Raw genomic sequence first — 67,265 nt, forward strand, 5'->3', positions numbered from 1 at the left:
ACTTAAATACTTAAGATTTGGGCTTTCCTCTTGCCTTTGAAAGTTAAAGAAAATAGGTTAAAAATTAGGTTTTTATTTTTTTTATTTTTTTATTTCTTAATAAACCCGGTACCAGGTACCTGGTTCTCTAAAATAAATACCCAATACCCAAACCGAAAATTCGGTATCACATAATAAATACCCAAACCAGACCTGAATTGTCGATTTGGTTCGGTTAGTGTGTTCATTCGGTTACTTCTTTTTTGCACACCCTAGATAGCGTCCTTGGATTAGTCGAGGATGACCCCTTGCTCCTCTAGCAGCCTAAGAGATTTTTACTTTTTTTTTTTTTTTGGTTGAAAACAATGTAATTTAACTTAATTCATATAAGAAAAATTTTCATCATTTCCTTTCGAGCAATCTATTATTTTCTGCAGAATTATTCGTTTGTCCTAGTTGGACTTGTAATATAAAATCCGAATTTGCTATAAGTCTGCGTAGCTCTCTTCTCGAGAGCTTTTTCAGATTTTGCGGAAATTTTATGCGCTGATTAACTTCGACTTCGAACTTATCATTCCTTTCGGTTTTTTGGTTGTTGGCTTGAGGCTATTTCCTTCGACGTGTTTTTTTTTTGAATTTTTTCAAGTTTAACTTCGTCATCTATGATTTCCCTCCTGATTTATGTGAGGATTCTATGCGACGAGTAACTTCAATTTTCGACTTATAGTCCTTTTTGAATTTTGGTCGCCGACTAGGGTTCGATTTCCTTCGAAGCGTTTTTCCCTTGATTTTTCAAGTTTAACTTCATCGATTTGAATATTTCATCCTTAAAGAGTTGGATTTTGTCGTGGCTTTTCTGAGATAAGTTGCCTTTCCAGGACTCTTGACTCCGAGCTCTCTTTTGAAATACATCGTTGAGGTCGTGATTTATAGGTCGGAAATAAACGCTAATGGATTAAAGACATTAACTACGAACAAGGAAAATCATGAATAATACCTCTTTTATTATCAAACTCTTTGGCCGCAGTGGCCTTACAATGAATAAAGAACAGAGAAATAAGTGAAACCCGAGCTGCTTATTGGTAATACCTTCGCAGTCTCAGCGTTCCAAGCTCGCATTATTGCTTCACCGTTAAGCGTTCCGGTGGAAAGTTCCTAGCGCGACTTCTCAGAGATCTTAAAATGACCTTCCCATTTGGGTCCAAGTGCCCCCATTCGAGTTTTAGGTACTCTGGTGATTTTTCTGAGAACTAGATCCTCACTTCAAAGTCTCTGTTTTGACTTGTGGTATTGAAGTATCGTTTGGCTCCTGCTGATATGAGTGAGCCTTAGCTGGGACTTGGCCCAGTGTTCTCAATTAGGTCCAGCTTCAGCGGAAAGATCTTTGTTTGTTTCCTTGTCGAAAACTTCTCTTCGGAATGAGCTGATCCCCACTTCAACTAGGCCATTGCTTCACACCCGTATGACGGAGAACGGGGTTTCACTTGTTGAACTCTTTGCTATGTCCTATAGGACCACAAGCTTCGGGCTGTTCATCGGCCCACCTCCCTTTCAGGGCATCGATCTTTTCTTAATAGTGTGCTTGATGACCTTGTTCACAGCTTCCACTTGTCCGTTGCTTGAGGCCGATAAACAGCACGAAACTCTTCTTGATGGTCGAGCTGCTCGTAGAAGGTCCTAAAGTCTTCACTGTCAAACTATTTCCCGTTGTCAGTTATTATTGTGTGGGGAACCCAAACCGACAAAATTGTTTTTATAGACGAAGTTCTCAGCTTGTTCGACGTTGTTATTGCCAGGGCCTCGGCCTCTGCCCATTGGTGAATAGTCCACAATAACTATTGTAACTTAACGCCTCTTTTTTCCTGAGCCAAGGGCCGATAAGGTCGATGTCCCAATTGCAAATGGTCAGGCGCTTGTCAAAAGGTCAATTCTTGTAGTGGGCTCGCGGAATATCTGTAAATCTCTAGCATCCATCACATCTGCGAACATAGTCCACTGCATTCGTCAAAAACTATTGGCCAGTAATATCTTGGCGAAGTACTTGGTATGCTAGAGATCTGTCTCTTGCGTGATTTCCACAAATTCCCTCATGAATCTCCCTCAAAACATAATCCGTGTCCTCTGGTCAATACATCGCAACAATGGTACATTGAACCCGCTCTTGTACAGTTTATCATTGATGAGTGTATACCGATTTGCTTTGGTGCAGAGTGTTCTGGCTTTGATTCTCTCCTCTAGTACTGTACCGTCCCTTAGTAGGTGGTGATTATGTTATCTAATTGGAATGTTGAGGTGTGAAGGACTGAACTACTTGAGCTCGGCCTCCGCAGTTGGAGGTAGAACGCCATCCTGTCTTCTCTCGCCTAGTATTCCCCAGTAATTTAATGGACCATGAGTTGTGAGTCACTATAAATCTTAATGGACTCGCCCCTATTTCCTTGGCAGGTGGATCCCAGCGAGCAATGCCTCATATTCAGCCTTGTTGTTGAGGCAGCGAACCCATCTTACTACTCTCTGATCGGGTTTCCCTCTAGACTTTCGAGAAAGAGCCTGCTCCTGCTCTTTTCTCATTCGAGAGCCATCTACATACAAGTCCATTGCCATAGTCATCAAACTCACACTTCTGTTGCTCGATCTCTCCCGAGGTATCTGCCCCCAGCAGGTTTGACTCAGCTTCTGGCTGATAAGAGAATTCAAATATAAAATCCACCAAGGCTTGACCTTTGATCACTGTCATTGGGATGTCTTGTGTTCGTGTTGACTCACCTCCATGGTCCACTGGATCAGCCTACTGATGTCTCAGGCTTTTGCATTATTTCTTTGGTGGAAATTTGTTAGCACGTGGATGGAGTGCGCCTGAAATAGAGTCGCAGCTTTTTAGCAGCGGACAAGGGCGAAGCGAGCTTCTCCATCTGGGGTACCTCTCTCTGCGTCAAGTAGTCTCTGCTTGTACATAGTATACCAACCATTGTATTCCTCCCTCTTCGCATACCAACGACGCGCTGATAACGAACTTTGATACTGACAAATATAGCAACAACACTTACCCTGGATGTGCTTGGACAACAAGTAGGTTGTCCCAATGTTTCTTCAGCTCCTAGAAGGCTCTTTCACACTCCTCTATCCACTTGAACTTTTTTTTCCCTTTAAGTTCTCAAAAGAACACAACATCTATCTGTGGCTCGGAAACGAATCTGCTAAGTGCAGCCACACCGCCTTGTCAGCTCTGTACCTGTCTATGCTGGTTAGGCTTTTCAGTCGAGCAAGCCTGAATCTTCTCCGGGTTGGCTTCTACACCCTGTGTTTTTGAGGAAGCCCAAAAATTTCCTTGAGCTCACCTCGAAAGCACATTTCAAAGGATTGAGCTTCTCGGTACATCTGAAATGTCGAACATTTCCCTAGTGCTCAACGTGGCTTTCGACGACCATTGATTTGACAAGCATGTCATCGTGTATACCTCCATGGTTAGGCCATTTGGTTAGCGAACATCTTATTCACCAACGCTGTAGTCGCCCTAGCATTCTTGAGACCAAATGGCATAACCTTGTAACAATAAATTCTACGATCATAATAAAAGATATATCTTTATCGGGTTAGTACATTGGGATTTGGTTATATCCCGAGTACGCATCCATGAAACTGAGTAGTGTGTTTTCTACTGTCGCATCTACTAGCTGGTGATCCTTGATAGCGGAAAGCTTTCTTTGGGATAGGTTTTTGTTAAATTCGTGAAGTCAACGCAAGTCCACTACTTGCCATTTGACTTTTTGACTAGGATTGGGTTGGCGAGCCAGTCCAGTACTTGACTTCCCTGATGAAGTTGATTTTCAGGAGTTTTTCAACTTTACCCTTAAATCTGGAGAGTGTTCCGCATCCATAGCCTTCTTTTCTTTCTTCTTATGGGCCGAGCTTGAGGGTCGAGGTTCAACCTGTGGCACTTACCTTGGGGCTGATCCTAGCCATATCCGCATGCACCCATGCGAACATGTCAAGGTTCTTCTTCAAGAACCCCACCAGATTTCCATCATTTCTCTGGTCAACTATTGTCGATTTTCAGCATGGAAGTTGGATCTCCCTCGCTAACACTTATTTCTCGCAACTTTTGTCAGCCCTACTGCGGGCTCTTCTCTATAGATGCGAGGATCATAGTATCCTTAGTGGTCTGAGGTTAGCTTGGATTTTGCTATGACCATTGTTCTCGGGAGCGGCCATTTTTGTTGTTTTATGGCCTAGTTGTTAACATTCCCGAGATCCTTTCTATAGCTTCTAATCATTGTGACTCCCCCAGGAGTCGAAAACCTCATTACCTGGTAGCGCATTGATGTGACTGCACTCAAGTCATCCAATATCAGTCTTCCGAGGATGACACTGTCCGCAGTCGGGTAGTCTACCACTAGGATTTGGCCATCACCATCCTGATCTTGGGCTCTGCCCCTAGAGTCACTGATAAAGCTTGAAATTTTATATTTTGTTAGTGATTTAGTTGGATTATTTATGGAAAAATGTGTTTAAATTGTGGCATTTGAATAATTCTTTCATAAATACCTTTTATGGGATCACGGTTTTTGAGTATTTTCAATTTCAAACAGATATGTGAAGGAAAATAATGATTGTCGATGGATTCATGACACGTAGGAACAAACGGTACAAGAATCGAGTTGAAACGAGAAAGTTGTGATGCGTCGAAATATAACGTAAAATCTGAAATCCTGCAAGATAGAGCATGCTTCGATGTTTCTATCATAACTTGATCTATAGAAACGGATTTGACCATTCTTATGGCGTTGGAAAGCTTATTCAGAGAGCTACAAAGTTTATGATGATGACTTTACCAATTCTGAAGATCACGGACGCCTTGGACAGAAAGAACGATCACCGTAGCAACGGTTCTTACCGCCGCGGCGATGGGTCACGGGCTTGTTAAGTTAATGCATTATCCTATCCGACTCTGAACGGGCTAAGGCATTTACTCTTTTCTCAGTAAGATCAAAACCCTAGGAATATAATAAGGGTCTTTAGAAGTTTGAAGGGGGTTTTGAGAAGAAGAGAAAACGGCTACTAGTTTGGAGATCGGATCTTGAAGCTCTCGTTCACTGATTACAGAGTTTATTTTTTCTTTCTTGAACTCATGTTTTGAATAGAATGATGGTTTTTATTGTAATTATGACCTAAATCTCTTTTCTAAGGCTAAAGAGTAGCCCAATTTATGAATATTGTGTGACGTTACGTTATTGATTTTCTATTGAGCATTAAGTCTAAGTTTTATTATGTGTATATGCTTTAAATTCTTAAGGATCTGAGGGTTGAATGATATCATAGTTGGGTTGAGATTGAGAGATGAAATCCAATTTATTCAAGTAAAAACCATAGATTGAGCGAACGCTAGAGATAGGTACCGCGATCTATGAGCTCTGGTAAATTCCATAGAACTTAATAATCTCTTAGCTTCTAAATCCAACTTAGAAATATTTGGGTTGTTGTTTAAGGGTTAATTCACTATTGTTCGAGAGAAATTAAGGGATATTAGGGGATTTGGCCTTTAGAATAGCTTAATTAGGATAGTAATAATCGTCAATACATAGGAATAATTGGTGTGAAATATGTGCCCTGGGTTTAGCCATTTGATCTTTATACCATAGCTTTTATAAAATTCTGATTTGTTTAGTTTTTAATTTGTTTTCTTTTTCATTAAATTCATTCATAAAATTATGTTTCATCAATAGCAATAAAATAGACAGTTTGGTACTTGGTAGTAGTTCTCTTGGGATTCGACACTTATTTACTCGAGTTTTCACTCTGCTGATTTCGTACACTTGCGAAAAGCCTATCAGTCACGGAAAGTCAATCGTTCCTTTGGGAACCAGGTGTCCCCGGTAACCATAGAGCAGCAAAAGGCATGCCCTTAGGTCTCTCTCTGCGAACCTCATTCCAGAAAGCTCTTAGAAAAATGATGTTCGTTGCACTCCCATTATCACCATTACCCTTAACACTCAGCCATTGTCATTCTGGCCGTGATCACAATTGCATCAAGGTTCTAGCGAGGGGATTCTTCGCATTCCTTAGTTGTGAATCCCACTACCTCGCTATCTTGTCTAGGCTGCTTGGACAGCTTTGGTTCATAGCTCATTATCTGGGGGCCGAGTTTGTTGTAGCCTCTCAAGCATATTGCTCGCGAGCACGCCTTGAGCTCCCACTATGTCAGCCCTCCGTAAATCATGCCCACCGACGTCATTGAGTTTGGCGGACTTGCTGGACCTGGTTTTGAACTGGTCTAGACCTGGTTATTTTGCTCGCTAGTATTTTTGCGAGTTGTTACCGCCTTAACGAATTCCTTTAGATAGCCCTTCTTATTAGGTCATCAATGGCGTCATTCAAAGTATGACACTCATTTGTGTTGTGTTCAACGCCCCAGGTACCGTAGTACTTTTGCCGATCTCTTCTGCCCGATGCCCCCCCCTCCTCTGGAGCGGGCAGTCTCTTCACCTCGCAAAGACTTCTTATATGTTGGCGATGTCTTGAGTAAGGAGGGTGTATTCTGCATACCGCGGGAAAGGCTGCCTGTCTTCCGATTATCTGTTTTGTCTTTTTAGAACCTGTTGTGGTCCCTATTTTGCGAACTTGGCCCCTGCTTATTCGATGGGCGATCTTCTCGCCTGTCCAGGCTCCTTGCGTCGAGCTTCTGGCCAATGCGTCCAAGAGCTTTCTACCCTCTGGTATTTGCAGCCATCTGATTAACTGAGCCAGGCTTACTGATCTTCACTTTGGAGCTCTTTCCATAGCTTTGTGTTCGGTCTGATCCCTATAATTAGCAAAGTTTGGATGGACTCCTCGGGCGCATCCGCGACCTTTGACTGTTCGTTCTAGAACCTTATTAGGTTCGAGGTTAGTGTTTTTGTCTCTCTCCTAACGATGTTACTCAAGTGGTTGAGCGCATCACGAACCGCCTCCTCGCTTGAAATTGTTGTAAGTACAACGAGGAGAATTGTTGCCAAGAGTTTGATGGAGTTCACCTTGAGCCTCTTATACCACCTCTTAGCATCCCCTACCAATGTGACTGCGAAACATCGACATTTAGCCAAGACTAGACTGGTGTAGCTCCATCAGATCATTGAAACTGTCAGGTGGTCTCTAGGGTCCCCTCCTATAAAACTTGCTCTCTGGCGCCCTGAATCCTTGTGGAAGCGGGGCTTGGCAAACTTCCTCTGTGAAGGGGGAACTTGCTATTTCCTCCACCATGCCATTATGGCAGCTCTCAGATCATCGAGCATTTTTTCATGCGATCTAAGTCTTTGTTATGGTTGCCTTAGTTGACTCTATTTAGCCTTACTTCGAGCAAATGGGTTTGCAAATCTGTCGCTTGCGAGGTCCCTCCAGTGTCTGTTGATGCGCGAGTTCGAGTCATGATGGCTAGGCTTATACGTGCTATCATGCTCGTCAGTGCATTGTTCTGACATCGATTATAACGAAATGTGTCGGTCATTGCCAGATTGACGCACTTGGCTCATCCCGCGAACCTACGAAGATTGATCTTGTCTTGGGCGTGAGTTAATCCCAGCACGTTGATGCTGGGGATATCGTCGAGCATCTCAAGGTGTCCGTTGTCTTCGCTTTCCTTTAGGCGTTGCTTCCCTGGTCACTTCCGAGGTTAGTCTACCCGCAGGATTTGTGCTCGTGAGCGGAATGCAATTTGCGGTTGGGGTGGTAGGTCGCCTCTTTGTGCCGACGAATCAGATCATCCACCTGCAATTCATACCTGTTGGGGTGGCATTGGTGAAGCATGGCTGTTGAGTTCTGGCAGTTGGTTGCTAGTTCCAACTCAGCCACGTTTTATTGCACCGCTTGTGTAACCATTATTCGATCATCTCCACCAACTGGCCGTTTCTCATGGTTTGACTTCCCTGCCCCATGGTGGTTTGTGACTTGTTGAGTTGGTGGCACAGGTGGTTGGCGTCCAACAGCGTCCTGTTGCACTTCCTGGTGGTGTTTCCACTTTTTCAAGGTTTCGTAGTAGTCTTGACCTGGTGTGCACCATTGTGCCCTAGATTGGTTTGGTTGCTATTGGTTCACGGGAATACCAGAGATGTTGATGAAGCCCTCTTTTAGCGCCAAAATATTGATACAAAATCTGCACCAACCAAGAATTCGATTGACCCTGTCGAAACCGGAATAGATGTGAGCGTGATTAAAGATAATCAGTGATAAGGTATAAAGATGCAATAGTAAAAGACAATGAGAGTTTTTAAAGTGGTTCGACGAGTAAACTCTGAAGCCTACTTCCACTGTTTTGTATTTACGGTGAGAGCTTACAATGTAAATCTAGGACAAATTTGACCTTTTTTTTTTTCATAATTTGAGAGTTTATATACAAGATTTGTAGAGAGGAAAGAGCAAAAACAAAGGGATTACAATTGATTTAAAATGTAATTCTGATATTCTCGCGATTGGGCGCTGGAATTGCCCAGAAATTGCTGTTGATCTAATCTTTTCCACAAATCTGGATCTGGGAATTGATTGCTCAGATTATTCACGCATGGTTTCTGCTGGGTTGATCAAACATCACTTGCTGAGCTGGTTCTTGGTCAAGCTATATCCTCACGATAGCCCAAGCTTCGCGGAAAAATCACACACAACATTTTTAAACAACAATTATTTTAATTAGAATGATTCAGGTTTAGGAATTCATGCAATTAGACGTACCAAGATTGTAATTAGAAATTTATTTTAAGGAGAATATTCATTTCATCCAAGTCTCTGTCATTAATAATATTTTGAAACTTTGGTCAATCCGCTCCAAGTTTAAGAGATGACAGGTCAACTTGATGTGACAACTCTAGTTAAAGATCACCTATATTATTTCTTTATTGTTTCAATCAACTACATTACCGAAATGGCGAAATTACATCACCCTTTTACCGTCGGTCCACTTACCCGATCACTGATATGGAATTGGAAGTGCATGTTTTGAGATCTTCGTAGAGGGCCAGGAACTATTCCCATTTGGCCATTTACCACATAGACACTATGGCTCAGGTGTATTTGTAAATTTTTATGTACCGAAACAAGAATCTGATTCAAAGAAAAATCCAAATCCAATATTGATGGAGCATGCATGCAACGTACAGTCTACAAGAATTCATCCTACATTTCAAGAAAATTAAAGAGAAAATGATATATTGTATATGTTTGACATGTCGCTGGCTAATCTTCTCTCAAGACTCCACTGCCAGCTCTTGAATCTGATGAACTCAACAATTAACACCAACCTTGAGGCCACCTATACGAGGATCCATCTGGGGAATAACCATCTCTTTTTCTTCGAATTGATCCCACGGCAACCTCTCCTTCCTCGTAAGTTTTGAGAAAAATCCTCTACCGCGGCGGCTTGGCGTTGGGGCTCAAGTTCAGGCTGTGTTTTGTGCATGAGTTGGGTTAAGTAGTTGAAGTCATCGTCCTCAGCAGGGAAGATCTCATCACGAGTGCAGATTGAGTTCAGCTTTAAATACTTTGTTCAAGTGACTCTTTGGGCATGTTTCTTGCTAACAGGGAGACGCAGCGCCCCAGTGATTGGTGCCCAAAGATGGGTGTTGGGGTGTTCTAAAATCTCTATCTCTTTGCCTCATTCCTTAATTTCTATCGCCCCCTCTATAATTTCCTTGCTCTTTGCTTTGGTATATTTTAGTACTTCTTATACGGGAAGAAAATCCCAAGACCCCATTGGATTCTGCTCAAAGTTGCAAGAACCTGATTATATTAGTGGAAAATATATTTTTATCGATTGTGACTGGTGGTAAAATGACAAAGTCCCCGTATTAAATATTGGCTACCGGTTCTCTAACTCTAAGTCAGTTGTTGATTGTGACAAGAAGAATAATTTATTTTAGAGCCTACAATGCCATTGATCCAGAGACTTCTAACACCAAAATTATTTTGGAGTCCGAAGAATGCTAAAAACTTCTTTAAAGGACAGTTATTGGTATACTTTTTTGTGATTAAGAAATATTAGAAGAAACCTTCTTGACTATCCAAAGTTGCCGTTAATGGTCTAAAATAAAATTTTAACAACTCTCACATTATACAATTTGATAAATTTGATTTTAAGATATATAGTCTCGTGAGATTGAGGAGCCGAATCAAGACTTGAAATAAGTGGAATATTGGTATTCAAATCTGAGAAGTAGATTGGCGATAGAAGAGAAACTTACCATTCTCAGTAGGGCAGAGACATATTCCGACAAAGAGAGGATCATTGAGAAATGGGGATGGAAACGTCCATTTCTGCAGTAGAGAGATAGTTCTATTCCCATCTATCCAAATGGAAGCAACAAAGTCATCGCATGGTTGGCCTTTTTGGCCCTGTAATCTGATTCATCGAAACTCCTGTAACGATCATTGTCACGTTTATATCACATGCACAAATCGGATTCTTGCATAGTTTTTGACCCCTGAAGTTATTCACTTAATAAAGGAGAAAATATTTGATTGACCCAAGTCAATGTGGAACAAAATATTGTGTTAATCGAATCTCCGCACTAAAGGGGGGAGGTAGGCAAAAAGGAATAACCAACAAGAAGAATATTCTTTTATTCCCATTACAGTTGTGCTCTACTCTCTCCATTCAATCAAAATGTGTTTGGAAAGTGTAGAAAAGCCCATCCTCCACTTCTGATTCGGTAAGAAATGTGTAATTGAAATCTTATACTCAGGAGATGTGTCATATTGCAGCATATAAAATCAAGATCATTCTGACGATGTGACACTTGTAGTTTTATTTCCAGTTAACACAATTTTATGGATGGCGTAATCAAATGCCAGTACAGTTGAGTACTATTTGACTTAGAAACAAAGCTAAGTTAATGGTCCAGAAGTACTGTGACCTGAAAGTCGAGAATCTGACTTAAGCGAGAACTGAACTAAAAAAACAGTTGTTTCAAGTTGCCAATTAAATTACATCCATCTTTCCCTAAATCAAGATCATTTCGCATCAAATACAGAATATAACACGTTAAAAGGCTTTTATAATATTTTTTCACAAGTTCCATGGTTAACAAAGTGAACTTTATAAAGTTACTGTATGATAACAAGATATTGTTCTATTTTCTAATTTTAATTAATATATTCCCCTTTCATGCAATTTCCAAGTTGGAATTCGCTCAAGAACAAGATGTTTACACGCCAAAACTTTTAGGCATAATCAATACAGAAGTAGTATAGTTGCATTCTGTGCTTCAACATAAATTAACTAGCAAGAAGCATAATCAGTATAGAAGCAGTTTAGTAGCATTTTTGTGCTTCTACCAAAACTTAATTAGGAGCATGCATAAAGATATGACCTCTCCCTCAGAAACTACGGCTCCAGAGCATGTGCATTCAGGGTGTTTAGGAGATTTAAGCTACACCTCTAATGTTCTGGTTCAGAGTTATACGGCGCTCTATTTCATAACAGAAGCAGCCTTCAACAGTGGCCTGAATCCTCATGTCTACGTGACTTATCGCCACATAGTGCGGCGTAGTTATGTTCCCTGTTGCTTATTTTCTTGAAAGGTACATTATACATTCACACACCCTTGCTGAAACATTTTAAGTTTCTTAATATCCAAATAATAACATTTCTTGTCTATCTGGCTCATTTTTAGGACCAATACGCTTATTACTTAGAGTGATTTGATTTCTTTTTTTTTTTTTCATGCAGAAAAGTAAGGCCAAAGACTATTATCAATATTTCTGGAGATATCTTTGCTTTCTTTCATCGGGTAGTGTCACCGAGTCTCATTCTTCAATTGGAATGTAAAACAGAAAAAATGATGATACTAGTCTCATTCTTCAATTGGAATGTAAAACAGAAAAAATGATGAGACTAACTGTTTTGTTTTGTGATATAAAACCAGAGTTGGATTAACCCTTAACATGTATTTTGCAAGTATGAGATACACCTCTCCAACCTTCATCACAGCGATGATTAATACTACCTCGTGCTTGACTTTCTTATTTGCAGTCATTCTCAGGTGTGGACTTCATAATTCAATAATCAGTTTAAAATAATTACTTCTCTTAATTTCATTAACACATAGATTTCATGAGCAACTTTCTAAATGAATTTGATGTAGGTTGGAGCATGTTGATGTAAGAGATCGTAGTGGGATTGCTAAAATCCTGGGAACTCTAATATCGTTAGCTGGGGTCACAACCATGACTTTGTACAAAGGACCTGCAGTGCATAGCCTCAAGGACGTTGCAATCCACATCGGAAATAACTCTGTTCATGAGAACTGGATGAAAGGATCAATTCTGGTTGTTGCAAGTTGTATATCAGCCTCTGTATGGTACATTCTGCAGGTATTTAACCCTTCAACAAGCTCTGCGAAAGTAAAATAACTTTGATGAAGGGAACCATTAGACTCTATAAGTAATATACTCCAAAAAAGCTAATTGCTATATTTTGTATCCAAAGAAACTTCTTACTTTGGATGCTTTAAGTTGCAAAAATTTATTGTTCTGAAAGTAACAATGTAAGATCATACAAACATGAAAACTTTATAGGCATCTACATTGAAGAAGTATCCGGTAGAACTGTCACTTACAGCATGGTTAAACTGTATTGGTGGAGCACAATCGGCAGTCTTCACAATACTCATAGAGCATAAATCGGCTGCGCCGTGGTTGGTTACCTCTACCATCGGTTTCTGGTCCATCGTATATTCTGTAAGTTGATTTTAGTAGAGCATAAAATTTACTTCTTTTAATGTATTTTGATTCTATTTTCTATGATGACTAAAAGGGAGTTATATGCTGTGGTTTGACCATCGCCATTCAACTATGGTGCACAAAACAAAAAGGCCCAGTTTTTGTAACTAGTTTTAATCCCCTTACAACAGTAATGGTGGCGATTCTAGCCTACTTGGTTGTTGGTGAAAAACTGCTCATGGGCAGGTATAATCTAAGCTCTTGTCACAATTATTAGAACATAAAACAACTGGTTCTGATCTTTTAATTCTTTTTTGGCCTTCAGTATAGTGGGAGGAATCATAGTAATTGTTGGTTTATACACCCTATTGTGGGGCAAAGAAAGAGATCAACATTTCTGCCAGCCACAAGAGCAAACTTTCCCCAACTGTGACGAGCAGAAGGAGCCAAAGAACCAAATATTAACTTCAACAGAAGCAGAAATACCTTGACGAGACTAATCCTGCCTTAAAAGGGTACCTGACATTGTATCCCGAGCCAAATACTCTGGAAATAGGAATAAAACGATGTGAGGCAAGCTAGCTTTAAATCTTTGATTTGTGTCACAAGGCGAGCAAGGTGTCACAGAATTAGGTAAAAGAAGATTATGATGATAATTTTTAACTGAAATATGAGGTACAAAATGTTGATCTGATATAATTTTATGCCACAGGCATGGTAGATATTGAAATTGATACACAGCTTGTAAATTTTAATGACCAGACGAAAACTAAAATGTGATCGGAAACAATATAAATTACCATCAGTTCAAATAGTCAAATCTATAATGAAGACCCCATAACAAGAACTCATAAAAGGGAACTATGTGCTTTTAGGAAAAAGATACTGCTTTTTCATGATATTTCTCCCAATTGATCTACCATCTATTGAAAATAATGCACTCGTCATAGAAATTTATTATCACCGGATATCTACATATCATTTTTGAACTGCAACTGAAGAGCAAGGATTTTCACTATCTTGTTAGTCGCTTAACAAACTGAGTAGGAGCCTTATCCCTAACTTACCTAAAGACCAGTGCCGAATGGAAATTAGCTCGCATATAAGGAATAATTAGCATTTACAAAGGCGCACTGTAAGGGAATCTTATACACCATCTCGCAATACACTGCAGTGAGTTAAATAATCTGGCAATCTCCATTCATTTTGCTTCTTCAAGCCGTGCCCGTAGGGACTCTGGACTTGACAGTTTGTTGATGCTGCAAAAGACAGATAACATGGCCTTCAATAAGAAGTTTCAAGTTTTTGTCCTGAAGATGACATATAACATCTGATCGTGTTTAAAATAATACATTAGATGATCTTTGAGTAAATAAACTCATTTGAAATAAAAGTTGCAAACCATCTGAATGCAATCATTTTAAGTGTAAATTACTAAGGATCTTACCAGACAAGCAAATCGCCACTAGATGCCAACTTTTCAGAAATCCATTCAGGAACTAGTTCCAACAACAAGCTCATCTGCTCTTCAACTTCTCCTGTAAACAAAAAACAAGAGTTAGCACATCTAAAATTTCTGTAAACAAAATATCTGAATACCTAACTGGTTACCATTCAGACTTACTTTTATCAACTATATCACAGTGGCTTGAAATTATCTTGTAAATAAGCTCCTCTTTTGTGATGACTGAACGTTTTATAGACTGAAAGAAGTAATGAATCATGTTGAAGAGCTTGGGCAGGCAAGCAATCATCTGTCGCCGCCTCTTCGCTTGAGAGATCACAGGATCACGCTCCTCCATAGTCTTCCTCTCTTTTTCTCTTATCTGGAAAAATGGAAATTGGTTAATTTATTGAAATAAGGAAATCAAAGATTCAAAATAAGCCTGCCTTAAAAACAGACAAATAAAGTTTATATTATTATTTATCTGCGGTGAACTAAAATAATTCAGTAGTTTGAAATCACAGAGAATTCTTAATGGGGTCTACCGATTGAATAAAATTCTCAGGAAGAATATCAAGAATATCATCATCAACTGATGCATCATCTATCTCCTTGTCCTCATCCTCAACTTTCTCATTCTTCACTGGAGTGTCAAATTTCAATGATCTGCTACGAGGTGGACGCCTTACTAACTTGTTTGGTGTGCTGGCAGAAACATCTTCTGGGGTCATATAGCATCTCCTTTTTGGTGTACATAATGCAGGTGTTGAACTCATCAGCCTAGCTGGTGTAGAAGCAAGTTTTGCAGGAGTGGACTGCACGCCATCAATATCTACGAGAGAACCATCTTTATTTTTAGTGTCTGTCTCTTTCATTGGAGTTGCAGGCAGGCAACCTGGTAGCAAATGAGCTGGAGATTCACAACTTGACAAACATTTGTCACTGTTGATTGATTTAGATGATAATTTAATTGGGGACGCAGCATAAACATTAGTTTCCTCACTTGAGGAAATATTGTCAGGGCATGGCTCTAGCAGTGGAACAACTGAAGGTTCATTGGAAATCTTTGATAATCTTTGCTGAGCCTCAGTTTGCTCTGCATCATTGTTTGTAAGCGGCTGAGAAAAATGCCTTCTGAAAGACCGAGACAGATGAGATGCTACAACTGGTTGCTGATTTGTAAATACACAAGTTGATGTCTCCATGCCCAATGACATGCCAGGAGCTTTGATCACTTTTAAAGGCGAATCTCTCGAGCAGATAACTGATATTGTTTGTTGTTGCTCTGAGGATGACTCAATCGATGTCTCATTGCGTGTTGAATGCAGATTTGTCTTTAGACGACTGAATGGTTCTGGCAATGCTTCCTCCGGAACTTCATCACCCTGAATGCTGAAGAAATATAATTCAGGTTCCAAGGTACAAGTGCTAACAGACTATAGTGCAAATGATATCAGGAAAACTGAACTTCAAATTAATTGCACGCTAAAGTTTATTTGAAACCCAACGATTTATGGTACAGGTTGAACCACCTATTGAAGACACAAGCTCTGTATCAAGCCAAGTGCATTTATACAAAAGTAGATTGCAGCCAAAAAAATTGAAAACATCTCATAACTGAATAAACTTTGAGTTCCTAGTACACAAACAAAAACCGAAGTCAAAGTGAAAAACAGAACCCATATAATGAACTAATTGTAAAACCACTAACAATGATATGCAATTAAACTTTGATGCCTTGCTTAATATGCAAAGGATAAAGGTGATGGTATACCTCAGGATGGCCTTTAATAAAATCCATCAGCCGAGCACGAAAAACCTTCCTCACATCCATGTTCTTACTATCTGATTTTGACTTGCCATCGCATTCTATCGCTTCAACATTTATTGTAACATGAAGATCCGGCTTCATACAACTAGTCTTCTCATCAAACATCAGTACTTTCTTTATCTCAACCGCTTCAGGAAGTATAAACTTCAACTGAGCCAAGTGGCCATACGAGAACCTCCTATAAATATCACAATGCATAAGACCATTTCTTGATGAAGGGAAAATCTAGTAAATGTAAAAAAAAAAAAAAAAAAAGAAAAAAAACCTGTCTGTTAAACACTCGATCTTTGGGCAGATACTGGTGAAAGTAGACATGGATCGCTTCAATTTCAATAACCGGATCGCACTATCTAAGCTATCAAAAAACTCGGCTAGCTGCCTATACCTACCATTTATTTGATTTAAAAAAAAAAACAAATTGAAATTGAGAAAACTATTTTTAGACAAAAAAAATGCTAAATCCAAGTCAGTAAAAAATTAGAGATCATTAGAACGTTACTTTTCCGGCAATTTGTTGGACCCATGAGCTGGTTTTACGGGGGATTTTGTGGACCATGAGCCGATCTGCCCTCTAGCATATTCAACCTCGTTCGTCAGATGTGGTTGCAACCGTGTTCGTGTTTGGGCTGCCTTTCGAACTTCTTTGATGGAGAGGGCGACGCCACTGTTGCGGGCCCGCCGGAGGAGCTGTGACGGCTTCTCAGGGGTTTTGGTTGTCACCGGATTCGGATTGATAGTTTCGGCTTTGGGTTTGAAGTAGAGTGGCTTTTCGGATTTGAAGGGAATTGATTGTGAAGACTCTGAGGAGCTCATTGTTGAGAGACTAAGAAGAGATTTGGTGTTTGAAGAGTGCTGGGTGAAAGCCGCGAAGGGGTGAGGAAGATATTAGGGTTTTTGGGCGAGAAGGATGAGCTGGAGCTTCATGGATGGCTGACACGTGGACTCCATTTTGTGTAGCTTATCATCAATGACAAATTCAGAAGCGTGGAACATAGGGTACTGGCGGGAAGAGTTGGACCCAGAATATCAGTTGCTTGCCTTTTCTATCCAAGTAGGATGAATAAATTTAAACCCTATAAACCAATAAAAGAGCTTCTTTCTCAGTCTGACCATCCCCCGATTTACAGAGGAATTCCTTTTGCTGAATTTGTGGCCTATTTCAGGTCCAAAGGGCTAGACGGTAACTCAACCCTTGCTCATTTTAAATTAGAGTGACCCTGTGCCTTGCCAACAATTACATAATTAGATCTATGGTTGAAATAAATTAGCCAATCATGATAATACTATATTAACTGTTGTACTTTGTTTCGCTTTATGTAGTTTTTACTTTTTAACCATCGTAGCTTATGAATGTAGATCCTCAATAACCATAAAGACCTGAAATAAATGAAAGACCATCAAAGAAGTTTGCAACCATTACAATTACAGAGATTGGATTTCTAAGGCACTCTTATCACTACAATTATCAAGCTTTCAAAATGCAAACAAATGGACTAAATGGTATCTCCACACACAAGAAAAAAGCAAAAATGATCTCTGAAATCACTTTTTTTTTTTCTTTTTTTTTTTAATCTCCCCTCTATCTTCCTCTTTTGGTTACAAAAAAGAATTCAGGGGCCAAATGCCACAAAGGTCAGAAATGTTTCACTATATATTATAGAGGAGCCAATTTGGTTGTCTCCCAAGAGATGACCAGCCACTGTTGTTAGCTGCACATAGTCTTTGATTGCAATATTTGCACAAGAGACCACAAGACATCCATTCTGCGCATGATTCTGTTTTCCTGTCCCTGTATTGATCAAAAGTTCAAGATTAAGCAATATTTTTACACTGGTGAAAGGATTGAGGTAATCAGGTTATTCTTTGCCTGCATAGGCCATGTATGCATAGATGTTAACAGTACAATATGGGTTGTACTCCAAGTGTAAAACCCCATTCCTGATTTTAGTTAGATCATGAANAAGTCAGTAAAAAATCAGAGATCATTAGAACGTTACTTTTCCGGCAATTTGTTGGACCCATGAGCTGGTTTTACGGGGGATTTTGTGGGCCATGAGCCGATCTGCCCTCTGGCATATTCAACCTCGTCCGTCAGATGTGGTTGCGGCCGTGTTCGTGTTTGGGCTGCCTTTCGAACTTCTTTGATGGAGAGGGCGACGCCACTGTTGCGGGCCCGCCGGAGGAGCTGTGACGGCTTCTCAGGGGTTTTGGTCGTCACCGGATTCGGATTGGTAGTTTCGGCCTTGGGTTTGAAGTGGAGTGGCTTTTTGGATTTGAAGGGAATTGATTGTGAAGACTCTGAGGAGCTCATTGTTGAGAGACTGAGAAGAGATTTGGTAGTTTGAAGAGTGCTGGGTGAAAGGCAAAGCGGCGCGAGGAAGATATTAGCGTTTTTGGGCGGGAAGGATGAGCTGGAGCTCACGTGGATGGCTGACACGTCGGACTCCCGCCAAATTGGTCCGTGAAATCAACGGCCCATCTAAGCCCCGACCCCATCACTGCTTTACCCTTCTCCATTAGATTTGATAATATTCACTGCTCTGGAACTGCTTTATTTAACTATATTTTTTTTCCCTTTCTTTTTTCCCAAACACGACCTCAACTTAGGAGCCGGCCAAGCCAGTAGACTACTTTGATCCGATCTATCGTTAACCGGGAGCCGAACCGGTTCGAGTTTCTGACTTGTTAAAGTGTTTTATTAGGTGTATAATTTTGGGATAGATTATAACTAGGGTTCCATTATAAAATTCTTTGGAAAAAATACTTTTAAATTTAGGGTTTATGTTTGGGTTGAAATTTTAGGTTGCCTATTGTCTTAATTAATATATTTCAAGGAAATTGATTTTTGTTTTTGATGAATTTATGTAAAAAATAATAAATAAATTAAGTGAATTTATGTATATTTTTTTTAATAACTAAGGTATTCGAGCATAATTGTCAATCGAACTCACCTGATTCTCAGAGTCACGAAACACCCTACAAACCCTAATTGCCAGTTAAGTCCACCTAATCCTTAAACCCCTGGAGCTAGAATATCATACAAGCCCAACAGACCAAAATAATTATACAAATATGATATATGTCACTCCTATGACTTCGAACACAATACCCTTAGGTATAACTAACCCCAAAGGCAAAATGTCTTATTATCCGGTCATAAGGGGAGAGATAATGACTTCACTTTCTTTTGTTCATTTTCAAAAGTTGAGCTTGATGGACTTGGAATTCATTTCTTTTTTAATTCCTAAGTTTTTTGTTTCCAAATTATATATTTGATTTTAGAGTGAACCCATATCAATAAAATTAAAAGAAAAAAAATATGCATAAAGATATTGAAAATTTAGCATAATAAGCATGAAACCAAAGTTTGTTGTTCCTTCTTATTCACAATTTGCATTATAATATATTTTTTTTAAAAGGCATTACTTGATGCTTCAAAATCTTTATGTATTTACATTCTCATTCAAACAAAATTTTACACTATGTTTCTGCTACTGCTACAACTCTCCTTTTGCTGAAAACTTGTCGGAAAGATTGGCTATAATGAAACCTGCAAATACCTGAATCCAATTTATAACCTTATTAGTGAAGTTTCCATTTCTAGCTTATTAATTTAGCAAGCAAGATATTGACATGAACAATGAGGCCTACCTGAATGCATCCAAGGATGTAGATTGCAGAGTAGTGACGGCCGTGTATAACCATGTCGGCTAACATTGCGAGGGGTATCGTTAAGGACATACCCAGCGTTGCGACCAATGGAGTTGTCCAAACCACAGAAAGGGCCCTGGATTCATTTAATCACTTGAGAAAATGCAATCTTATGGTTTCAAGTCCTGGTGGTGTCTAGTTGAAATANTTGTCCAAGTTATGCTTGAAAAATATACATAAGATGCCAACTTGAGGGGGAGTGTTAAAGATCAAGTTGTTACGTAAATAGAAGAAAACTTAGTTAGTTAGAAATTAGTTATGCTGAGCTGTAAGTTTGTTAAGATAGTTGGAAGAAATTAGTTAAAAGGCTGTGTATTATTTCTTTGTATATAAGCAACATTGTAACAGACTTCTCATTATTGAATAAGAGAATTCTTTTTTCACATTTCTTGCCCCCAAATTAACACAAATGATATCAGGAAAACTGAACTTCAAATGAATTGCACGCTAAAGTTTATTTGAAACCCAACGATTTATGGTACAGGTTGAACCACCTACTGAAGACACAAGCTCTGTATCAAGCCAAGTGCATTTATACAAAAGCAGATTGCAGCCAAAAAAATTGAAAACATCTCATAACTGAATAAACTTTGAGTTCCTAGTACACAAACAAAAACCGAAGTAAAAGTGAAAAACAGAACCCATATAATGAACTAATTGTAAAACCATTAACAATGATATGCAATTAAACTCTGATGCCTTGCTTAATATGCAAAGGATAAAGGTGATGGTATACCTCAGGATGGCCTTTAATAAAATCCATCAGCCGAGCACGAAAAACCTTCCTCACATCCATGTTCTTACTATCTGATTTTGACTTGCCATCGCATTCTATCGCTTCAACATTTATTGTAACATTAAGATCCGGCTTCATACAATTAGTCTTCTCATCAAACATCAGTACTTTCTTTATCTCAACCACTTCAGGAAGTATAAACTTCAACTGAGCCAAGTGGCCATACGAGAACCTCCTATAAATATCACAATGCATAAGACCATTTCTTGATGAAGGGAAAATCTAGTAAATGTAAAAAAATAATAATAATAATAATGAAAAAAAAACCTGTCTGTTAAACACTCAATCTTTGGGCAGATATTGGTGAAAGTAGACATGGATCGCTTCAATTTCAATAACCGGATCGCACTATCTAAGCTATCAAAAAACTCGGCCAGCTGCCTATACCTGCCATTTATTTGATTAAAAAAAACAAACAAATTGAAATTAAAAAAAAAACTATTTTCAGACAAAAAAAATGCTAAATCCAAGTCAGTAAAAAATCAGAGATCATTAGAACGTTATTTTCCGGCAATTTGTTGGACCCATGAGCTGGTTTTACGGGGGATTTTGTGGGCCATGAGCCGATCCGCCCTCTGGCATATTCAACCTCGTCCGTTAGATGTGGTTGCGGCCGTGTTCGCATTTGGGTTGCCTTTCGAACTTCTTTGATGGAGAGGGCGACGCCACTGTTGCGGGCCCGCCGGAGGAGCTGTGACGGCTTCTTAGGGGTTTTGGTCGTCACCGGATTTGGATTCGTAGTTTCGGCTTTGGGTTTGAAGTGGAGTGGCTTTTTGGATTTGAAGGGAATTGATTGTGAAGACTCTGAGGAGCTCATTGTTGAGAGACTGAGAAGAGATTNACATTTTTAGGGACGAAATGTATTATTTTTGGACGAAAAATTTTGTAACTAAAAACTTTTTTCTTCTGGGATGAATTATTTTGTCTCTAATTGTACAAAATTTGGAAAACTTATTAGCGATGAAATATAATTTTATCCTAAATTGTAAAAAAAAAAACATTTTTAGGGACGAAATTTAGAACTACAACAAATGTTTAATTTAGGGATTGGAATCCTGAAACTTACTTAGAAGATTCTGTGGTAGTGGGTAAGTAGGAATTGTAATGTCGACAGTTTTTCTTAATAAAGAAGTGTAATTTGATTTGGGAAACTCAGCTTTTGTTGTTTTGTTTGTTTATATAGTGAAGTGAAAATGAATCTGGGTGTTATCATGAAGGAAAATTAGTAGGGTTGATTCATAAATTGGGATTGCGGTTAATCATCATATTATCAACCCAATCAAGGACAAAAATTTTCATCCTCAATTCACCACACCATGAGAGACGAAGTTTTTCGTCCCCAATTCACCACAACATCGGGGACGAAAATTTTTGTCCCCAATGATTGATCCAGTTAGGGACGAAATTTTTTTTGTCCCTATTTGTGCTTTTTTTGGAAACGAAACAATCTCATTTGGGATGAATAATTATTCTTTGGTGGACAAAATTTTTTGTCACAAAATAAATAATTTTTAACGACGAAACCTTATTTTGTCCCCAATGGCATGGCTTTGGGGACGAAATGTTTTTTCGTGGGCATTACCCTTTGGCGACGCGGCTTTGGGGACGATTTGGTCTGTCGTCTCACATTACTTTTTAGGACAAATTTTGCACTTTATGTGACGAAAATTTTCGTCCTTAAATGTTAAATTTCTTGTAGTGTTATATGGACGGTCGTCCATATGAGGTGGATGCCCATCCAGAGGAAATGGACTCCCTCCATATTATATGGACGGGAGTCCATTGTTATTTTTTGTGGATGTTCGTCCATCAAATATGGGATGAACATCCATAATTTGGTGCAAATACTGGATGCCACATACGTCAATATAAAAATTTGGTGCAAATTATCGGTGTCCGTAGCAATATTCCATAATTTATAGTTCATTAATTAGTTGGTGTAATTTATATTCGATATTCGTTTTTTTATACAAATTACTAAATCTTTCTTTAATTAATAGGTTTTGGAAATGGCATAGGTGAATCTTCAAGCCAAATGTCAAACCTCACACATCAGCCAGCTTCAGGAGGTAATTTACTTAATTTAGATCAACAACTAATATGTAAAATTCAACCCTTTGCACACAATACTAATTTGAAAAACAATTTGACTAGGGAATGGACATGGGGGTCATCAATCGTCTATAGGGATGGGCACAAATTCCGGCCCCGCGAGGACCCGCCCCACCCTGCCTCGAACGGGGTGGATTTTTCCCAAATCGTTCGAGCTTTGAGTTGGGATCGGGCCCAAGATTGGCCCTGGAATTTGGGGATGGGCCTCGGCCGGGATAGATTTTGCCTCAGCCCCGAATTCCCTGACCCCTATATTATATATATATTAATTTTAATAATTGAAAATCAATCATATATACCTATAATAATTTTAGTATTTGAAAATCAATTATACATTATACAATGAAAAATTATAATTGTGTAAGTATTTTATGAAATTATATACAAATAGGTAATAAATAAAACTAGATTAAATATAATAAATTATTATATATATATATATATATATATATATATATTTGGGAATAAATTTCATTCGTGNCACAGAAGCAGAGTTTGTGGCTACAGCTGCTTGTGCTAGTCAAGCTGTTTGGATGAAGAGAATAATTGAGAAGCTGAGTCTAGAAGAAAGCAAGTGTACAACAATCTTTTGTGATAACAATTCCACAATTAAGTTGTCAAAAAATCCTGTCTTACATGGCCGAAGCAAGCACATTGATGTGCGATTCCATTTTCTTCGTGATCTTACACGAGAAGGAGCAGTTGAATTAGTTTACTGTGGAACACAAGAACAGCTGGCAGATGTCATGACAAAGCCCCTCACAATGGATGCATTTCAGAAGTTTCGAAGTCAGCTGGGAGTTTGTCAAGTTCCTGATTTAAACTAGTTGTAGACTTGTAGTTGGTAACTAGTTTAAGGGAGGGAATGAAGAGAAAGTTTAGGGATTCAGTTAAGATTTTTATTTGAATAAGTCCTAGTCTTTAGGATATTTGTTACATTTCCTTTGTTGCACTCATCACGTTAAGTAGTTGAACGTGAGCAGGTTTTTCTCATTTTCTGTTAAGTTTGTAAAGGCTATTTAAGCCTAACTTTGTCCAATAAAAGCTAAGTCACTTCCAGAATTGTTTAGTACCTTTTACTTTGTGTTTCTATTCTCAACATTCTGGTATCAGAGCCTCCATTGGACTTGACAAAAACAAAACAGCAGTCTTTGACGTCTCTATAGCAACAAGATGACAATTGAAGGGAGCTTTGTGCAGCCATCCATTCCCCGCTTTAATGGTCACTATGATCATTGGAGCATGTTGATGGAGAATTTCCTACGATCCAAGGAATTATGGGGACTGGTAGAGACTGGCTATAAGGAGCCAACAAATGAATCAGTGCAGACAGAGGCACAACGAAAGAAGCTAGAAGAATTGAAGCTGAAAGATATGAAAGTAAAAAACTTTCTATTCCAGGCCATTGATCGGACGATATTGGAGACCATCCTTGTGAATGATTCTTCCAAACAAATTTGGGAGTCCATGAAGAAGAAATTGAAGGGAGTGTTAGAGTCAAGAGGTCACACTTACAAGCTCTCTATAGAAAGTTTGAAACTCTAGAGATGAAAACTGGAGAAGGAGTCTATGAGTATTTTTCAAGAGTGTTGACAGTAGCCAACAAGATGAGAATATATGGGGAGCAGATGCAAGATGTTACAGTAGTGCAGAAAATTCTGAGATCGCTGAGTGAGAAGTTTAATTATGTTGTTTGCTCGATTGAGGAGTCCAAAGACATTGATCAACTTTCCATTGATGAGCTGCAAAGTTCACTGATAGTACATGAGCAAAAATTTTAGCGACATACAGGAGAAAAGCAAGCACTCAAGATCAGCCATGAAGATAGATTTGGTGCAAGAGGATGCGGTCGAGGTGCATACCTAGGCAGAGGAAGACGCCAGTCCTACAACAAAGCAATGGTGGAATGCTTTAAGTGTCACAAGCTTGGACACTATCAATTTGAATGTACAAGTTGGGATAAAGAAGCCAACTATGCTGAACTAGGAGTAGAAGAAGAGATGTTGCTCATGTCATATATGGGGATGAATGGTGCTCAAAGGGAAGATATCTGGTATCTGGATTCTGGATGTAGCAATCACATGTGTGGTGACAAGAGTTTGTTCACTGATCTGAATGAGGACTTCAGGCAGACAGTGTCTCTGGGAAATAACACAAAGATGAATGTGTTAGGCAAAGGCAATGTGAGATTGAAAGTAAGTGGCTTAACTCATGTTGTTAGTAAAGTATATTTTGTGCCTGAACTAAAAAGCAAATTGTTGAGCATTGGCCAACTACAAGAAAAAGGATTGGCAATTCTCATTCAACATGGAATGCTCAAGATTTATCATCCAGAGAAAGGGCTCATAATACAGACCGAGATGTCAACGAATCGAATGTTTGTGTTGCTAGCAAAATCACAACCACAAAAACCAGCTTGCTTATACACTTCCACACAAGATATGGCACACTTATGGCATTGTCGTTATGGACATTTGAGCTACAAGGGGTTGAGAACTCTCCAATTTAAGAAGATGGTGCATGGGTTACCTCAGTTCAATTCTCCAACAACAGTGTGTGCAAACTGTATGATTGGAAAACAACATAGAGATCCAATTCCAAAAATAAGCAATTGGAGGGCCACAGAAAAACTTCAGCTTGTTCATGCAGATCTTTGCGGCCCTATATCTTCTACTTCTAATAGTAAGAAGAGGTACATTATATGCTTTATTGATGATCTTACTAGAAAAGCATGGGTTTATTTTTTGGTAGAAAAATCTGAAGCATTAAGCATGTTCAAAAAATTTAAGAGCTGTGTTGAGAAAGAAGTAGGAGGATATATTAAATGTTTGAGAACAGATCGAGGACGAGAGTTCACATCACTTGAGTTTAATGAGTTTTGTACAAAACATGGTATCAAGAGGCAATTGACTGCAGTGTATACTCCACAACATAACGGAGTAATGGAATGAAAGAATCGAACTGTGATGAACATGGTTCGATGTATGCTCGTTGAAAGAAAGATGCCAAAGACTTTCTGGCCAGAGGCAGTGAATTGGACAATACATGTTTTGAATAGGAGTCCCACATTGGCCGTGAAGAATCAAATGCCCGAAGAAGCCTGGAGCGGAAGCAGACCCTCAGTTGAGCACTTTAGAGTTTTTGGATGTGTGGCGTGTGTGCATGTTCTTGATGTGAGAAGGAAAAAGCTAGATGCAAAGAGCCTTGCTTGTGTGTTATTGGGAATTAGTGAAGAGTCTAAGGCATATAGGCTCTATGACCCTGTTGAAAGAAAGGTTGTAGTTAGCAGGGATGTAGTATTTGAGGAAGATAAATCTTGGAGTTTGGATAAGAGTTATGAAGATCACATAATGATTGATTTGGAATGGGATGATAATACAACAGCAAACGCAGAGAGTGAGGAAGCAGTGAATGGAGAAGAAGAAGAAATTATTGAACCAGTTAGTAGTCCTCAAAATGATGAATATGATGGAAGAAATAGAGGGCCTCCCAGGTGGATGAGCGATTATGTAACTGGGGAAGGACTTTCGGAGGAAGACGAGGCAAATGTTAATTCAGCTCTATTTGCTTCAACAGATCCAGTGTGTTTTAAAGAAGCAGTAAAGCATGACAAATGGAGGATAGCTATGGACACAGAGATACAGGCTATAGAGAGAAACAACACATGGGAACTTACTGATCTTCCCAAGGATGCAAAGAAGATTGGAGTGAAGTGGGTTTATAAAACTAAACTCAAAGAAAATGGTGAAGTGGATAAATTGAAGGCTCGTTTGGTGGCAAAAGGGCATGTGCAACGACAAGGGATAGACTACACCGAAGTATTTGCACCAGTTGCAAGAATGGACACAGTAAGAATGGTTGTGGCTCTAGCGGCACAAAAAGGGTGGACTCTCTATCAACTTGATGTCAAATCTGCCTTCTTGTATGGAGAACTCAACGAAGAAGTGTTTGTGGAGCAACCAAAGGGTTATGAACTGAAGAACAGCCCCCAGAAAGTCTACAAGTTGAAGAAAGCGTTATATGGGCTGAAACAAGCTCCACGAGCTTGGTTCAGCCGTATTGAATCACATTTCTTAAGTGAAAGGTTCAAGAAGTGTTATAGTGAGCATACGTTATTCATTAAAACGACTAAGGGAGGTAAGATTCTCATTGTCAGTTTATATGTTGATGACTTAATATTTACTGGCAATGATGAATTGATGTTTAGCGAATTTAAAAGCTCCATGTTGAGGGAATTTGATATGACTGATTTGGGAAAGATGAGATTTTTTCTAGGCATAGAAGTTTTACAAAGGTCTGATGGGATTTATATTTGTCAAAAGGAATATGCTTTAGAGGTCTTGAAGAGGTTTAAGATGGAAAATAGCAACTCGGTTCATAATCCTATTGTTCCAGGTTGTAAGCTTTTCAAAGATGAAAATGGAGTTCATATTGATGAGAGTTTGTTCAAGCAGATGGTAGGATGTCTTATGTACCTAACAACTACGAGGCTAGATTTGATGTTTGCAGTGAGCTTGATTAGCAGGTACATGGCCAAACCAACTGAATTGCATTTGATGGCAGCCAAAAGGATACTATGGTACTTGCAAGAAACCATTGGACTTGGAGTTTTCTACAAGAAGGGAGGGCGTGAAGGTCTAGTTGGTTATACAGATAGCGACTATGCAGGAGATGTAGAAGATAGAAAGAGTACATCAGGCTATGTTTTCATGTTGGGATCTGAAGCTGTTGCCTGGTCTTCAAGAAAGCAAACTATAGTCACACTTTCAATCACAGAAGCAGAGTTTGTGGCTACAGCTGCTTGTGCTAGTCAAGCTGTTTGGATGAAGAGAATAATTGAGAAGCTGAGTCTAGAAGAAAGCAAGTGTACAACAATCTTTTGTGATAACAATTCCACAATTAAGTTGTCAAAAAATCCTGTCTTACATGGCCGAAGCAAGCACATTGATGTGCGATTCCATTTTCTTCGTGATCTTACACGAGAAGGAGCAGTTGAATTAGTTTACTGTGGAACACAAGAACAGCTGGCAGATGTCATGACAAAGCCCCTCACAATGGATGCATTTCAGAAGTTTCGAAGTCAGCTGGGAGTTTGTCAAGTTCCCGATTTAAACTAGTTGTAGACTTGTAGTTGGTAACTAGTTTAAGGGAGGGAATGAAGAGAAAGTTTAGGGATTCAGTTAAGATTTTTATTTGAATAAGTCCTAGTCTTTAGGATATTTGTTACATTTCCTTTGTTGCACTCATCATGTTAAGTAGTTGAACGTGAGCAGGTTTTTCTCATTTTCTGTCAAGTTTGTAAAGGCTATTTAAGCCTAACTTTGTCCAATAAAAGCTAAGTCACTCCCAGAATTGTTTAGTACCTTTTACTTTGTGTTTCTATTCTCAACAGTTGAGAGACTGAGAAGAGATTTGGTGTTTGAAGAGTGTTGGGTGAAAGGTGAAGCGAGGCGAGGAAGATATTAGGGTTTTTGGGCGGGAAGGATGAGCTGGAGCTCACGTGGATGGCTGACAAATTTTTTTCGCCCCCCGATTTTTTTTATATTTTGGGGCGAAACATAATTTTGTAGGGGGTTTTTAGTATTTTTTTTAAGGGTAAAATTTATAAATTTTTTAGGCCTTGAAGTTTTTTCCTTTAATAAATTTTGTAAAATTTCTTTTAACCCCTATAATTTATGTTATTTTTAGGGGGCTTTAATAATTATACAATAAACTAAAACAAAAATGTGTAAAAAAATTTGTTCCCAAGCCCGGGCCTTGGAGGAGGGCCCGGGCTCTCCTCCTTAGGCCTGGTCCCAAAGATCGGTCCTAGGACAATGCCCACCTCTATTAAGATCCGATAGTTTTCGGATTACATTAAAAAATTTCCAATTGATAACATAAAATATTAAAATTGCCTAATACATGTGAGTTCTATAACGTACTCTTTTTTTTTCAGTTAAGGTGTCCGAACTATGGGTGAAAACCAAGCTGAAAACCTCAGCTCAGATTGATTTGGCTCGACTCGACATTAGTCGAGTTCAAGTAGCTCGAACAATTCCACGGGTCAAGTTCGATCAATGAACAAAAATATTAAATTAAACTTGATTAAAACTCGATTAATTGAGCTCGAATTCGACTTTTAGGTATTGAGTTCGTGTTCGACTCGATTATTTAGGCTTGAACTCGAACTCGATATTATAGCAATCGAGTCCAGTTCAAGTACCAACATACTCGACTCGATTTCACCCACAGTCAGAACCAATTTATGCGCACTTCGACTAATCTTCGAGGGAGACTAATACAATAATTCACTGTGATAATCTCTCACTTAAATTAAGGATGATTGTGCATTTATTCAAACTATCATCAATTCACCCTAACCATCTGGTTATCTACCCGAACCATCTAGTTACCCACGTATGAGTTTATAATATAAGACATTAACTACTATTTCATAAATTTATGATTTAATAAAATCATAATTGCATTGTGATCTTATATTAAACAATTAACCTCTAATAGAGTAAAAAATTAGTTAGGTTTGATTCAATAAATTTAAACAAATTGCTTTAAACTGATTGAAAATCAAAAGACTTCCCAAGTCATGTTTTTGTCACACATTAATCTAAAGTCAAAGAATCATGTCATAATAATCCCTCGTTATAAATATTTTTGAAATTTTTGTTTTCTTAAAACACAAGTATTGTAATGTGCATTGTATAATACAACAAAACGGATGAGAATTTCAATGTATTTATTATTTAATAGAGTTGACTTTTTTCTATGGACAGCCCAAACAGAAATCCACAAGCCCAATAAACAATGGCATATGGCCCAACCCTAAATTACCGATCGGCTAAGTAAAACTAAAGCTTCACTACATTTCTCATCTGCTAAGCTCTTTCTGCTGAACTTGCTTTAACTAATAATAAAAAGAGAGTTATGGTTTAAATATCTAGAAAAGGAAGGTATTACAATTAGAATTACTCATCTTCACGTTTCCCTTGACAAACTCAAAACTGAGAATAACAAATACAAATACGATTTATATAAAACTACAATCTCAACCCCTTACTATTAATAACAATTACCTATTAAACTCATTTCACATAATTATTCCTCTTTCTTCCACGCAATCAAGTACCGACCAAACACAACACAATCAAAACCTTGAATCGTTTCGCCTTCTCTTTCTTTTCTTTATCTCGTATTCCGTTAACTTCATTCCTTCCCACGATCAATATTTTCTGGGCTTTAATCCTTCTTGAATTGTTTCTTTGCTTTCGTGGGTCGCAGGTAATTTCGTCTTTTGTTTTTTTATGTATTTTATTTGATTTTGTTCCACGTCACGCATTATAATTGAAATTTACTTGTTCTTGGTTATTTTATTTTATTTTATTTTATTTTTTTTTTTTTGAATGGGCAATAATTGGGTAATTGCCGTTTGGTTAGGAAGGGTTCGGTGCTTGTTTTTCGTATGGTATTTGTATATTATTTGATGTGGGCATGTGGGCTTTACTCTTAATTCATCAAAATTAGCTCCTTTTTGGCAAATTATATAACTTGTAGTGGGCATTGTTCTTGATTTTGGATTTTAGTGATTTGTGATCAGGGTAAAATTGTTTCTTTTGATATCCTTTCAATGAAAGTCAGTTGAGCAAGACTCAATTTTTGCAACTCCTTTCTGGGATAATAGAGGTGTGGTTTCTTTATGCTTCTCAATGGTGCTAGAGTTTAAGGGCTTTAAAATTTGTGATTAGAACTTCAATTTCAGTTGATTTCGAAACCTCTATGCAATCTGGTTGTACTCCCTTTGTCTAGCTTGGTGTCTGAAACCAAATGGTTCTCCAGGGGTGCCTATGCTGTGCATATGTATTGCTATTTCTTTTTATAGCATTGATTGAAAAACTTTTGCTGTTATATTTTCACTTTTTCAGGACAATAGAGGAGGACTAAATTAGAATTGATTGCACTGAATTAGAATTGACTGAACTCTACAATTGAGTTTTGACGAATGGAAAGGTATTTACTGCTTCAATGCATTTCATTTTCAAAAAGGAACTCTTAATAGTAGATTTAAGATACTTAGGATGCAAAAAAATCTAGCATCGTTGAATATTTTGGATCTCAGCATAACCGAGATGTTTTTGTATCCTTTTTCTTTGTGCTTTTTTTTATAGACATAAACATGGTGCATCCATGCTGGTAACAAAATTTTGATATAAGTAGTAATTGTCAATCACTTTTGATGGTCATTTTTTGTGCATTTTGTTGTTTGCTTTGTCATAAGTTTATTTTCCTATCCCTTACTGTGTACTTTAAATTTGTTTGTTTGTACGTGCTTGCAGGAGATTAATTTAACCATTTACACAGTTTGGGGAATGGACTGGCTGCTTTTGCCTACTGTCAGTGTTTGTAAATGATGTTCAGTGGGCAAAAGTTTGCAAATCCTCTCAATGTATTGAAGTGGAAATGGCATGGTGATTCATCATTGACAACAGGCTTGCTTGATGTGCCTTCTGAGGTGGAGTTGTCTGATTATGGACATGGAAGGGTACCAAGTCCCGGTAGTGAGAGCCCAACAGGGCTACTCAATGGTGAAAGCTTGAATACGGCTCCAATTGTTGATTTAGATTTGTTTTTTGAAAGGCTTTATAGCTACTACTGTGAGAAAGGACTTTGGTGTATTATAATAAAATGGATGGTTGAGCTTCTGAGCTTGGGTTTCACCATATGTTTCTCGGCATTTTTCTTATTGTATGTTGATTGGAATGGTCTTCGTAATGCAAAGTGTGGAATGGATGCTGTTGAATCTGGAATTAAGCCCTGTGATCTTGCTAAGGAAGCTCTTCATCAGCACCCATTAACCCCACTAACGCTTTCTAAAGCAATTATTATTGGATATTTGGGGTTATTTTCTATCTATTGGATCTTCTGTTTCTTGAGATTTTTTACTCAGTTGAAGGATACTCTAGGAATTCGTCATTTCTATTACAACAGGTAAGTCTGGAATTGATCTGTGCTAATCTGTTTTATGAGAGTGTTAGTTTGGCATTGGTGTAAAATCTATTTGTCTGATGGCACTTTATTATTGTGTGTGGTTACTATCTTCTGCAGTCTTCATGTTACAGACAGTGAAATCCAAACAATGCCCTGGGCAACCATTCTTGAGAAGGTTGTTCAGTTACAAAGTTCGCAGCAACTCTGTGTAGTTAAGGATCTTTCTGCTCATGATGTGATAATGCGTTTGATGAGGAAGGAGAATTACTTGATTGGAATGCTTAACAAAGGGGTGCTTGCTTTTCCAATTTCTCAGTGGGTACCCGGTGCTGGTCCAACTGTCAGATTTGGCTCAAATGGCTCACAGCATCGCCTAATACTTACCAAAACCCTAGAATGGACCTTGAATTGGTGCATACTGCAGAGTATGTTTGATCGGTAAGTTGGATTTTACGCAACTATCTGACCACGTAGGATTCTCAATTCACTTGTTTTTATTTTTATTTTTATGGCCTTCTTTAATTAGTGTTACTGGAATGTATCATGTTCCGTTTGTTTGGGCCAGATGACAAACTAGTTGCTTTGTATTACATTATTTACACCTCTAATTGGTTCTAAAATGTAATCCAGAATGTATGAAGCCCATTTATTTTGGGAATGTTGATAAGCTTGTTGCTTTCTTGATTAATGAATTCATTTAGAGCTCTTTACTATGAGTTTTCAAAGTAAACCTATAAATTTTCTTTGCATCTCGTGATAAACATTACTGTTGATCCAAAGAGCTTGATTACTGGGCACTGTGTTATATTGGCTCTAATTCCTAATGAAGACCATTCCCTGGTGCTACCATGACCATTGTAAAATCTTGTGAGGGGTGATCTAGGCATGATCTAAAACTATGTTTTCTTTCACTAATGGGGTGCTTGATAGAATCTTCGCATATGCTTCCTGAGGTACATTATCATTCTCTGATCAGAATTTATTAATTTTGCAGAAACTTTTGTGTCAGAAGAGACTTCATTTCTAATCCTAGAACCTTAAAGAAAAGGCTCATGGTTGTTGGGCTTGCAATGCTTATCCTTTCTCCATTTCTTGTCATATTTATGCTAGTATATCTCTTCTTAAGGCATGCTGAGCAATTCTACAATCATCCAAGTACAGCATCATCTCGAAGATGGTCAAATTTGTCAAGATGGATTTTTAGGGAATTCAATGAGGTACTGTAATTACTCTTTCTTTTACATCATTTTATACAGGAATTTTTTTTTTTTTTAATTATTATTTTTTTTTTTTTTATGGTGCACAAGACAGGTTTATATGTATTGCTGAAGTGATTGGGTGTATTTTATTTTATTTTTGTTAAAGAGGGTTTAACTTAATGTGCAGTACCTAGATTTCAAAGAGTTTCTTAAGCAAATGATGTTCTCTTTTTTGCCAACTCTACAGTTTTTCCTTTTATTAATGTTTTCATACTTGTTCTTCAGGTTGACCATTTATTCAAGCATCGGATCAATAGCAGTGTCATGCATGCTTCTGATTATCTGAAGCAATTTCCATCACCTATTATTTCTATCATAGCAAAGTTTATTTCTTTTGTGTCGGGTGGTTTCGCTGCTATCCTGATCATCATTGCATTTCTGGAGGAATCTCTCCTTGAGGGCCATGTAAAATATAATTTTGCTTTTGTCACCTTATATTAGATTCTATGGAAGTTGATAGTGATATACTGTTCTGCAATGTTTTAATAGCATCTTCTTTTAAACCATGTAGATATTTGGTCGCAATTTGTTTTGGTATGCTGCTGTGTTTGGAACCATAACAGCTATTAGCCGGGCTGCAGTTACGGATGAGCTCTTGGTCCTTGATCCAGAAGGGGCAATGTCTATGGTAGTTCAACATACACATTATATGCCAAAGAGATGGCGTGGTAAAGAAAATACTGAGATGGTCCGGATAGATTTTGAAACACTCTTTCAGGTTTGCTATGAAAGTTTCTTCTGTCCTTACTAAACTAGTAGCTGTATGCCTGTTTGAACCAAAATTTCCTGCAACTTTCCTATTAATAGAGCCCCTAATAATTGTAACTTCATTTAAAATTGGGCAATGCTTTTGAGAATATCATTCCAGTCTTGATAAACTTAAATCAACAAATTTGAAGTTATTGATTTGATTAATTTTGCACTGGCATGTGCAGCGTGGAATTTCTATTGTCAAAGAAATATGTTGCAAATAATTGTTTAAAATCCCCTCGTGTTATAGATATGACCAGAAATTGTGTTAGTTGTCAATATTCTTTGTTGCATGGTATAGCGGTAGCATTAACCCATGCCTATCACAGCCTTATCCCTGTGCTTCATGAGATGCCTGTGTACTGTTAATGCATGAATTGATTAGTGGTTTTTCCCCTGTAGGCATCATGTTCAATTTAGGGATTAAAATTATTAGATGCCTGAGTTCTCTTTAGCAAACGGCAAAACTGTAACTCTTTGGTTTTACATGAGAATTGAACCATCTTTTGTTCAGTGTTGTGACTTTCTTTTCTTTGCAATGCAGTATACTGGGATGATGTTACTTGAGGAGATGGCCTCCATTTTCCTCACTCCAATGTTGCTGTTATTTATTGTCCCTAAGGTTATTAATCCATATTATCTCTTGATAAACAGTTTCTCTAATTAATTACATTTACACCCACATATGCTAGTTTTAACTGAGACATTTTCTATTCTATGTTGCAGCGGGTGGATGACATCTTACAGTTCATTGCAGATTATACAGTGGATATTGAAGGTGTTGGCCATGTCTGCAGGTTTGTCTGTTCTGTTTATAATTGACAGTTTTGGAACCATTTTTGTTGAGGCATTCAATTGTAACCAATTATGAGCTCAGTTTTGTGGTTAACATTGAATAGATACTGTTTGGTAATTGTATTTGGCAGTTTTAGCACCTTTGATTTTCAAAACCATGGCAATAGCAATTATGGTTCTCCATATCATACACCTGGTACCCAGAGGAGCTCTCAAGGGAAAATGGAGAAATCGTTCTTAAGGTATGAATATAGTGATGCTAACAGTAGGATGGTCGAGATTTTGTGTTTGCTTATTAGCATATTATATCTTCTCATTTTCCTTGCAGTTTCCAGAGTAGCTATCCTTCATGGGAGCCAAATTCTCAGGGAAAGCAGTTCCTGTTAAATCTTAGAACTTTCAGGGAGCAAAAGTTGCAAGGACAAGGAATTAGAAATGCATATTCTCCACCAAGAATGTGGCGTGGGAGCCCAAATTTGAGAGGCAATGGAGACAGAAACAGCACCTTATTAAGGGAATTGCCTTACACTGCTGGAACTGGCTATCAGTTGGGTTCTTTGTGGCTAATTGATGTAGAACAGAAGAATCATCCATATCTTCTTGATTGGTATTATACTTCTCGATATCTACAGACAACTGATCATAGAGTAGACATACCAACTGTACCATATGAAGTGCCTGAGCATCGTCAAGGAGATTACTCGATGCCATCAAACCTCATGCAAAATGAAGCAAGATATGAAAAATACTGGGACCATGACAATGAAGGACGATTGCAGTCACATCTAGGGGCTTCTACATCAACTTCAGTCCTCCGGGAGAGTGTACTTCAGCATCATGATACTAGTAACTTGTTACAACCTACCCGAAGCGATTGGTGGGCTAGAACTAGAACTGGCTCATATGATGCAAGACCCCAGTCAAGTTTTCTTGAGCCTCCTGATTTCAATCAATACACTGCACATACTAATTATTATGATAACTTCTCAGAGAGAAGCTTAGAGGAGGTAGAACAGCACTTGGAGTGGAGAAATTCTCATGGGTTATCACGGACCACATATATGGATGACCTTGATGTAGGAGATCTTAATCTTCATTTTGATGATGTCTATAGCAAACCTCCTGAAACCCCTGTTGCGAGTCCAGAGCCCCCAAACTTTTGAGTAATAAATTCTCTTAGTTTGTTGAGAGGTTCTTGCTTTAAGCTTTTATGGAATGTGAATGTGAATGGGTTTCCTTGGCCTTGGGTGGACTCTGATATTTGGTCTGTATAAGGAAGGAAACTCAATTCTTTGTTGTATATAAGATTAGATTAGATTCTGTGTAGGCCTCCTTTAGAAGGTGATCAAGTCTACAAATACGAAGTCTTGTGAGCCTTCTGATAGTAAAGGCAAATTACAAGCTATTGATCATTTAAATTTCATACCATTAACGCAAATTGTTTTGTCTATAATGGAAATTGGGTTTAGTCGTATTATTTTCTTAAATCAGCTTTTGGTTCGTTTATGTCTATAAGAAACCAGTTTGCCATTTCCTTCTAAACCTGCTGCGAGAACTTGAAACTAGTTTTGGTTTTCTAGGTAGTTTTTTTTTTTTTTTTTAGGTAAATTATATTAAAAAGAAAAGATTTATAAAGCCTACAAAAAAGGTGGCCACCTACATCGGGATATACCCCGCGTAGGGTGCAAAAAATAAATAAATGCTTAAACTTGACACTATAATATTCTATTGGGATTCTATCTAAACCAACATGGGAGATAAAACCCAAGAGAAAAGATATAGCTAAGAAGCAACAGTAAACACCATCCTCAGACATCCCCAGGTTTGCTCCAAAACACATACAATGAACACAAAGAACACATACAAAACACAAGAAAACTCAAAGCAGAGAAATAAAGAGAGTGAGGATACACCTTGGCAAAGTCTTCACAAAACAAGGAGCAACTCAATAAGTTTTCTCTCGACGGAACACCATCTCACTCATCACATGTCCCAATAATGTTGGGAGTAAATGAGTGTTTTTGAAGATGTTCTAGAAAGTCCTCATGTATCAGCCAATTTCCTATTTTATAGGAAGATTTAATATTGCTAAATTCCTGGCTTTTGTCTTTCACACACTTTTTTTATAGTATTGATAATAGGTGAGTTTCCTTGCACTCTCCCGCAAAGATCCTACAATTTCGCTCCCTTCAAACCCAATACACCGTAGCCCCCTATCTAAGGTGACTTTTAGACTCTTACCTTTCCATTTCCTAGCAATGGGGGATGTAATCATGCCAAGGTCACCACATACCTTCAAACCCAATACACCGTAGCCCCTACTAGGTGACTTTTAGACTCTTACCTTTCATTTCCTAGCCAAATGGGGATGTAATCATGCTAAGGTCTAACCACATAGCCGAGGTCAGCAAGCATAAGGATTCTACTCCAAATAGATTTAGAAAAAGGGTATGCAAAAATGTTGGTCAAGAATTAGTTACAAAAACAACAGTAGCATTAGAAGTAGCACACATACCTATCAACTTGTCCTTTGTAGGTAATTTCTCCTTAATAGCCATCCATAAAACATGGAGTACCTTGGAATTACTTTTGAGAACCACACCAAGTCCACACCAATCAACTTTTGCTCCTCTTCTTCTAATGTCCTCCCAAACCGATTTCCTAGAAAAATACCCCCCAAGGTGAAGGTTGCCAACAAAACTTGTCCTTAACATAAAAGGTGTAAAATTCATGGAGTTTCTCATGTCCAGAGTTTGCTCTTCTTCCTCTAATTGCTCACTTCCAATTACACCCATCAATAACACCCAAGAGTGTGAAATTCACGGTAGTTCTTGGGTAGGATGGGCACAAAACCTAGCCTCGTGGGGACCCGTCCCACCCCGGTCTGAATGGGGATTTTCCCCTATCGTTCGGTTTTGGTAGGGATCGGACCTGATTAGCCCCAGAATTTAGGACGGGGTGGGCCGACCCAACCCGTATTTAATATATATATATACTATATATATATATATATATATATAATATATAATATATATATAATATATATATATTTATATTTTTAATAATTAAAAATCAATCGTATATACCTATATTAATTTTAATATTTGAAAATCAATCATATATACCTATAATAATTTTAATATTTGAAAATCAATTTACATTATACAATGACAAATTATAACTGTATAAGTATTTTGTAAAACTATATACAAATATGTAAAAAAATAAAACTAGATTAAATATAATAAATCATTGTATATATATAATATGTTAATGCTATGAAATAAAATTTATACATTCGACATTATATATGGTATACATTTGACATTGTACATTATATATTATATATTGTATATTATATATGGTATATACTATATAAGTATAATGTATATAACATATATATGTTGTACATTATAATTTATACATAATATGCTATTATCTATAATCTTACGTTAATACATAATATATATGTAATATATTATTTGTTGTTTTGATTGATTATAATGAATCAATAAATCATTATAATTTTTTTTTATTACTCATTGAATCATTATTTCAATTCTATTACCTAATTGTCTTTTTTATATTGTGATATCTATTTATTTAGAATTTATTATAATATATATGATAGTTATTTATTTAAAATTTGTTATAATATATATGTATAATGTAGCATATGTAATATATATTAAAGAGACATTATATATGTTAATACTTATTACTTAATACAATAATACATAATATTATACTCTTAATATATAATATATTTATACATATGTATAATGTATTATAATTATCATTTTGATATTTGGATTCATTATAATCATTAATCGGGGCGGATCTAACACTTGTTGGGGGTGAATATTTTAACAAAAAAATACTAATATGTATAATTGTGAGGTGAGTCTTTTTGCCGCTCATGTTTTGAATATTTTTATTATAGATATGTCACATATTGTAATATATTATTAATTTAGTATGATGGTTTTTAAATTTAATATGTATATTATAGATTTAATTTATTTTTTGATGATATGGTCTTTATGTTTAATATGTATATTATATGTTTAATTTTTTTTTTATTGATATATATGATTTAGAGAAAAGTATAATAAAACTAATAAGAATACAAAAGACCCCAAACGGGTACTTTGAGGAATCCCCGAACGTTACCTTAACGGAACGGGGCCATTGCTTGAGGGTGATAATCACCTCATCCATGACGACAAACGAAGAAGGCTGAACCCGAACCGAACCAACTGGCTGAACCAAACCAAAACCAAAACCAAAGGGAAAGGGTTTTATTAGGGTTTAGCAGAACAACAAAAATAACTAAAGAATCTTCTAAATTACACCATGAAAAGAGCTTCGATTTCGCTTCTTTTACACCTCTCTCGCCACAAACCTCGAAAGTTAACCCATCTTCTCACCAGAAATTATATTTCTGATCTCACCGCATCTTCTTCACCACGCAAACCCTGCTCTAAAACCCATGGCTTGTTCTTCAAAACCCACCAATATCAGACGAACCCATCTCAAAAACTCCACACCCTTGTACGGAATCCACCTCAACTCTCCTCTAGACAGAGAAAAATCAAAGAAAAATCTGATCTTGAAGAGGCTTTTGAGTCCGCAAAGACCACTGAAGAAATGCTTCAAGCTTTTAAAGAAATGGAGGCTTCTTTTGATGAGAGCGAGCTTGGTTTGGCTTCTCTGAAAATTGGTCTCAAACTTGATCAGCAAGGTGAGGACCCTGAAATGACTCTCTCTTTTGCTAATAGAGCTTTGAAAGCTCTTGACAGAGATGATAACAATAATAAACCGTCGTTACCTGTTGCTATGTGTTTACAATTGATGGGTTCCGCTAATTATACCTTAAAAAGGTTTAATGATTGTTTGGGGTATCTTAATCGAGCTAATAGGATACTGTGCCGGTTAGAGGAAGAAGGTTTAGGTGGAATGGAGGATATTAGGCCGGTTTTGCATGCTGTGCAGCTTGAGTTAGCCAATGTGAAGACTGCGATGGGTAGACGAGAGGAGGCTTTAGAGCATCTTCGGAAGTGTCTAGAGATTAAGGAGTTGACTCTGGAGGAAGACAGTAGGGAATTAGGAGTGGCAAACAGGGATTTGGCGGAAGCATATGCTGGAGTTTTAAATTTTAAAGAGGCATTGCCGTTTGGTTTGAAGGCTTTGGAGATTCATAAGAATGGACTGGGGCATAATTCTGTAGAGGTTGCACATGATAGGAGGGTTCTTGGGGTGATATATAGTGGGTTGGAAGAGCACCAGAAGGCATTGGAGCAGAATGAGTTGTCACAGAAGGTTTTGAAAAATTGGGGTCTTAATTCTGAGTTGCTTCGTGCAGAGATTGATGCTGCAAATATGCAAATTGCATTGGGAAAGTTCGAGGAGGCTATTGATACGTTGAAGGGTGTTGTCCAGCAGACAGAAAAAGATAGTGAGACTCAAGCATCGGTTTTTATTTCAATGGCAAAAGCGTTGTGTAACCAGGAAAAATTTCCTGACTCAAAGAGGTGTTTAGAGATTGCTTGCAGAATTCTAGATAAGAAAGAAACAGTTTCACCAGTAGAAGTTGCAGAGGCATACTCAGAGATATCAATGCAATATGAGACTATGAATGAGTTTGAAACTGCAATTTCATTGTTGAAGAGAACCCTGGCTTTGCTTGAGAAACTTCCACAAGAACAGCATTCGGAAGGAAGTGTTTCTGCTAGAATAGGGTGGTTACTTCTGTTGACAGGTAAGGTGTCTCAGGCAATTCCCTACTTGGAGAGTGCAGCGGAGAGATTAAAAGAGAGCTTTGGTCCCAAGCATTTTGGAGTGGGGTATATTTACAACAATTTGGGGGCTGCATACTTAGAATTAGATAGACCTCAGTCAGCTGCACAGATGTTTGCCGTTGCTAAAGATATCATGGATGTCTCACTTGGTCCTCATCATGCTGATTCAATTGAGACATGTCAAAACCTTTCAAAGGCATACAGTGCTATGGGAAGGTAAGACTGTTTTACCCGCTCTCTTGTTTCATTGCCTTCACAGGGTAATTTATTACTCAAATTGCATTGATTGTTGGTTACAGAAAAGCTGAATTACACTTGAATCTTTTTAGATTAAGTAGATATAACTTTTTTGATGCTGATATGTAAACATATGTGTAATCTGCTTGTATGTATTTGCTTTGGCAGCAATTGACATGAAATGAAATGTGTTTAGGTAAGATATATTATTTAAAAAATTTCCTGGATGTTGCAGTTATTCCCTTGCAATTGAATTCCAGCAGCGAGCAATTGATGCCTGGGAAGGTCATGGACCGAGTGCAGAAGATGAACTGAGAGAAGCCCATCGACTTCTTAAACAATTAAAGAATAAAGCCCGTGGCACATCCACTATCGAGCTTCCAACAAGGGCCTTGCCTTTGCCTCATGCTGATCACTCTAACCAAAGCTCGGAACCAGATAAGCACAGTTAATTAGAACTGCTTTATAAGCCAAACTGATGCATGATCTTGGAATGTACTACTGATGGGGTATGTTTGTTGACATGGACTGGATTGGATAATAAGAGAAGACAGACAGTATTAATTTGTTTTAAAACTGTGTTTTGCGTGTGACTGTAGTATTTCTAGCTATGGACTAAATGACCTCTTGTGTCCCTGGATGACGCTGGGAGCAGATTTGCACAGAGAAGTCTAGTTGCAGTTATTTCTAGTTGTTGTTCGCGATGCTTTTAGACTTTTATTTTTATTATATTTTAGTTACTTTATTAATATTATAAATAATTTTAGTATTATATACATTCAATAATTTATTTTATTATTATAGAAATTTTTATTTTATTTTTATCTAGATTTGTTTAACAAGAAGTTTTAAAGTGTACATGTAAATATTGTCCAGTCTTAGTCCTAATTCATTGTGATCCACTCCAATAGTGAATGTGAAATCAGGATTAAGTTATTTTACGGGGTATTGTTTTGGTATAAATATAATACTCTGATTATGAATCACCAGAAAGACACATGACTGTGATTACCAATTTATTACCCTTTGCTATTGAGAACTTTTGGTTCCTTAAAGAAGCATCGGCTTTGATGGCAAATCAAAGTATGCTTTACCTCTATTGCGTTTCCAGTGCTTCATAATTTGGTAAGAAGGCTGTCTCATGTTTGTCATGTAATATGCTTGTACTGATTGCATTTGCATCACATTATGAGAAAATGCATTATAAATTTTATTGTTTGGGTACGGAGAATATTGCAAAGATCATTAATGGAAGCTCATTCATTGAGCTAGTGGCGTGGCTCTTGATCACCACGTTTGTGCTTATTGTTCACTTAATATCTCACTGTATCAAGGACAAATGAGATGAGTAGATCGAGTAAGTTACCCCGAGTTTAGTCATAATGCTCCCAGGGCAATAGGTATTGTAATTGAGTGGGAGAGATAATGTTCTGTTGCAATGATGAAATTAAGCATTTTAGGTTAAATATCTTGATGATGTTCTCTGTTCATATTGATAAGGCCTTGACCTAAGTCCTGCATATTGATATTGATCAGTGGTTTTTCTTTCTTCTGTTGAATCTTTATGAATAAAAAAGGACAGAAGCTTATTTAGGAGCTTTGAAATATAGACTTGGTAAGATCTTTCCTCTTTGCAAACATTGAGTTTTTATCTGTCAATTTCACTCTGAATCAGGGTGTTAACTTAATTTTGTATCAGCCCTGAAGATGTCCTGAGTTGAGTTCTACTTGCTTGTGTAAGCCATTTAACAAGTTTTATAAAACTCGAGTATGTGTCGAGCTGATCTCACTGGACCATGGGAACTTTCATTTTTCTCTTTTTTCAATGGCACATTTTGATGAATAATGAGTGGTAATCAAATTGCGCACCGTTGCTACAAGTCAAGTTGAACATGACCCTGAAGCTCACTAATGACCAATTTTTTCTGAGGAAAGTCTCTAAAGATGAGCACAGTTGACATTGCTTAAGATGATATAAAAGTACCGAAATACTACCTTAGCGAATGATTATGTTTTGCTAGAGAAGGCCATAGGCAGAATGGACTCTCCCTTTCTATTAAAGCTTTTGAGCAAAGAGACAAACATTGGTTCTTTATGCTGAAAACAATGAAAAACACTGAAATCATAATTAAACATGAACTTAAGCTGATAATTTGTTTCTGCTCTTCACCAACATCCAAATAATTACTGCAAGACAAAAAGAGGTTGGTGATCATTCCATTGTTTTACTTATTATCCTCATTATTTGGGTCCCTTCGCTCTGGCTTCCATTCTGAGAGACTCCATATGAAAAGAATTGAAAGCAATCATTCTCATTCATGAGAAAGAAACTCACAGAAAAATAAAGATAGTCTTATCCACTCATAATGGTTTAGTAATAATTTCATACCAATCCCCACATTTCACTAAGAACCACATTGGCTTTTTTTTTAAAAACTTTTCTGACTATGTAAAAGATCAATCCAAAGTCACTCTGTACTCATCTAACTACTCACTGGCATCCTAAAGTTTCTACCAACTCAATCTCAGAACCAAGAACCAAGAATCAAAAGAAAATTGACAATTGATATTCAAATTAAACTTTATCACACTATAGCTAAAATTCAACAGGTAGAACAGCATTTCTTGATCCCCTGCCATGTCTAAATGGGAGAAAGGCTCTCTGGGATCTGGTGCTACATTCTTCATTAGTATTAACCTCTCTATGATGCCCATTTTGTTGAACAATTGCTTGAACAGTTAAGTAAAGCTGTCGATCCGCCGCAGAATCTAGTGAGAAGGATCTCCTAATAGGTTGGATAGGGAACCGATCATCTTTCTCTCGTATATCAATGCACTCATCCCCCATAATTGATTTATGGTGGCCTTTTTTTGGTTTTAAGTTCTTAAGCTTCTGCTCTGACCTCTTTGGTGAACGACCTCTTGGCTGAACAAAAACCTCACTTGAATTCTCTCTTTCTTGTCGCCTATGAGGGAACAAAACATCTTCATCTTCTCCTAATTCAATTACCACAAAATCCTCATCACCACCCATGAGGCTATCAGTATATTGCTGTGAGCCTTGAGGTGAAGATCTTGGTGCAATTATTTGATCGAAGGGACATCGAGTTGTGCCTGAAATGCTTGTCCTGCAAAGAGGGCAATTGCCATTGCTTTGAAGCCATATGTCAATACAATCTAAGTGGAAAGCATGGCCACAGTTTGGAAGAACTCTTAGCATATCTTGTTCTTGAAATTCATTCAAACAAACCACACATCCATAGATATTTATCTCCTCACCTTCTTCTCTTCTGAATTGACAAGTTGGGATATCGCGAATGACTGAATCATCGAGTCCACGGTTCCACATTGTTGGAGAGAAGGCTATAAATGGTTCTTCATTCTGTCTAGCTCGCAAAATAGAAAATCGCCTCAGAAGATTAAGTCGTTGCCAGTTATTGCAGCATTTAGTCACAAACATGTAATAGCTAATTAGCAAGAAAGCTGTGCCCATGATACTTAGAACAGCAATTGCTAGAATAGGAAAAGCTGAATCTGAATTTTGCGTTGCAGGCACTTGATTTGTCAAGATTTCTTGGTTTTTGATGGGTGCTAGAGCCTGAGCTCCCAGGTTATAGAAGTGTTTGTGGTTTCGTGCCATAAGCAAACCACTCCAGATGAAAAAAATATAAGATTTTTGAAGTAAGGATTCAGGAAATGTGAGTTTGACTAATGAGGTTCATACATAGATATGAATCAAATTAAGAATATATTCAAAGGGAATCTGAGAGTGAGATAGAACACAGAGACAAGATTTATATATAACTTATGAAGATAAACCAAGTGGGATAAAAGAGCTGAGTTTTTTACTATAAATCAAAGATTTGAATGCTTATACAGTATATTAAAAAAGCTTGAAAGGTAGCACATGTACATGTAATTATCAAATTGCATAGAATGCACGAGAGAGGTGGCATAAAGAGATGACCAACTGTCCTCATGGCTTCCATGTTAAGCAAGAAATATGAAAGCCCTTTTATTTTTTGAAGCAGTGAACCCAGTGAACTAGAACCATCGCCATCATCATCTGTTCACCCTTTGAAGTGCAGTGTAGGTCCCATAATTTCATGCTTTGATTCAAGGAAGAGATTAATTGCATTATACTTTATTTTTTCTTCTTTTTGCAGAACGAAACTGGAAGACCCTACAAACTATAGTGTATTGATGCCATATATAACTTAATAATAAAAACTTAATCAGGGGCTTCGATGAATTTACAGGACGGAGGTCAAAAATTTGATTTAGAAAGTCAAAATATATAATAGAAGATGCATAAAGTAACCATTTAAAGGGATGTAATTTATATGTTATCACCTGAGTGTTGTTCTGTAAAGGTAATCAAAATGAGACTTATTAGATTCTTTCATAAGGGTGTGTTGAAATGCAAAATGGAATGCAAATAATATGTTGACATAATTGTGAAAAAAATATTATGTTTATTTATTTTAGGAGATTTTATATATTATTACAATATTATGTTTCTTTATTATATAGCTTAATTTTATTATAAATAGGTAATGTTGATTTAATTAAAATCAATTCAATAATAATTGAATTCACTAAATTATCTCATTGAGTCTCATTTGCTCATATTTTCGACAACCAGGTTGAATCATCTTTCGCTCAGTTAGCACAATAATCATTTAGCCTCTCTTTCTGTCCTCACAGTTCAAACTGATACTCGGTTAGTACAATACTTAATTAGTCTTTCTTTTATGTCCCTACAATTCAAACAGATACTCAGTTAGATTTTTCCAATGGTAAACAACCAAAACTCAAGTAGCAATCAACTGCTCCAGATGTAGAATCAACTCCCGACTGCCAATGCGGCAACCACATATGCAGGTAACGACAACATTCGCATAAATTATGCAAGCTTATGGTTTATAACCACAAGCTTGAGGGAGAGTGTTGAAGTACATAATGGAATGCAAATAATCTATTGCTTAATTGTGAAAAAAATATTATGTTTCCTTATTCTAGTAGATTTTAGATATTATTACAATATTATATTTCCTTATTATATAACTTAATTTTATTATAAATAGGTAATGTTAATTCAATTCTAATCAATTCAATGATGATTGAATTCACTAAATTATCTCATTTAGTCTCCTTTACTCGTATTTCCGACAGCTGAAGTACAAGGAGAAAAGTTGAAATAAAAAATATATAAAAAAAAAAAAATGAATTTTAGGGGTTAACCTCGGTGCTTGTTATCTTTTATTAATGGATTATTACTGTTAGCTTTGTTTATAGTTCTTGCTGGCTGAGAGATTTAAGAAAATATGAGACAAAATAGAAAAATATTCCATTAATCAGAAGGATGTATTGTGGTACTCTTTTCCTAATTATCAGGACAACAATTTTCTTTGGTTCTTAAAGGTCCTAATTCTCTGTAGAAATAATTTTTTTTTTCCTGATGGTACGGACATTAAAGCTACGATAGGAATATCAACGGGGATTCTTAATTATCGGATTAGGGTTTTCATTTTTATTCAAAGGGATAACGCTCTGTATTTGAATAATATGTTTTCCCTTCTTGTTTACCCAAAATCATATCTTGTTCTGAAATTTTGCCAATAATTAACTCCCAATCTCCAATATCTTATTATTCCTGTCAAATCTCAAAGGAAAAAGTGTATGATTTGTCACGATTAACATTAAGATGGTTGTTGTGGTGTCTCCCTCATAGTCAAATATTCACCCGTGTTTGAGTAGTATCACTGTTCATTGACTTGAGCTTGAGACTAGTTATATATGAATATGAATATCAACAGTTTGTTACTTCACCATTTCAAAAAGCCCAACCTTCCCTTTTATTTCTACCTTTTTTGTGTTGTACCTTTCAGTCTTAATATGAATATCAATTCGCGCTAGAATCTAATTCATTCCTCTTTATTCAGAGTTAATCACCAGAGTTTATTGCGAAAATGCCCAAGAAATAGGTACTTAATTGTGTATAACTCTGAAATTGTTTATTGTCATTATAAAAGAATTTGTTAGCTGGAATTTAGATACACACGTTTTCCGCATAAAGTAAGTGATCTCAAATTCAGTATTTTCTATTATAAAAACTCAGAACTACCATTCAGTGGTTGAAGTCAATAACTACTCGTCTTCGAATTTGAAGATCAAGTATATTCAGATAAGTGTTCACTCAATTTCTGACTTGGTAAAACTTGAATCGTTTAAGCTCTGCTTGGACCTTAAATACAAAATGGGCACATAGGCTGGCTCACACTCCAACTTATCGCTCGGGCTGGTTAAATCTAAGGTTAATAGGTGCAGGGTTTGTTAATTACTTCAAAATCCTGCGTTCGTTTCTGCCGACAAAGAGAATGAATAATTTAATTTCTGCCAAAAAAATAGAAGGAATAATTTACATCATCGCCTTAGGAATTAAAAAGGAAATTTGAACCAATTATTTGAGGCAGAATTAGTTTTCCAAAAGAGCGATACTAACTTGTTCTATTAAAAAAACAAGATATGAATTATTATTCTTATCTTTTGCTACTATTATTAGCAAGCTAGCTACTGATGCATGTCCATCTCACTTACCCTATATACAAAAAAGCAAGTTTTCATACGATTTTATTTAATTTGTTTCTTGGTCAACCGATTGCAAGCATCTTTTATAAGTCCTCAAGCATTTGCCTTCGTTTAAGAGCCATTGAATTACACCCTTTTTGCTCTAGAGTTGTCATCATAATCATGGAGAAACTTGTTTCAAGCTGGTTTGAAGTTGAACTTCTCCCTGAACCGTATGTCTTCCCACCAGAAAAAAAGGCCCGGAAAAGTCAGTTTTCCTCTAGGAAAGTCCATTCCTGTACTTGATCTTGGCAGTAGTAATGATCAAAATGAAACCATTCAGCAAATTATGAAGGCTAGTGAAGAGTTTGGATTTTTCCAGGTTTATGCCATCCTCCCTTTGTTTGGTTAAGATATAGTTTTGACCGTTTCTTATATATCTGCTTTCTTACGAAATTTTTCATAAACAGGTGATCAATCATGGAGTTTCTAAAGATTTAATAGATGACACAATGAATGTTGCCAGGGAGTTCCATGCAATGCCAGCTCAGGACAAGGTTAATGAATGCTCCAAGGATCCCAATGGTAGCTGCAAACTTTACACAAGCAGCGGAAATTATGATACTGAAGAAGTTTATTACTGGAGGGATTGTTTAACCCACCCTTGTTATTCTTTAGAGGAATACATGCAATTCTGGCCTGCAAAACCAACCAAATATCGGTACACGGTTTCAAACTTACTACTTAGTTCCATTTATTGACCCGACAGAAGTAATGTTTGCTAATTTCTTCCATTTGAATCAAATTTTCAGAGAGGTTGTTAGCAGATATTCAGTTGAGGTAAGGAAGCTGGGGTCTAGGATCTTGGAACTAATTAGCGAAGGACTAAAACTCCGCACTAGCTACTTCAGTAGTGGTCTTAACGAAAGTCCAACAATAGTCATCAATCACTATCCGCCATGTCCTGACCCAACCTTAACTTTGGGAATACCTAAGCACCGTGATCCCACTGTCATCACTATTCTTCTTCAAGGGGATGTTCATGGTCTTCAAGTCTTCAAGGATAGCGAATGGATTGGTGTTGAACCTCTTCCTCATGCATTTGTGGTTAACATGGGCTATGTGTTACAGGTATATATAGCAAATTATTATTATTCCCTTTACATGAAATCATGCAAAAGCAAGGTTTGGATTCGTAGCTAGACAACGTTATCATTGGTGGGTTTATCTTTTTAATGTATGCTGCTCACTTTGACAAATTTTACATGATAATCCGAGGTGTAGATAGTCAGCAATGGCAAACTTAAAGGCGCTGATCATCGAGTAATGACAAATTCAAGTCATGCTAGGACAACTATTTCTGTCTTTGTGCATCCATCAAGTGAAACTATTATAGAACCTGCAAAATCTCTGCTTAATGCTTCTAATCCCCCGATCTATAGAGCCCTCAAATTTAAAGACTTCCAAAATGAATTTTTATCCAAAGCTGCTGATGCTGAAGCTCTCCACCAGTTTATTAGCTCTACAACTGATTAACCAGCAGTTCAATTTGTTTTTGTTAGAATATTAAAGATACACGTAAGGCATTTGTATGATCACCAATGGTGGTGCTCTCTATATAGAAATAGTTTATGCTCACCAAAACAAATTTATTCTGTCGGCAATGTTACTTTCTCAGATTGCTTTCTTGTAAATCAGATTGTCGGCAAGAATAATTTTTATTAATTTACTTTACAGTTTTTCCTCAGCCCCTTAAGGGTTGTTTGCACAAGATTTTGTGACAAAAATCTGGAAGTACTCTTGAAATTGCATTTAATCTGTTATATCTTGTAAGAACACCTTGTTACTATATCTTGTATCCATTTTAAAAATTATAAAGGATATTTAATTCAATTTTTATAATAAAACAATTATAATTCATTAAAATTGACAAATTAATTAAAAAAAAAAGGACACCCTTCTAGTTGAGCATGATCCAAGCCTAGGTCATATCAGGTGCAATTGTTAACTTGTAGAACAAAAAACTGAGGTAAGGCCGAACTATTTTAAAATTATGCTACGAAAAGCTAATCATATGTCATATTCAAGCTGTTGTAAGCAATTACATCAATAATCTTCTTGATCTCAGCTAGTATTTTGAAGTACTGCAAAAACACATCTGACAACCTTGTCATCCTTTAAATGCTTTTGGCCTCTCAAAAGTCAACTTGACTTGGTGAAGGAAACATTCCTTTCTCAATCATTTCCATTTTTTATTTTATTTCGGTTTACATATATTACGCCGTTCACCAGTCAGTCACCAAACTCACCCTCACGGTTTTGTTCAAAAATTTAGCCAAGTAATTTTGTGATTGCCAATGTTTCTAATAAACAAACTTCCTAAGTAGACTCTATTATTAGTAAACGCATAACCTATGAGAAAGTAATATACAGCTTGTTTATGTATGAGTTGATTGTGAATGGCTAAGTTTCCAAGCAATTCCACAGCCATTATTTCACTTCATTTTTGTACTAATAATTATTATATAAGCCCACATTATCTTCCAAATAAGATCACTGCTTCAATAATTAATTAGAAGATCATTCACTCATCTACATTGTAGCAAATGGATAAGCTCGTTTCAATATGGTATAAAAATTCATCCTTATCAGAGGATTATGTATCCCATCACTACAAGAAAAATGACTTTCGGCATCTAGCAAAATTAAACACCGAAAGTAAAATTTAAACGTTAAATCTCTTGCGCATCTAAATTTCGTAGTCGCCACGTAGTTGCAAAATTGCTATCGCATAAAGTATGGGCGTCTAAATTGTTGGTTAGACGCGGAAAGTTTTTTTTTGGCGACTAGCAAATTAGTCGCTAATTGCTGGTTGAAATAGTCCCACTGCTTAGACGCTAATTGTTCAAGGGTAATTTGGTAAAATGGCATCGCGACGAATCAATTAGTTGCAAAATATACCTTTTAGTGTCTAATAATTTGTCATGAATGCCACAAAAATTAGATAGTAAATGTGTAAGGGTAATTTTGTAAAAGGTTTTCGCAACTATTTTGTTAGCGGACGAATGTATTTTTTGGTGACCGAAATTTGGTGGTTAATTCTAATACTTTTAGACGCTGAATGTAGAATCCAAAAGGTTTTCACGACTATTTTATTAGTGGACGAATGTATCTTTTGATGACCAAAATTTTGTGGTTATTCTAATACTTTAGACGATAATGTGGAATCCAAAAGGTTTCACAACTTTATTAGTGGACAAATGTTCTTTTGGTGACCAAAATTTAGTGGTTAATTCTAATCATTTTAGACGCTGAATGTGGAATCCAAAGGTTTTCGCGACTATTTTATTAGAGGACGAATGTATCTTTTGGTGACCAAAATTTTGGTGGTTAATTCTAATAATTTTAGATGTTGATGATGTGGAATCAATTTGATAAATTACTTTTTGCTACTAAAAAATAGCGGCATAATGTGTTTTTTTTTAGAAGATATTAGTGGCAAAAGCTTTCGTATTGACCTAGTTTATACATTCAATATCCAAAATAATTGACACAATATAAAAATCTGATCACTAACATCAATATATATATTAATATATATATATATACAATATATACATATATATTAGTATATCATACTGGATTTTTATGTATGATAGCAATAAAAATCTAAAATGCATATCACGTGTGCATAACAAAAAAAAAAGCATGCACCACATTTTCACACTAGCTACTACTGTGATCTAAAAAAAAATGTCCACCCCATGTACACCATCTAACAGATATATGCAAACAATCTAAAATGAGGTCTTACCCCCATGTCAAAATTCTACTACCCTACAACAAAAAACTAATCATCAATATTGTTAGCATCTCGAGTGACCAATTGAAATTTTTGAAATAGTTGTAGCTAATGAGACAGTCTTCATCAGTTGGAGATGGTGATGGTTGTCGAGTTGGAGCTTTACCAGATTGTTGTAGTTCAAGGGCTATAGTTAGCTGCTTCACATCTCCAACATTTGTTTGTTGTTCAAGGCTTTTTATTTTTTGTTTTTGTTGATCAAATAAGATGATGCTCCTCCAATTTTAATCTTATTTTCTTGTTGTTGCACTATGCACCTTAACTCTGCTTTTGTTGCAGTATCATGATGCTCAGTCTATGAAATACAAATTTGGTTAATTTTGGAAGTTTACCCTAACTTCCTCACATATTCTGCTTCTGTTTTTTCACTTTCCCCTGCTTGTGTTTCATTTGCACTCTACATTTTTTCCTACCCAATTCAGTATAATCAATAAGTTACCAAGAACAAATAGCACCATAAAAGAAGACTACTCAAATTCACATAATATCACATCACCAAACAAAATAAAATTGATGGGTAGAAACAAGTATCTCACATATAATCAATCTAAACTTCAATTCCCTAGTTTTAAATTTTAAAGTTAAATATTTACATAAGTTTAAAAACAAGCTACATCATAAATAGTTATGAAAAACTACCCTTTCCATACATAAACTCTTAATGAGAATGAATTCCATCAAGGGATAAGTTTCACTCTTTTTATCACATCTTTATAGTGGAACTGCCCAAAAAATAAAACAAAAGGCTGGTTTTTACTACATAAAAGATAGGCATGGCAACAATGACCATTTTCATTCCAAAAGCCATTAATGTATACATCATCATATAAGGAAAACCTTCTAAAGTGTCATCAAATCAGCTTGTGGTAGGGTTGTTTCTCAGATATAGCAGGCCATGATTTAGAGGAAGTGATTAGAGCAAAAAAAGATGAAAAGGCTGATTTCAAAAAGAAAAAATAATGTCAGCTCAATCGGTCTATACTCCTTGTGGACTAACCTTCTCATCTATATGCAATATCCTACAATTTCCACGAGTCTTCATACTAACAAGATTCCTCTCATCAGAACATATACACAAGCAAAGCATATTTTTGTTTAGGAAAAAGCTACTCATTTTCACTACTCCTGATCACACACATAACATATAAGAGAAGACCTTATATCGATAATTGAAAGATGATCAATTACATAATGCTCTCTTGCTTGTTCATTAATCCACCCTTTCTCGGCCTCCAAGCGTGTCATGAAATAATTGTATAGGACCGACAGATTCCCCAAGTTGGTTTGTCCTTAACAGTTCATATGGTCATTGACCATAAATTGAAATAAAATTAGTAAATAGGAAAACAAAGTTGTATATTTGTATAGGTGAATAAATAAATACCTTTTCCTTTTTGTGCTAAATAAAGTTCTTGGAACCACCTGGTTTACACCTCATCTTCGAACGATTCTCATAAGTTTTACCGTGCCTAACACCACAAAATTTAATATTAAAATACAATAATATATAATAACATTAAAGCCATGTTGACCTTACCTGAAACTTTTACTAAAAAAAGTCACAAATATATCCAATCATCGGATCTTTAATTTCTCAGGTCTATTCTGTAATGTTTCCTCCTTAGTAGCAATATGCTTTGAATTCTTGTGAGGGCACTCTGAAAGCTGTTGAATCTCTTACCAGTTTGTACTTCAGCCATTTGAGTACATGGGGCTCTTGACATCAATGTCAAACTTGGTCAAATTCACAATAATGTACATGCATTAAACTTATATGTATTTATTATTATTTTCATAAGGAAGTATGACAATATGGATAACGGTATGAAAGACATTACGTGATACAGTAATCATTTTGTTTTTCCACATCGTAGAGAACTTTCTTCCAAGAAGCACTCTAACGGGGGCATAGTTCCTTGCAACTATTCCTCCCTCAGTACTCAACTTTGATCGTTTACTCAGTAGGTACTCCATCTTCTTTTTGAAAGTCTACATGAACTTCGACTTCCTGTTGTTGTCTCACATCCACTCCTCTAGTCTCCCTTTCACGTTCTTGCCACATATTGCCTAGAAAATCAAAATAATGCATCATTAGTAATAATATGTTATACAAGGACTCTTTACATGTTGGTAAAGTAAAATGAATTCTAAATTTTAACAAACATTGAGACATCTAAAATCCAAGATATATTTCAGTAGCTTTATGTTAACCAATATCATAACTTTACCATGTTTGCAGCAATTTTAGGAGTCGTTACAGCCACTCTGATTCATTGAACACATTTGCACTCTAGCTAGGGTCTTCTTGTACCAGGAGCCATCTTGAATCGCAAACATACATAGAGAAAAGATACCAGGTAAGATTTAAGTCACTTTATACAATAATCTCACGAAATTAGATCATTAACTATATTTAAACATACACAATCAATAAAGAGTACATATAGCATACATTATACCATCATAAGTTGTTATAAATCACTCATTAAATCATTTTCATTATCAGTACAATAATCAATCAACGTATCATCTTCTTCTTCAACATCAACATTGACATCATCTCCCCTACTTCAGCTCAACATGTAATTGTTGATCAACCAGTCAGGATCAACCTCATTTCTAGATAATGTCCCTTGTCACACTCATCTTCTTGTAAAGAACAACATCCTCCTCCTCTTCATTTGTGTTATCCATCTCTTGTACATCCATAGGTTTCTATTTGAGCTTTTCGAACCACTTTCCAATTAGTCCCAATTTTGTATCATCAACATAGAAACTTGTTAGTTTGAATTGCAAGTAAAAGGATCATTTTCATACCACATTTGCCAACATTAATACAAGTGAGATGATAATCTTTTTGTATCCTCTTTTTTTTTGAATCAGTGTCAAACCAGTTCACTTGAATAATATAACCCAAAACCCATTACATAATTAGCTCTAACCCACCACTATACACCATAAAAATCAATTGGATCACCATCATGCTTCCCTGGCACCATCACTTACTATTTTGTGTAACTCGACAATGGATGATCTTGTTATGGAAACGACTCTATTGCAATACAATTGTTAAAAAAATTAACAGAAAATCAACCACAAGATAAGAAGTACAGTTCCTTAGTTGTATCATGCCCCCGTCAACAGCAAGGTGTTCATCTACCAAAAACATCAATTCCAAATCAATGAAATTACCTAAAACATATTAAACCTTGTTTTGTATGTTTTATAAACGATTAAGGTATACTTACACATCTGCAAACCTTTTAGGAAATAACTCTTTTGTTTTTGAATATGTTATCCAATGTTGGGCCTCCAACCTCACTAGTGTTCTCTGTTTGTTACATAATAAAATGGACAATTATGGTTATATGCTCAACTTAATACAATTGAAACATCTTGTTTCTCAACATGTTTCAAACTAAACTTAAAAAAAGACTCACTCTAGAAAAAGTTGCAGTTCTTCACAATTTTTCAAGACGTACCAATGAGCCTTTTGCAATTCATCTCGTGGAAGTTCGATTAAGTTCCTTGAACCCCATGGATGAGCCTTTTTATAGAAAACCAATAGTACTCATTCTGGATGTCCATGTAAATTGTCATCATTTCTCTCTGCTCAATTAAATCTAGTTTCAATTCCCCGCATATACATTGAACAAAATGTTAATGCTTCATTCACAGTATAACCTTACGCAATAGAGCCCTCTGGTCTGGCTTTGTTTCTAACATATTTTTTCAATTTCCCTAAAAACCTTTCAATTGGATACATCCACTGATATCCAACTAGACCACCCAATTTAGCTTCCAGTGGAAGGTGTACAGCCAAATGAACCATAATATCAAAATTTGTAGGAGGGAAAACCATTTCAAGCTTACAAAGAATTAGGACTATATCTTGTTCCAATTTATTTAGATCATTTACAGACAAAGTCCTAACACATATCTGTTGGAAGAAGTAGGATAGCTCAACAAGTGCAGTACAAACGTCTTTACGCAAATATGGACGTATTCCTACGGGCAACAGTTGTTGTAGTAGGACATGACAATCATGACTCTTTAACCCATAAACCTTGCCGTCTTTCTCATTGACACATCGGGAGATATTATTTGCATACCCGTCTGGAAACTTCACTGATTTCAGGAACTGGCAAAATTGTCTTCTCTCATCTAATGTAAGAGTATAACATGCTTGTGGTTTCAAATATCTATCACCATGAGGCTGCAAATGTAACTCTTTGCGTATGTTCATATCAGCCAAATCGAATCGAGCTTTATCAATATCTTTTGATTTCCCTTCGATGTTCAATAATGTGCCAATGATGTTGTCACATATGTTTTTTTTCAATGTGCATCACATCAAGGTTATGTCTGATTTTAAGTTTACACCAATATTCCAACTCAAAAAATATACTTTTCTTTGTCCAATTTGATTCACCAGGACTATGTTCCTTTTTCTACCTCTGTCAACTGATCATATATTTTTCTCGAAATGCACATCATTCACATGAGATTGTTGTTCATGAATTTCATCCCCTGAATATAGTTTCGGCGGAGATCTAACTTCTCTATTCCCATCGAATTGCTTGCTTCGCCTCCACCGATGATCTAGATACAAGAATCACCGATGTCCCATGTAGCATATTTTACTTCTCAACAATTGGGATGAAGTATTCTCATTACATACAGGACAAGCCTTATAGCCTTTGGTTCTCCATCCAGACAAATTGCCTAAGGCGGGAAAATCATTAATTGACCACATATAGCGGCATGTAAATGAAAATGTTCTCCCCGAGCTATATCGTAAGTCTGTACACCATCAACCCATAACTCTTTAATTCTTCAATCAATGGACGCAAATATATATCAATATCTCTTCCAGGTGTTTAAGGCCTTGGAATGAGCAATGACATCATAAAGTAAGGGTCTTTCATACACTTCCATGGAGGCAAATTGTCAAGGACAAGTACCACCGGCCACATGCTATAAGATAGACTCATATTCCCAAAAGGATTAAAACCATCAGTTGCAATACCCATCCGGACATTTCGGGCATCTTGTGCAAATGAAGGGTATATCTTGTCAAATTCCTTTCAAGATTCAAAATCAACAGGATGCCTCAACACTTCTTCTGTATTTAATTGTTTTTCCTTATGCCATGTCATATCTTCAGCTATGTGCCTTAACATGAAGAGTCGTTGGAGTCTAGGTTTCAATTGGAAGTAATGCAGAACCTTATGTGCAATTTTTTTGCCCTTTCCATCATTAATCTTATATCTAGGTTCATCACATGCAGGACATTTATCATCATTCACATGCTCCTTCCAAAATAATTTATAATCAAACCTACATGCATGTATTGATTCATATCCTAAGCCTAATTGTTGCATAATTTTTCTAGCTTTGTAGTAGGATTCGGGGAGATTGGATCCTTTAGGCAACACACTTTTTATCAACTGTATTATCAAGTCACATGATTTATCAGTCATGTGACTGATGGCTTTTATATGCAACAATTTAACTATGAACTCTAGGACTGAGATGTTGGTGCACCTTGGATACAATTCTTGTTAAGCATATGCAAACATGTCATCAAATTTTTCATAGTCTACACTCCTAAGATTCTGGGTTGTACTACCACCTACATTTGATGAATCCTTATCCATATGCATGTTTATTGGACCATGAGCATCATTCAACATTTCCATGATTTCATCATCATCTTCATATTCATTGTCCACTTCATCGCCAGACATGACGTCAAATATGGTTCCAAGATTCATGTGTTCCCTGTGAAAAGTCCATACATCATAACTTTTTGAAAACCCATGTCTATACAAATATAGCTGAATGGTGTATGTATCATGTGATCTTGTATTCAAACAAGTTCTACATGGGCAGTGGGTCTTACCCAAAATAGACAATTATGGGTTATAATGACTCACTTATAATCACCATTGAAAACATTTTGTTTCTCAACATGTATGCTCTCTTGCTTGTTCATTAATCCACCCTTTCTCGGCGCTCCAACGAGTGTCATGAAATAATTGTATAGGACCGACAGATTCCCCAAGTTGGTTTGTCTTAACAGTTCATATGGTCATTGACCATAAATTGAAATAAAATTAGTAAATAGGAAAACAAAGTTGTATATTTGTATAGGTGAATAATATTAAATACCTTTTCCTTTTTGTGCTGAATAAAGTTCTTGGAACCACCGTGGTGGTTACACCTCATCTTCGACTGATTCTCATAACAAGTTTTTAACCGTGCCTAACACCACAAAATTTAATATTAAAATACAATACATATATAATAACATTAAAAGCCATGTTGACCTTACCTGAAACTTTTTACTAGAAAAAAGGTCACAAAGATATATCCAATCATCGGGATCTTTAATTTCTTCAGGTCTATTCTGTAATGCTTCCTCCTTAGTAGCATATGCTTTGAATTTCTTGTGTAGGGCACTCTGAAAGCTGTTGAATCTCTTACACAGTTTGTACTTCAGCCATTTGAGTACATGGGGCTCCGTGACATCAATGTCAAACTTGGTCTAAATTCATCAATAATGTACATGCATTAAACTTATATGGGTATTATATATTATTTTCATAAGGAAGTATGACAATATGGATAACGGTATGAAAGACATTACCGTGATACGAGTAATCATTTGTTTTTCCACATCGTAGAGAACTTTCTTCCAAGTAAGCACTCTAACGGGGGCATAGTTCCTTGCAACTATTCCTACCTCAGTACTCAACTTTGATGCATTTACTCCAGTAGGTACTCCATCTTCTTTTTGAAAGTCTACATGTAACTTCGACTTCGCTGTTTGTACTCCATCCTCTAGTCTTCCCTCTCACGTTCTTTGCCACAGTATTGCCTAGAAAATCAAAATAATGCATCATTAGTAAATAATATGTTATCACAAGGACTCTTTACATGTTGGTAAAGTAAAATGAATTCTTAAATTTTAAACAAACATTGGAGACAATATCTAAAATCCAAGTATATATTTCAGTATGCTTATGTTAACCAATATCATAACTTTACCAGTGTTTGCAGCAATTTTAGGAGTCGGTACAGCACTCTGATTCATTCGAACAACATTTGCACGTCTAGCTAGGGTCTTTCTTGTACCAGGAGCCATCTTTGGAATCCGCAAACATCAACATAAGAGAAAAGATACCAGGTAAGATTTAAGTCACTTTATACAATTAATCTCACGAAATTAGATCATTAACTATATTTAAACATACACAAAATCAATAAAGAGTACATATAAGCATACAATTATACCATCATAAGTTGTTATCAAAATCACTCATTAAATCATTTTCATTATCAGTACAATAATCAATCAACGTATCATCTTCTTCTTCAACATCAACATTGACATCATCTCCCCCTACTTCAGCTCTAACATGTGTAATTGTTGTATCAACCAAGTCAGGATCAACCTCATTTCTAATGAAATGTCCCTTGTCAAACTCATCTTCTTGTAAAAGAACAACATCCTCCTCCTCTTCATTTGTGTTATCCATCTCTTGTACATCCTATAGGTTTCTATGTTGAGCTTTTCGAACCACTTTCCAATTAGTCCCAAGTCTGTAATCATCAACATAGAATACTTGTTAAGCTTGAATTGCAAGTATAAAAAGATCATTTTCATACCACAATTTGCCAACATTAATACAAGTGAGATGATAATCTTTTTGTATCCTCTTCTTTTTTGAATCAGTGTCAAACCAGTTACACTTGAATAATATAACCCGAAACCCATTAACATAATTTAGCTCTAACACACCACTTAATACACCATAAAAATCAATTGGATCACCATCATGCTTCCCTGGCACCATCACTATACTATTTTGTGTAACTCGACAATGTGATTGATCATTGTTATGGAAAGGCACTCTATTGACAATACAATTGTTAAAAAAATTAACATGAAAATCAAGACTACAAGATAAGAAGTACAGTTCCTTAGTTGTATCATTGCACCCGTCAACATGCAAGGTGTTCATCTACACAAAAACATCAATTCCAAATCAATGAAATTACCTAAAACATATTAAACCTTGTTTTGTATGTTTTATAAACGATTAAGGTATACTTACACAATCTGCAAACCATTTAGGAAATAACTCTTCTTGTGTTTTGAATATGTTATCACAATGTTGGGCCTCCAACTCACTTAAGTGTTCTCTGTTTTGTTACCTAAATAAATGAAGAATTATGGTTATATGCTCACTTATATCAATTGAAAACATTTGTTCTCAACATGTTTCAAACTAAACTAAAAAGACTCACTCTAGAAAAAGTTGCAGTTCTTCACAATTGTTCAAGACGTACCAATGAGCCTTTTGCAATTCATCTCGTGGAAGTTCGTTAAGTTCCTGAACCCCATGGATGAGCCTTTTTTAGAAAACCAATAGTACCATTCTGGATGTCCTGTAAATTGTCATCATTTCTCTCTGCTCATTAAATCTAGTTTCAATTCCCCGACTCCATTGACAAAAATGTTATGCTTCATTCACAATATAACCTTTCGCAATAGAGCCCTCCGGTCTGGCTTTGTTTCTAACATATTCTTTCTATTTCCCTAAAAACCTTTCAATTGGATCATCCACTGATATCCAACTGGACCACCCAATTTAGCTTCCAGTGGAAGGTGTACAGCCAAATGAACCATAATATCAAATGCAGGAGGGAAAACCATTTCAAGCTTACAAAGAATTAGGACTATATCTTGTTCCAATTATTTTAGATCATTTACAGACAAGTCCTAACACAATTTGTTGGAAGAAGTAGGACAGCTCGACAACTGCAGTACAAACGTCTTTACGCAATATGGACGTATTCCTACAGGCAACATTGTTGTAGCAGGACATGACATCATGACTCTTTAACCCATAAACCTTGCCGTCTTTTTCATTGACACATCGGGAGATATTACTTGCATACCCGTCTGGAACTTCACTAATTTCAGGACTGGCAAAATTGTCTTCTCTCATCTAATGTAAGAGTATAACATGCTTGGTTTTTCAAATATCTATCACCATGAGGCTGCAAATGTAACTCTTTCGTCGGTTCATATCAGCCAAATCGAGTTGGCTTTATCAGTATCTTTTGATTTCCCTTCGATGTTCAATAATGTGCCAATGATGTTGTCACATATGTTTTTTAATGTGCTCACATCAAGGTTATGTCTGATTTTAAGTTTACACCAATATTCCAACTCAAAAATATACTTTTCTTTGTCCAATTTGATTCACCAGGACTATGTTTCCTTCTTCTACCTCTGTCATTGATAATATATTTTCCCGAACGCACATCTTCACATGAGATTGTTGTTCATGAATTTCATCCCCTGAATATAGTTTCAACGAGATCTAACTTCTATATTCCACGAATTGCTTGCTTCGCCTCCACCGATGATCTGATACAAGAATCACGATGTCCCATGTACATATTTTACTTCTCAACATTGATGAAGTATTCTCATTACATACAGGACAAGCCTTATAGCCTTTGGTTCTCCATCCAGACAAATTGCCTAAGGCGGGAAAATCATTATATTGACCACATATAGCGGCATGTAAACGAAATGTTCTCCCCAAGCTATATCGTAAGTCTGTACACCATCAACCCTAACTCTTTAATTCTTCAATCAATGGACGCAAATATACATCAATATCTCTTCCAGTGTTTTAGGCCCTGGAATGAGCAATGACATCATAAAGTAAGGGTCTTCATACACTTCCATGGAGGCAAATTATAAGGACAAGTACCACTGGCCACTTGCTATAAGATAGACTCATGTTCCCAAAATGATTAAAACCATTATTTGCAATACCCATCCGGACATTTCGGGCATCTTATGCAAATGAAGGGTATATCTTGTCAATTCCTTCCAAGATTCAAATCAGCAAGATGCCTCAACACTTCTTCCGTATTTAATCATTTTTCCTTAGGCCACGTCATATCTTCAGCTGTTTGCCTTGACATGAATTTCGTTGGAATCTAGGTTTCAATGGAAAGTAATGCAGAACCTTATGTGCATTTTTTTTACCCTTTCCATCATTAATCTTATATCTAGGTTTTATCACATGCAGGACATTTATCAGCATTCACATGCTCCTTCCAAAATAATGCATTCAACCTACTGCATGTATTGATTCATATCCTAAGCCTAATTGTTGCATAATTTTTCTAGCTTTGTAGTAGGTTCGGGAGATTGATCCTTTGGGCAACACACTTTTATCAACTGTATTATCAAGTCACATGATTTACAGTCATGTGACTGATGGCTTTTATATGCAACAATTTAACTATGAACTATAGGACTGAGATGTTGGTGCACCTTGGATACAATTCTTGTTAAGCATATGCAAACATGTCATCAAATTTCTCATAGTCTACACTCCTAAGATTCTGGGTTTTACTACCACCTACATTGTGATGAATCCCCATCCATATGCATGTTTTTGGACCATGAGCATCATTCAACATTTCCATGATTTCATCATCATCTTCATATTCATTGTCCACTTCATCGCCACATGACGTCAATATGTTCCAGATTCATGTGTTCCCCGTGAAAAGTCCATACATCATAACTTTTTGAAAACCCATGTCTATACAAATGAGCTGAATGGTGATATATCATGTGATCTTGTATTCAAACAAGTTCTACATGGGTAGTGGTCTTACCCTTACTATCCAAATGTTGTTTTGCAATGTCTATGAAAGAGTTAATTCCTTGATATATTCATCGCACAACCTATTAGACAACCATATCCGTCTTCTATCCATTGTGACCTTCTAGGTTCGCAACAAAACATAAATTCATTATCATAAATATGTTCTATCACAAAGACAATACTCAACCCAATTAAACCACATTCATCCATACAAAGAATATAGTATATTGATAATGTAAATGAGTATAAACATCATAAATTAATTAATATCATTTACGTAACTTATACCTCTTTTTTAATGGTTGTAGTAGCAGTGGTGCCCGCCACTTTTCTTAGCCTCGGTCTCAAGTCAACTTTAAGATCCTCAAATACCTTAGTAAACAAAATATTAGGTTATACATTTTATAATTTATCAAGAATATGTCATTTTCCTTATATAAAAGAAATACCACACTCTAATTTTTAAGTGAATGCATTACAAGTCAATTAAGTACATTTATGTTTTTGATAGAAACCCAAGGTTTCCCTGCAAGTTCACTCACAGACCACACACAATTCACTTTGAACTCCAATGCTTAGCAACTCAGAATTACCAATCACACCAAACATGCTAAATACTTCACACAATTGAATACAGAAGCAATACTGAATAGCCTTAATTTCTATATTGAATAACACTCAGTAACGTCACTGTTCAAAAAATGCATCATCCACTAAAGTTAAGCATAATCAACAGTAATATTAAGCCTGAATAATCAAATAGTAATGCCAAAATGTTCACTAAAGTTGGAATGGAAGAAAATGTTGGCAGCTCATCTTGCATTAAAACATTCTTTCAAGATCTTAGGATCCCAAAGTGAGGTTGGGGGCTGTCCTCTTGTGACTTGAAATATCTTTGAAAACTTATAAGATTAAGAACACATCAATCTTTTTCAAAATAAGGGGTAGTTGGAGATCAGTAACTACTAACTAAGGCTAATTTTCACCTCTTTACGTTTAACTTCTGGGTAAAAAGTTTAAAAAAAAAAAAAATTATAAACACAATTCTTGACCAGGACCCCATTTGTCCAGAATCCACATGGGCCTAGCAAAAGAAATGTATTTTCTGTATGATAATGGTATTGATACAATAAAACAATATCAAAACAAGAACACATACAGATACTACTTTGAAGATATAAACTATTTAAAGGGTAGTAAAAATCAAAAATTATAAAAGAAATGAGATCAAGATTTAGGTAACTTAAAGTTAATCGTCCCCTGTTTTGGTCAGACTAATACAACACAACTCATAGCTTTTAAAATTAGGCAACATGGGATTTATATGGCCTTGACTGGGAAAGGAAAGATCAGTACATGAGGAGAGTGTGGCTTCTCTTCCCATTGTAGGAAATATTATAGAGATCGATCGCTTGATGACAGTACTTGAATAACTTCTTAATTAATAGGATATGCGGTACAAAAAAATATTAGCGTCTAAACAAAAATTAAAAATATAATTAAAAGAAAACACTAAACAACATAAAGGGAAATTTTCTGTTTAAATCAAAATCTTCCTTCTAGAATTTTTACGATAGCAATTATTCAACTCAATATCAATTGCTTCTTCGACATTAATTAATTCTCTTCCCTCTTATTGGTCATTAAAAGGAAAAAAAGCCTGAAAGATTGGGACAATTAAAGCTAACTTCACTAACGCATACTACAACCACCATTCAGCTACAATGTGCTTGAGAGCTCATATTCCTTATGTCATTTATCAAAAGGTCTAAGTTGCCACGTGATGATCCACCATCACTAATACTTCTTCTAGCCAAAGTAGCCAAATTTTCAGCTGATTTCACAAACTCTTCCCTTGTCTCAACCATCACATCATTAATCATTTTCTCAACAACCTTTCTATCACAAACATCTTTCATATCAACTCCAATTTTCCACACCTCCATCACAAACCTGCTATTCAACGGTTGATCAGCTAAACATGGCCAACAACTAATACAAATACAACCCAACAGACTTTAACAGCACATTTTGGCATAAAGAATAGACCCACAAAAATATTCAGCCTTAAACATTCTCTTTAAAAAATGTATGACAGATTTAATACTCCTCAACCTATCCCTCACTGTCACGTTTCTTTAGTCAAATCCATAACAAGGAAGTTAAAGTGTAAGATGCCAATAAGTCCTCTAAGTGAACAAAGAATATTTCAGTACCAATTCACAAGTTATCAAACAAAAATCAAGTATTTGAAATCAATGCAATGTCAATACATGAAAATACATCAACTTCTCAAAATTTGAAATCATATTCAATGTTACCATGTGAGAGAACCAAAGAATCAAAATTTGTACTTACGAGAGGTTAGGGACTGTCTCGTATTGGATGAATGAAGGAAGCCAAGAAGATCAATTGAAAGATGAAGATGCGTGGAGAGGAGATGACATGAGGTTCTGTATTTGGGAAATTCGGGCAAACGTGATTAAGATGAAGATGCGTCCAGAAGAGAAGAGCTAGGTAAGGTTATGCGTTTGGGAAATTTGGAGAAATAGCTAGGGATTCGCATGGAGAAGATATTGGGAATTTGGGGAAAGGCATGCGATTGGGAAATTTGGGGAAATAGCTAAGGATTTGTGTGGAGAAGAGATTGGGAATTTGGGGAAAGGCATGCGTTTGGGAAATTTGGGGAAATAGTTAGGGATTTGCGTGGAGAAGAGATTGGGAATTTGGGGAAAGGCTTGCTTTATATAGGTTAGGGTTTTCTGTAAATAACTTCAAAAAGTAAGGCTTTTAATTAGTTGTTTAATTTTTAAATATAATTATATTTTGCAAACAAATCAATTTGTAACTAAATATTTAGTCAGGAAAGAATTAGTCATAGTTGCCTATAATTAAAGTCTGGTGGGAACTAATAATTTGGGGGGAACATGAATTTTTTCAACTTAAATTGGCAACTAAACCAAATTTAGTTGCTGTATATATTTTTTTGCAACTATTGTTAATATGAACACAAACATTTGTTGCTAAAAATACCTTGGGGCCCTTGTAATTATTGTCCAAATATAGGATATTTTGGTAATTTTATTTTTCTATAACTAATCATAATAGTTACTAATAAATTCCTAATTATTCGCAACTAATTCAGCTACTAAGGGGTAGTTGCAAAAAATTATTTTTTGTAACCAATAATGTAGATGCAAAATATAATATTTTAGATGCAAATTGTCAAATTATGGAGGGAAAAATCACCCGCTAAAAATTGCAACTAAAATTATTAGTCACTAAAGCAACTTGTTCTACGACTAACAAAATAGTCGCAGAACATTAACTTTAGATGCCAAAAGTTGGAACATGTGGACCCTGAAATTTTAATCCTCTTTGCCCGACCAATGGCAATTTAGTTGGTAAATGTAGCCTTTCTACAACTAATTCTAGTTAGTAGCTAAAAAATTGGTTGCAGAATGTAGTTTTTCTTGTAGTGCACCAGAAACGAGACTTGGAAAGTCTGTTGTTCCTGTATGCAATGCCATTCCAGTGGTTGACTTAAGTAAAGTAGTTGGTGATAATCGAAGTGATACGATTCATCAAATATTGAAAGCCGGCAAAGAGTTTGGACTTTTCCTGGTTCACACATGCATCTTTCTCTAAAGGGGCGTTTGGTTGGGGGTAACATGGGATTACTGGAGTTATGTCTTCTTATATTACTTGATTATCATGTTTGGTTGTCAAGTAATATAAGATTCTGGTAATCTTCAAATACCAATAGTAGTTACTGTTGATAATATTGGAGGTAAATTTGATTACCTCCATTTTCTTAGGTATTTTAAGATTACCTAGGTAATCTTCTTTTTGTTACAATTCTATCCCTTATTAATCAAAATTTAGAACAATAATGCCCTTATTTTTAAATTTATTTACATGAATATGACTTTTACTATTTCACCCAAAATAATTAACTTTTTGCACAAAATTACCCTTGAATTCAAAATAAATTGCAGCCTACCCAAGCCGCCCCCCCCCCCCCCCCCCNTTAGATGCAAATTGTCAAATTATGGAGGGAAAAATCACTCGCTAAAAATTGCAACTAAAATTATTAGTCACTAAAGCAATCTGTTCTGCGATTAACAAAATAGTCGCAGAACATTAACTTTAGACGCCAAAAGTTGGAACATGTGGACCCCGAAATTTTAATCCTCTTTGCCCAACCATGGCAATTTAGTTGGTAAATGTAGCCTTTTTGCAACTAATTCTAGTTAGATGCTAAAAAATTGGTTGCAGAATGTAGTTTTTCTTGTAGTGCACCAGAAACGAGACTTGGAAAGTCCGTTGTTCATGTTTGCAATGCCATTCCAATGGTTGATTTAAGTAAAGTAGTTGATGATAATCGAAGTGATACGATTCATCAAATATTGAAGGCTAGCAAAGAGTTCGGACTTTTCCTGGTTCACACATGCATCTTTCTCTAAAGGGGCGTTTGGTTTAGGGTAACGTGGGATTACTGGAGTTATGTCTTCTTATATAAGATTCTGGTAATCTTCAAATACCAATAGTAGTTACTGTTGGTAATATTGGAGATAATTTGATTACCTCCATTTTCTTAGGTATTTTAAGATTACCAAGGTAATCTTTTTTTTGTTACAATTCTATCCCTTATTAATCAAAATTTAGAACAATAATGCCCTCATTTTTAAATTTATTTACATGAATATGGCTTTTACTATTTCACCCAAATTAATTAACTTTTTGGACAAAATTACCCTTAAATTCAAAACAAATTGCAGCCCACCCAAGCCACCCCCCCACCCACCTGCCGCAAGCAACCATCGCCATGGCCAACCACTGTCGCCACCGAAATGACGCACAAAGGGCGAAAATGGCCAGATCGTGCCACGACCAGATCTGTCACATCTGGCCATTTTCGGCCAGAAATGGCCATACGACGCACGGAGGCCATTTCCTACCTTCCGTGCACTGTTAGGTTGCCAGCTATCAACGTTGGTTGCCAGCGACCGGCAGTGGTTGGGTTGGTGGGGTGCTTTGTTGATTTTCCAAACTTTTATTATGGGGTGGTTTTTGCTAAGTTTTTAAATGTAGGGGGGTTATAATAATCCGAATAATAATCTATATTAAAAAATAATATAATAATAATATTTAATTAGAAGACAATTCAGTAATTTAAATAACATACCCACCAATTTATTCCTCCCAACCAAACATATTAATATAACATACCCACCAATTAATCAAACACATTTTCCTAAAGATTCCTAGTAATCTTCAAGGTAATCTAACTTTCCAGTAATTCAATATTCCCAGTAATCCAACATTCCCTAAACCAAATGCCCCCTAAAAGGTTTCTCAAATTCATTTGTTTTGTTTATGTTGGTTTTGCTGGAGAATGCTAAAGGAAAGATTGGACAAAGAGAGAGAGACGTTGGATGCAATATGTCCTCTGTTTTTTATTCAAAAAACAAGAGTTTTTTAGACACAAAGATAGTCCACTGTTTCACCTAATGCAGAAGATATTTTTACAAGTTTGAATTTAAACTATACACATACAACTAATACAAGTACAAGCTTTTCAAATACAACACTTAATCAAAGTTGAATTCACCTAAACACATCACTAATAACACACAAAAACTCACCAGAATAGCAGCTCCACCAACTGTACCCAGCACAGCAAGCTTGAACCTTTGGCGCCAAAAATAAGTTTTCAAAAAGCCAACTGATTTTTCTTCATTTC

The 67,265-nt window shown here is 36.4% G+C and overlaps 6 protein-coding genes across 8 annotated transcripts; 4 read left to right on the forward strand and 2 right to left on the reverse strand.

Moving 5' to 3' along the window:
- The first annotated feature begins 11,304 nt into the window (after positions 1-11,304).
- LOC116124220 (WAT1-related protein At2g39510-like) lies at positions 11,305-13,396 on the forward strand. Its single transcript, XM_031409924.1, has 7 exons — positions 11,305-11,500; positions 11,678-11,729; positions 11,865-11,981; positions 12,084-12,312; positions 12,517-12,678; positions 12,755-12,906; positions 12,986-13,396. The coding sequence occupies exons 1-7, from the start codon at positions 11,305-11,307 to the stop codon at positions 13,149-13,151; spliced, it is 1,074 nt and encodes a 357-aa protein (XP_031265784.1). The 3' UTR covers positions 13,152-13,396.
- On the reverse strand, positions 11,821-18,267 carry LOC116124170 (CDT1-like protein a, chloroplastic). Of its 2 annotated transcripts, XR_004127175.1 has the most exons (10): positions 17,933-18,267; positions 16,201-16,320; positions 15,879-16,113; positions 14,650-15,489; positions 14,285-14,486; positions 14,108-14,198; positions 13,728-13,919; positions 13,147-13,206; positions 12,558-12,676; positions 11,821-12,334 (listed from the first exon to the last, which is right to left on the reverse strand). XR_004127175.1 is itself a non-coding variant. In XM_031409890.1 (7 exons), the coding sequence occupies exons 1-7, from the start codon at positions 18,244-18,246 to the stop codon at positions 13,862-13,864; spliced, it is 1,860 nt and encodes a 619-aa protein (XP_031265750.1). In that variant the 5' UTR covers positions 18,247-18,267; the 3' UTR covers positions 13,427-13,861. The 2 variants fall into 2 exon arrangements, 1 of the variants encoding a protein (XP_031265750.1); XM_031409890.1 differs by lacking the exons at positions 11,821-12,334; positions 12,558-12,676; positions 13,147-13,206 and having other exon boundaries at positions 13,427-13,919.
- An 11,244-nt stretch (positions 18,268-29,511) lies between these two features.
- On the forward strand, positions 29,512-35,827 carry LOC116124242 (autophagy-related protein 9). 2 transcript variants are annotated; one of them, XM_031409941.1, is made up of 11 exons: positions 29,512-29,832; positions 30,474-30,558; positions 30,885-31,536; positions 31,654-31,974; positions 32,531-32,753; positions 33,021-33,200; positions 33,307-33,513; positions 34,090-34,167; positions 34,272-34,342; positions 34,472-34,582; positions 34,669-35,827. In XM_031409941.1, exons 3-11 carry the CDS (start codon positions 30,956-30,958, stop codon positions 35,501-35,503), a joined length of 2,607 nt encoding a protein of 868 aa, XP_031265801.1. In that variant the 5' UTR covers positions 29,512-29,832; positions 30,474-30,558; positions 30,885-30,955; the 3' UTR covers positions 35,504-35,827. The 2 variants fall into 2 exon arrangements, with proteins under 2 accessions (XP_031265801.1, XP_031265807.1); XM_031409947.1 differs by lacking the exon at positions 30,474-30,558.
- A 2,750-nt stretch (positions 35,828-38,577) lies between these two features.
- On the forward strand, positions 38,578-41,068 carry LOC116124266 (protein KINESIN LIGHT CHAIN-RELATED 3). Its single transcript, XM_031409961.1, has 2 exons — positions 38,578-40,357; positions 40,614-41,068. The coding sequence occupies exons 1-2, from the start codon at positions 38,697-38,699 to the stop codon at positions 40,828-40,830; spliced, it is 1,878 nt and encodes a 625-aa protein (XP_031265821.1). The 5' UTR covers positions 38,578-38,696; the 3' UTR covers positions 40,831-41,068.
- A 1,700-nt stretch (positions 41,069-42,768) lies between these two features.
- On the reverse strand, positions 42,769-44,183 carry LOC116124257 (RING-H2 finger protein ATL16-like). The gene has a single exon (XM_031409954.1). It carries the CDS (start codon positions 44,016-44,018, stop codon positions 42,975-42,977), a length of 1,044 nt encoding a protein of 347 aa, XP_031265814.1. The 5' UTR covers positions 44,019-44,183; the 3' UTR covers positions 42,769-42,974.
- Positions 44,184-47,131: 2,948 nt separating this feature from the next.
- LOC116124151 (hyoscyamine 6-dioxygenase-like) lies at positions 47,132-48,525 on the forward strand. The gene is given in 5 exon segments (XM_031409866.1): positions 47,132-47,200; positions 47,202-47,330; positions 47,419-47,669; positions 47,761-48,079; positions 48,233-48,525. Coding segments are annotated over 5 exon segments (1,020 nt in total). The 3' UTR covers positions 48,485-48,525.
- The last annotated feature ends 18,740 nt before the right edge of the window (positions 48,526-67,265 follow it).

This window comes from Pistacia vera, unplaced genomic scaffold (genome assembly GCF_008641045.1).
Source record: "Pistacia vera cultivar Batoury unplaced genomic scaffold, PisVer_v2 Contig1033, whole genome shotgun sequence".
Lineage (NCBI taxonomy): Eukaryota > Viridiplantae > Streptophyta > Magnoliopsida > Sapindales > Anacardiaceae > Pistacia > Pistacia vera.

What these genes read in the sequence shown, in the direction of transcription:
- LOC116124266 (XM_031409961.1), top strand. Translation starts at nt 38,697, where the DNA reads ATGAAAAGAGCTTCGATTTCGCTTCTTTTACACCTCTCTCGCCACAAA. An exon ending in GCATACAGTGCTATGGGAAG is followed by an intron (nt 40,358 to 40,613) that starts GTAAGACTGTTT and finishes TGGATGTTGCAG; the next exon opens with TTATTCCCTTGCAATTGAAT.
- LOC116124220 (XM_031409924.1), top strand. Translation starts at nt 11,305, where the DNA reads ATGACCTCTCCCTCAGAAACTACGGCTCCAGAGCATGTGCATTCAGGG. An exon ending in TCTTTGCTTTCTTTCATCGG is followed by an intron (nt 11,730 to 11,864) that starts GTAGTGTCACCG and finishes ATATAAAACCAG; the next exon opens with AGTTGGATTAACCCTTAACA. An exon ending in CTGTATGGTACATTCTGCAG is followed by an intron (nt 12,313 to 12,516) that starts GTATTTAACCCT and finishes AAAACTTTATAG; the next exon opens with GCATCTACATTGAAGAAGTA.
- LOC116124170 (XM_031409890.1), bottom strand. Translation starts at nt 18,246, where the DNA reads ATGAGCTCCTCAGAGTCTTCACAATCAATTCCCTTCAAATCCAAAAAG. An exon ending in ATCGAGTGTTTAACAGACAG is followed by an intron (nt 16,114 to 16,200) that starts GTTTTTTTTCTT and finishes TGATATTTATAG; the next exon opens with GAGGTTCTCGTATGGCCACT. An exon ending in TTATTAAAGGCCATCCTGAG is followed by an intron (nt 15,490 to 15,878) that starts GTATACCATCAC and finishes TTCAGCATTCAG; the next exon opens with GGTGATGAAGTTCCGGAGGA.
- LOC116124242 (XM_031409941.1), top strand. Translation starts at nt 30,956, where the DNA reads ATGATGTTCAGTGGGCAAAAGTTTGCAAATCCTCTCAATGTATTGAAG. An exon ending in CTGCAGAGTATGTTTGATCG is followed by an intron (nt 31,975 to 32,530) that starts GTAAGTTGGATT and finishes TTAATTTTGCAG; the next exon opens with AAACTTTTGTGTCAGAAGAG. An exon ending in ATGGAGAAATCGTTCTTAAG is followed by an intron (nt 34,583 to 34,668) that starts GTATGAATATAG and finishes TTTTCCTTGCAG; the next exon opens with TTTCCAGAGTAGCTATCCTT.
- LOC116124257 (XM_031409954.1), bottom strand. Translation starts at nt 44,018, where the DNA reads ATGGCACGAAACCACAAACACTTCTATAACCTGGGAGCTCAGGCTCTA.